At 44.9% G+C, this 71,066-nt stretch overlaps 5 protein-coding genes across 6 annotated transcripts in view; 3 read left to right on the plus strand and 2 right to left on the minus strand.

Annotated features, from left to right (window-relative positions):
* Positions 1–5,503: 5,503 nt before the first annotated feature.
* LOC120668573 (keratin-associated protein 21-1-like) lies at positions 5,504–7,675 on the minus strand. Its single transcript, XM_039948311.1, has 2 exons — positions 6,377–7,675; positions 5,504–6,159 (listed from the first exon to the last, which is right to left on the minus strand). The coding sequence occupies exons 1-2, from the start codon at positions 6,474–6,476 to the stop codon at positions 5,717–5,719; spliced, it is 543 nt and encodes a 180-aa protein (XP_039804245.1). The 5' UTR covers positions 6,477–7,675; the 3' UTR covers positions 5,504–5,716.
* Positions 7,676–16,672: 8,997 nt separating this feature from the next.
* Positions 16,673–19,035, plus strand: LOC120669848 (probable acyl-activating enzyme 1, peroxisomal). Its single transcript, XM_039949712.1, has 2 exons — positions 16,673–16,937; positions 17,201–19,035. Exons 1-2 carry the CDS (start codon positions 16,725–16,727, stop codon positions 18,770–18,772), a joined length of 1,785 nt encoding a protein of 594 aa, XP_039805646.1. The 5' UTR covers positions 16,673–16,724; the 3' UTR covers positions 18,773–19,035.
* Positions 19,036–19,685: 650 nt separating this feature from the next.
* LOC120669849 (mannan endo-1,4-beta-mannosidase 6-like) lies at positions 19,686–26,586 on the minus strand. 2 transcript variants are annotated; one of them, XR_005672837.1, is made up of 6 exons: positions 26,142–26,586; positions 24,903–25,100; positions 21,416–21,538; positions 21,118–21,329; positions 20,367–21,044; positions 19,686–20,140 (listed from the first exon to the last, which is right to left on the minus strand). XR_005672837.1 is itself a non-coding variant. In XM_039949713.1 (5 exons), exons 1-5 carry the CDS (start codon positions 26,532–26,534, stop codon positions 20,648–20,650), a joined length of 1,323 nt encoding a protein of 440 aa, XP_039805647.1. In that variant the 5' UTR covers positions 26,535–26,586; the 3' UTR covers positions 19,807–20,647. The 2 variants fall into 2 exon arrangements, 1 of the variants encoding a protein (XP_039805647.1); XM_039949713.1 differs by having other exon boundaries at positions 19,807–21,044.
* A 41,233-nt stretch (positions 26,587–67,819) lies between these two features.
* Positions 67,820–71,066, plus strand: part of LOC120669891 (probable E3 ubiquitin ligase SUD1) — a 6,885-nt gene continuing 3,638 nt past the window's right edge. The window contains exons 1-3 of the mRNA XM_039949780.1: positions 67,820–68,990; positions 69,122–69,471; positions 70,553–71,066. The exon at positions 70,553–71,066 is cut by the window's right edge and continues 1,124 nt beyond it. Coding sequence (XP_039805714.1) covers positions 68,781–68,990; positions 69,122–69,471; positions 70,553–70,556 — 564 coding nt within the window. The 5' untranslated portion in view covers positions 67,820–68,780 and the 3' untranslated portion in view covers positions 70,557–71,066. The remainder of the gene's footprint in view (positions 68,991–69,121; positions 69,472–70,552) is intronic.
* LOC120669890 (zinc transporter ZTP29-like) overlaps positions 68,294–71,066 on the plus strand; it is a 13,738-nt gene continuing 10,965 nt past the window's right edge. Inside the window, exon 1 of the mRNA XM_039949779.1 lies at positions 68,294–68,298. The gene's annotated coding sequence lies outside the window, so the exon portion shown is untranslated. The remainder of the gene's footprint in view (positions 68,299–71,066) is intronic.

Genomic DNA, 71,066 nt, shown 5'->3' on the forward strand with positions numbered 1-71,066 from the left:
GAGCTATATTTTAATGGGCTGGCTATATGCAAATGGGCCCAATGCCACATAATTGTCCATGTCAGCATCCATATGGTAGCCATGCCCTCACCACTTTCCACGTCATTGCCATGTCAGCAAAAACATCAATATACACGTCATCATTGCTATCCACGTCATTGTCAAGTCAACAGCCACGTCATCCTCCACGTCATCAATGTATGATGTGGCAATTGAATCTGTGACAAAAATTATACTATTTGTGATGTTTATTTTTGTCAGAGAGAACAGGCTTGGGCTGGGCTTCGGGCACTCGGGAACATTCTATGACGGTTTCAAAACGTCATGGATCAAGTAATCCATGACGAAAATTTAAAGAACGTCACGAGGTGTGATCTGTGACGCTCAATACATGATGTTATTTGAGATCATCATAGATACTGCTTTATGACAGTTTTTTAGTGATCTGTGATGAAATTTAATCATCATAAGTCACCAGATTTTTTGTAGTGTTTGTTATCCACATATGTGCCATAGAGTATAGATCATTTCTATATCTGTTGTCATGGTTCGTGATTAGCAATTACTATTATTTTGTGAATGCTTTTTGTCTTCATGATTTTAAATTTAGGAAGCTCGCTGCTATTTTTAGAGTTAAAGATGGGTGGTATATGGTAGTGCCTTCTGAGTGTTAGGATATATGCCTTTGAACACTAAAGAAAAGGGTTTGCAAGGAGATAATTAACAAGGAATCTGTGAGTTTCAGATAGGCTTTTGTCTAATTCATATTGATCTTTTGTAAATTTTTCATGAGTAAGGCTATAAACTACACTATCTTGTTGTTGATCCTAAAAAATTCTGAATAAGCAAATATGGGCACAAAACAAGATAAAGAAACTCAGTATCATTTGCTAATATATCATTTGTAGCATTTAAGTTGAAGCCAAGCAGTTTAGTGATTATTCAATATCAATTTAGTAATCTGATGTAGGCTGTAATATTGTATTTATTAGGTAGTAGCATAATTTATTGTTTAAACATTCGGTTTATTGGAATTCTTTTTGTAGGTTGGCTATGCTAAATCAACAAGAATTTTGTTCATTGTAGTCTAGCTTTGTGTTTGAATGAAAAATATCATCACTAAACATATGTAGTAAATAATAGTCAAAAACACTTCTAGCAGCACATATGGATAAAGTGCAAAACCCAGAAGTTCAAAACAAGAACATTTGCAACACAAACACTTCTAGCAGCATGTATAAAAGGCAATGGGACAAGGCTGCAGTTTGAGTTGAAGTAATGCAACTAATTCAGTGGCCCAGTGGAGTTCTTGGGATACACTACACCAAATTTGATATTATGATGTCAATCGAAGAGCCCATGCCACCAGTGAAAGTTACAACTGAAACACCTCCAAAACAAATGGTTGACACAACCCTAAATATGGTTGACACATCATCAGGTATTTTTACATGCCGCCTCATCACATCAGTACATTTTTTCAGCTTCCAACATGGCGGCAGTTATGTAGACTATAACTAGGCAAATTGTTGCTTTTCTCTAAGCACATTTCTACCACCAGCATTTGCATTTTGCATTTTGGGTGCAACCACCAGCAACTAGTGTGTCATCAACATCATTCTGGCTTTGATGGTTTTCCCCCTGCTCATTGCACTGTGACCTTGCACACCAAAAGATGGTTGAGTGCAATAGGAAGGACTTGTACTAGCTTCGGCTAGAAAATCATAATCAAATTCAAGGGGTAGCTCATTCAAATCCATGGTTCCTGCAATCACATTCTTCCTTTTTTTAGTAAAGGGTAACCAACATGCTAGGCAACAATGTGATTTTCCTGACACAAGGTAGATCAGAGTCATAATGTGTTCAGTTTATTTTTTTTGAAGTAAAAGGCAGGAACATTGCCAGATCATATAAGGAGAAGAAGCATGAGAGGTCTTACATAGGTTGTGATTACATAAATGAAAACAACACTCAAACTCATGATTAAAAACAACATGACTACACTAGTTAAACTCTCGTGCTACACAGGCCTGGTGCCTAACCGCCATCTCCTGTTTAATTATGCTGAGCACTCGATAATGTGTTCAGTTTAAGGAACATTTTTAAGCAGTTATTCTGTTGTTTGCAGTTTTTTTCATTTAACTTTTTTTTATCTTGGTGGGTTGTTTATGTTTGGCGATGTAGCTGCCAGTATGATATGCCTACAAGTGCAAACAATTAGTTACAAAACTTCATTAGGCGGTTAGAAAGTAATAATAGCTATGAGAATAGGCAAATAAATGTAATATGATCAAGCAATATTGTTGTAAGGTCAAGACAAAACATTGCAAATCCTTGGGCAATTTTTAAAATATTCTTTCTTCTCTAATTCCTCTTTTATCAGCAGGGGAGATCAAGTACAATGCATGAAGCAGATATGATGTGCATTATGAACCAGCTCAAGTAAATAAGTATATATGTAGTGAGAGCAAGTATATTTCTTCCATTCATTTGTCTAAATATGTACTTCCTTAGACAATAATGTTATTTTAGATTAGGAAATTATGCAATTGTTTTAGGCAATAATATGGTTCTGAATAATGCTATTCTTTTCATGTTTCTGATTATCGTTTTGGCCACACAAAACTGTTTAGGATCTGAAACCTGATGTGCCTATTTTTATGCATGCAAGTTTCCACAGTGAATCAGGCTTCTACTACTGTACTTTTTGGTATATTGAGTTTTGAGTTTTCATCATTTTATCCATAACAAACACATAGTTTCTTTTTTCCTCACAGCCTAGTGTTTGGTGGCCTGAGAGTTCATAAGATCGTCATCGGCAAGAAATTTAGTTGCAGTTCAACCTCAATTCAATTCATGCGTAGCTTGGTAGTAGTTGTAGTAGCTCCAATATTCTATCTAGTCAGTACTACACTGGAGGCAATCACAACATGTATGCCGGTAGTTTTTGTAGTTTTGAAACTTTAATAATGTCTATAATTTAGATGAGTAGTTCTGATTTGCTTATTGGTTTTGAAACCTTTGCTTATGGGATCCCAAAAGTTACTTTTTTATTGCACTTGTTGAAACACCCAGAAGCAAGGAAGAGGGTTGGTGGTACAGGTCTGGTTCTTTGGTGGGAACGTTAACGGTGCTAGATTTTTACTCTTGATATGCAAGCTTTTTACCAGAAGAGGAAAGGTGATCCCTGCATGTTTTGTCTTTTTTTCCAAAAGTGGAGCGGCCGCACGGCCGGCCTAAATTACGGCCGGCCATACGTTAGCCGAGTCCTTTTTCTAAACATCAGATGTGATATAGAAGCAATCAAGAATGGTGTAGCGAAAATGGTCTCTCATGCCATATTTCAATATAATGTTTTGGCGATTGATGACACACACAACACTTGGACTAATATATGTGTTAAGATGATCATTATCAGGTTTATAGGTCCAAGGGATGAAAAGATATAAAACCCCGAAGAAATCAGGTCGAAAGGACCAAGACAGAGGTAATTTGCTATCATCGGTTGAACCGGCGCTGGGCAAATTACACTCATCGATGCAATGGGCTCAGAGAAGACCAAGGCAGCAGCATGCACCAGATGAACCGACGAGGAGAAGAGTGAAGGCGTCGGTGCAATGGACCCAGAAGCTGAGCCAAAGTCTATACACCGGATGAACCGACGTTAGGGAAGTTGAATACGTCGGTGCAATGGACCCAGAAGCTGAGGCAAGGTCTATACACCGGATGAACCGACGATAGGGTCTTGGTGAACGTCGGTGCAGTTGTCCAGAGAGTTTGTTTTTCAGAGTTTACAGGACAATTACACTCACTGGGTAAACCGACGCAGCATCGGTTGATTGCCTGTACACGTAATGGCTAGTTTCTGAGGTAGGCAGTTTAGTATCACCGGTTGAACCGACGATGGCTTTGGAGGTGCGTCGGATTAACCGGCGTTAAGTGTTTTTCTGGCAGCTTTTCTCCAACGGCTATATTTGCTTGGGCTGCCTATATATACCCCCAAGGCCGGGTCATTTGAGGTTGCTGGAGTGTGCTGGAGACTAAGGAAGCTTACTACACTTGAAGAACACCTCCAACCACCATAGAGCTTCATTGTACATCATATAGGCTTAAGCACACTTGTGAGAGTGCTTAGTGCTTGTAATAGGGATTAGTTCTTGCGAGAGCTCCCTTGAGGGAAGTCTTGCTGCGGCAAGCATCTTGTGTACTCGTCGTGTGACCCTCCGACTTGGTGTGGAGCGGCAACGACACTTTGTGCGGGGAAGGAGACCCCTCTTGGTGAGAAGCTCCAATAGTGAAGACGGTGCCGTTGGTGACGCTTCGAGAGAGACGGTGGCGGTGGGCTTGTCTTGGTGACTTGGGGTCACTTAGCCTTTGCTTGCCGGGTGCCTTGGTGGCGAACGCAAGACGGTGATCAAGCGAAGAGACTCGTTATCACACTTGTTCGTGTTGGACAAGTGACCGTGGATGTAGGGAGGGACTTGGTGTCCTAACCGAACCACGTTAAATCGTGTGTCTTGGTGTCTTCACGGGAGTTTGCATATTCTCTCCCTCACCTCTTTACTTACCGTATTACGTTTCCGCATTTACTCTATCTTGCGTGCCTTTACTTTCCTAGTTAGTTTGATTAGGATTGGCTATAGGTTGCAAGTCTTTTAGGAGTAAGTAGAGAGTAGCATAGATAAACCTTAGTCATAATTAGCATGTGTAGGACGTGTTAGATTTATCTCATGCAAATAGATTGAGCCCTAGGATAGAAAGCGATTAGCGACCCTATTCACCCCCTCCCCCTCTAGAGTCGGACACCCCGGTGATCCTTACAAATGGGAAATTATCAGAACTTCTGCATCTTGATGTAAACACATGTGTGTTTGACGAGGGAGGGATTTAAGATCATGAAAAACGTGAACACACGTACTATAACAAAATACTAGATATGGGATAACATTAGTTCTGGCTCACAACGGTCAACGGCTTGGATAGACATGCATGCCATCTCCAATATGCATCTTTAATTATGCATCACTGCCTTTGCCACTCTTTGCTGATATTGAAATTTTGGCCACATGTAAGCTATCAAGTCGGGTGGTGCTTGCATCTTATAAATATTAAGCCAAAAATTACAAAGAAGTTGAAATATTGACTTTTGCAAAAAAAAAACAGTAGTCATATGAGAATAAGCCGTAGTCGAAGTATTCTGCATGCTAAATCGAAGCTTCTGACTGTGCACAGATTGTTGCTTGATTAGTCGTCACCAATGTCAGATGTACTCCAGTTAGTCTGAAACACCGGTTTTCTGACTAAATGCAACAATCAATTGACAGTGCGCAAAAGACCACAACGAATAACCTCAACGCAAAACGTTGGAACAACAGCATTTAACACTCCTACTGGAAGCCTGTGATCTGTGATAAAAGAAACTTCTCTGATTGGCACATACATGACAAGGAATAAGTTTTAAAAAGCCAGGCAATACATGATCATCCCATATGGAATCAATACATGATAACAGACAAGGGCTATCTTTTATTAAGGTACTTCAATCAAGGCAACAGTCAACGTTTTAAACCACACAAGGACATCATGACGATGCCACACATAATTATGTTGTTCGGAAACATCACCCTGCATGATTTATTTGACAAATCCTTGTGCTTCAAATCCCCAGTAGCATCCACGCCATAGTACCTCTGCACTGACACGTTAATTATCTGCTTCATGGAGAAGTGCCACCACCATATCCACCTCCATAGCCCCCAGCTCCTCCATACCCACTGCCACTACCATATCCTCCACCATTGCCCCCGCCATAGCCAGGACCTCCATAGCCACCACCTCCACATGGAGGGCAACTGTTCCCACCTCCATAACCGGGTCCGTAGCCTCCACCATATCCAGGTCCATAGCCGCCACCACCATGGACATGGTGCTTGTATCCTCCACCAAATCCTGGCCCGTATCCTCCGCCATATCCAGGCCCGTATCCACCACCGTAGCTAGGCGGATCATTTCCGCCTCCATACCCACCATTGTTTCCATACCCTCCACCATATCCACCTTCCTTTCCGTACCCACCACCATGTGGATATCCACCCAGCCACTTTTCATCCATGTGTCCAGGCCCTCCAGTAGGCTTCACACTCTTCCCCTCATCATGCCCTGCATGTGAAAAACACTATCATTAATGATGATGCTTGTTTTCCACAGGATATCACAAATGCAGAATAATGTTAGTGTATATACCAGCACGTCCTAGTAAAAGCAGCTACAGGTGCAGTTCATTTTAAGAATTACGAGAGAGAGAGAGAGAGAGAGAGAGAGAGAGAGAGAGAGAGAGAGAGAGAGAGAGAGAGAGAGAGAGAGAGAGAGAGCAAACCGTTGGCTTCAGTGAGCTCCCTAGCGTACGCCACACTCTGGATGGCGAGCAGGAGGGAGGCTAAGACAAAACAGAGAAGAACTACAGACTTGACCGCCATCTCTGCACCTTCTGCTGAACAAGCCTCGCGCTGCTGCGGCTCAGTTTTATAGAGCCGGCCGGCAACGCATGCAGGCACGCTGCACGCGTCCAATGCAAGCCTATCGCTGAGCTACTGGACGGGATCGAGCCGAAGTAACTCAACCTCCAATAAGTGCCATGATACAGTTGGAAGTTAGCTTGCATCGGAGGAGCTAGATCAGTATATCATCATCAGGCAGAGCTTTGGTACGTCCTGGCATCGACTTGATTGCTACCCAAATGTAGCCGGGCATTGAGATTCAAGTATCAGTGGAGCTACATGTGTGGTTGAGGGTGCACAGCAAGTTCATTATTCCCCGGCAGTTGCTTCGGAGTCCCATTGCTGGAGTTATACTAAAAGCTAACATGCATAGGAAGCTAGATGCTGTAGATGTATCCATTCGGATTCTAGCATCTGTGTTAAATTGGGTTGGCTCTATTTATTCCACTTGCTTGTTCCAAGAGGATGCACAGTAGGACACAATAAAAGACTGGTGTCGTTCAGAACAGGAAGCTAAGGAATCACAACTAGGCAAAGCAAGTAATGGGCATAGGCCACGCATGATCACTAGAGTTGATTTGAGTACCTCAAGGTGAAACAAACCAAAATTGCTTCACTATCTGTACCATGCAGTACTACGTCGGCTCTACATTGATTTTTTCTTAAATTTTGATCAATGATATTTACTTACCCAATTAGTTAAGTGAAGTAAAATAAGTATCATTACTGACTCGTATATTCAAATAAACTAAAAATATCAATGATGTCAATGATGTCAAATATCAAATATCAATCCTCCATCAACAGCCTACAAGTCTACAACTATATAAAGTTTGCGTGTGAACCCAGCAACTATAAAAACCATCATAAACACAATACTTAAATATCAAAATAATATCACATGAGTACATGACCTCGTCGAACCATTCTGCAGTTTTAATGTGATTAGATGTCCAAGATCAACATAATTTTCTCACAAATCTCTGAATCATCCATACAGGTTAGCGTACACTAGTTCCATTATTCTAATTTCTTGTTAAGGGATTTCATTCGTTGTCACACCCGGTTTTAAGATCAAAACCGATTGCATAGCTATATATATGTCAAGATCAAGTTTCATACATATAGAGACATTATAAATGAATAATCAGTAACAGTATCACGTAAAAGTGAATAAAAGCAATTATAGACTATCAGAGTTATACAGCTTATCCTGGAAACGAAGGCTTCAAACTTCACAGGCAATCGACCGGGGGTTGCGTACGCCTAGAACTCAGCATCATCTTCAAAAGACTTCACAGTAACATTCTCTTCTGAGCAGCAGCAACTTTCTCTTCTGAGCAGCAGTAAGCAAGGGTGAGTATACTTATGGTTGTTACTCAGCAAGGCCATAAGAAATAACCAAAATGTGATTTATATCCATCTTTAAGTTTATTAATCATGTGAAGGGTTCAAGCCGCTCTTGACCGTGAGCACGGCTGATATACCAGTTTTCACTCTACAAAGGTTGTACACTTTCACCACAATTCACGTAAAACTTCCGAAGAACTTTAAACCTAACCATGCATGTGCTGATCAGGCACAATACCACACTTCCGAGGTGTGATTGCATAGGGACAACGAGGCTTTTCCAAAGAATTTCTATATGTATGCGCTGGTCCCTGATTTTCTGCGGTACCTCAGAAGGCGAAGCTTCCTCCCCCCGCTCCATCAAATCACAAACCCAAACTCCACCAAGCCAACGCCCCCAGGCACAACATATAGTTCATCTAATTACTTAGCTAAGACCAGAGCCATATGGTATTGTGGTTGCACTGTTTTCTTAGGTGGTTCTCCATGTTCCAATTAAACAAAATAGTTTTGTAAATAAGTATAGGTAGAAAGATGGTTAGGGTCACTTGCCTTTTGCCAACGATAAGCTACTCTTACTGCTCTTCAGCTCTTGCTCATACAAAGCTTCTTGATTCTTCAAGCTTCAAACAACGATCCTTCTACTCGAGGCAATCATCGAGCAACCATACAAAGCAAACAACAAGCACAGCTAAGAAAAATACACCAAAACAAAAGAAACGCTTTAAAATAGCGTACGAAAAGATAGGGCTTGTTGCTACAGTTACAACAGTGCAAGAAACACGGAAAACAGAGCTAAGGTTGAAAAGAAACAGCTATAGAAAGATTTACGTTAACAAAGAAACTATGAGCTTCATTTGTATTAATTAGAAACCACATGCAAAGGACATTTAAAAGAAATATCCTTAATTATAATTAACTCACATTATATTTGCATTTATAAAATCGATGTAAAACTTAGTCAAATTTTATACTTAATTGTCTATGTAGAAATTACACTAATTAAACAATTAATTAGAGAACAGATATGTGAGAGCATCTAAACACGTAACTTTAGAATTTGGTTGAACTAAGCAAATTTTAAACATGTTTAAGTGGTTATTAACCAAATTAGCATTATCTATAAAAACTCGAGTTAAAACTCTAATTTGTTTTTAGTTAGGAAAGCTAGATGAAAGGATATTAATCAAATTAAATTTATATTTAATTTCAAAACAGAAACTATGGCACAACGACACTACTAAACGATAGCTTAGTCTATTAGAAGACTAAGGCAACAAGAACGGGTTGAAACAGAGCTAAAGCGTGGAAACTATGGACTAAACAGTTGATTCATGGACTTCGGTTGCAATTATCTATATACATGAAGGGCTAGCAGGAAAGACTTGCAAGACACAGCAAACTATGCTCATAGAGGATAAAAAGGTGACAAAGCTGTTGCACACGTTGCAAGGATCACGTGAGCACAAGAATCGTTGAAATCGGAGTTAAAACAGAGAAATTATGGCTAAAACAAGGTTTTAGGGGCTTATTTGCAAAAGATTTGAACTGCTAGGGGCTAGGTCTCAAGGAAACAGGGACTAAAATGTAACTAAACCTTAGATCTAGGGGTTAGCATGCAAAAAGATAGGATCTGGACAGCGGGTTTGATTTCGTAAAAGAAGAGGGGTTAAAACAAAAGAAAACGGGCTGTTTTGTAATTATTTTTGAACTGAGTGGATCACGGGTTGATTTCTAGAAAAGAGAGGGGCTCTTTTGAAAATCTTCCTAGGCTTGACCAGTATCACCCGGTTTCACTTGAGTCAGATCTGATCCCGAGCATCGGATCAAGATCCGATGGCTCAGAACGGATCGGCGGAGCGAGTGGCGGCGCTAGTAGCCGGCGGCGAGGTCTTGCGGTGGTGCATGGCCGGCGGTTCGCCGGACATCATGGTTTTCGGTGCTCCAAGTCTCGATTCGGCTCGGGTTTGGACGGGGACAGAGCTTGCGGGACGGGGAACTCATCTACGGGCTCTGGAAGGCGAGTTGAAGACCGGGATGGGGCTTGCAACGGTAAGGGGCGGAGCAAGAGCTCCGACGAGCGATATTGCGCAAGGGAGAGTGGAAGAGAGGGAAAGGAAAGGGGCGCGGCGTTTCTCACCCTACGTAGGAACTCCAGGGACGCTCGGGCACCGAAGGGAGGCGGCAGAGCAGCGGTTCGGCGGCGGCACCGAGCTCCCGAGCTCCAATGGCGGCGGCGGTTAGGGTTTGGAACAAGAGGCAGCGGCTGCGGCTAAAGGAGTCGAGGGGAGGGTAAGAGTGGCACTTAAATAGCGGCACAGACCGAGCCTCCACGTGCGGGCCAAGGAAGGCCGCGGCGGCGCGTGGTGCAGTCGGACTCAGCTTGAGTCCGGCTCGCCCACGGGAAGGAGACGGCCCCGATAGGTGGGGCCCGCCTGTCGGTGGTGGAGTTGTGGAGGGGCGCGGTTTTGGCCATGAAAAGGGAAGTGGGCTGGCTGGGTATGGGGCCGTGGGAAGGAAAAAGAAAAGAGAAGGGGGAGAGGGAGTTTGGGCCCAAAAGAGAAAGGAAGAAGAAGAAAAAGGGCAAACGGTTTGAATTTAGATCACATTCATTTAAATTCAAATTTGAATTTGAATTCAACTAAACTCAAACAAATAAAACAATGCATTGCAACAAGGATGCAAGACAAGAACAATAACTTTATTTACTTTAGAAAAACAACCAATTGTTATTTATTTTTCTTATACTAAATTTTCTGTAAAGAGAATAAATGTTGAATTTTTTAAAATTATTATAAAATTGTTGTTTTATTTTTATTTTAATCACATCCTGAAATTCAAAAAATTCAGGATGTGACAGTCATTCATAGCTTTGAGAAGCCACGCTGCTAGTTGATGTCTACATACTTGGCCCTGTTTAGTCCTAAAAATTTTTCTACAGTACCTATCACATTGAATCTTTGGACACATGCATGGAGTATTAAATATAATTAAAAATAACTAATTACATAGTTTAATTATAAATGAAGAGACGAATCTTTTAAGCCTAATTAATCTATGATTAGATATTAATTACCAAATAACAACGAAAGTGCTATAGTACCAAAATCCGAAAAAAATCACTAACTAAACAGGCCTTGCTTTGATGAGCGAACTCTAAGAGCAGATGGGTGAGACTGGAAGAGGTCAATACATCAACGTTTCTGTTTCAGTTCATTAATGAGCAAGGAGTATAGTAAATTGTTCAACATCTGACCCCTGAGGCCCTGATTCAGTAAAAGGGGATCCATATTTATAAGATCAAGGAACACTTTCCTTATGCTATATATTCCTGGACATGTATATAATGGTTATAAGGTTAAGGTTAAAAGGGAATTGCACGCTTGGCACACTCCTCCAGAAACCCTAATCAGACCCCCCCCCCCCCCCCCCCCCCGCCCACACACACACCCACCCACACCCACACCCACCCCCACAAAAAAAAGGAAAAAGTGAACAATGCACCTTCCTTTCTAGATAGCTTAAGCTCATGGCTCTTCTTCCAGATCCCGACTCTTAAGTGCTGCTTCCACAGCGCTTGCAGGGACGACTATGCACTCTACATGACATGCCCCGAGTGTTTTAGGAAGGCAAAGATGAGGCTTCCTGCTGTTTATATGAAAATGTGTCACACTAAATATTTGAGCACTACTGAACTTGCAGCACCTTTGCGAAGATCCAACGGATGCTTACCCGAAAGGGACCCGTCGAGGCAAGCGAACCTTGGGTTATTTTAGCACTCCAAATCATACAAGATTTACTCCCTGTTGGAGCAAGCACACCTTCCAACACGCAGAGGGGCTCCTCGCGGCGCCTACCTCTGCAAAAACATAACATTTTAACACTCCAAGTTTTCCACTAAAAGTCCTAGTCGAGATGTGATTCCCATTAAATACTATTAGGAGTAGGGACATGAAAAGTCATTTAATTAACTAAAAAATTCAAGCTCTCGGCAAGATTCATATCTTCATAGTTGACAACCTTTCCATTTATTTAGGTGCCTAAATAACCAGCAAAAGTTTCAGAAATAAAATTTAGATTAGATGGAAGGGTAAGGAAGCATCGTTGTGGGGAGGTTGTGCATTTGAATCCTACAAAATGCGGGCATGCATATTTGTATGAAAAAGCGTGACTTGTGATACATAATCAATGCATATATTCCTAGAATAATAATGATTTTTTATCATGTTGGCTAATTTTATATGAACGAAAATGGCCTCAGCTTTAACTAAAAAATTCTCAGGGGTGTGAAACTGTCATATACAATGAGGAACTAAATGCAGATGATTCTACTGTTGTCTTGTTGAATTGTGATTGTGACAAAATTTGCTTTCATTGGCATGACAGCCGGTGCAGGACGAGGAAGGAGACAAGAAATCGAGGTCGACCTCATGGAGAGAAAAAAAAATGACCCTCGTTTTAGAGGCATCCTTCTTTGCATTGTAGCTTGCATATCACTATAGCAACAACTGAAAACAACCCATTGACCAACCACCACCGGTTAATTTCACTTTGGGGCCACCCCTGATGAAACCAACAACTTCAAGATGGTATCCTTGCAACAACTCTATTGTTTATAACACAGAGATGCAATCCAAATATGCAGAAAACAATGTTATGCATAGAATACAGGTATCTAAGAAAGAATACATCGTTTGTCACAAGGAAAACTATCCAACCAATCACTTTGTAAGGCTGTCCGCCCCGGGTGTGCTAAAGCACCTGGGACGCGACCCTCCAGTACCGGTGTAGCGTTTTTCACCCTGCACCGGGTACTGTAAATGCGGACGCTAAAATCCCGGATGGCCTCCGACACACTACATACATCGCGGTACGGACGACACGCTACAACAGCTGTGTGCGGGCCTCTTCGTCCTTCGCACGCCCCTCCCCATCCGCCGCCGTGCCGCGCGTCCGGGCCGCCGCTGGGGCACGCCGCTGGAGGAGAGCCGCTGGAGTGGATCTTGGAGCGCCACGGCGTTGGAGGGAGGAGGGAGAATGGCCGGCGGAGCTCGAGCTCGAGGGACACGCCACCGCTGCTCCCCACCATCCTCCGCCACCGCGCGCGCCTCTTTCGGCGCCCAGCCGCCACCCAAAGCCGACCATGGACGCGTGCGAGAGGGCCACCATCCCTGCCTTGTCGCCGTCGCCGGCACTTGAGTGCCGAGGAGCTCCGTCGCGGCCGCCCCTGCTCCGCAGCAATAGACAGGCCACTGACCACCCCTGCTCCGCCGGCAGATCCACTAGGAGGGAGAAAGGAAGAGGGGTGCACGGCCATGGAAGGAAGGGAGGAGGGAGGAGAGAGGAGGCGGCGTTCGGCCGGAATCCGAGCTGGCGCCGCCGGATCCCGTCCGCCACTGCCGTGAGCGTCGCCGCAGAGGGAGCATGGGTCCGAGCTGGCGCTGACGGATCCCGTCCGCCCCGCCATGCGCTTGCCGGATCCGGTGAGGGAGGAGGGCGAGGCCGGGCACCTCCACCCCACCATGCGCTCCGGCCGCCCTTCTGCTGCTGGCCTACACGCGCCGCGCGCCGCCATAGAGTAAGGGTGGAGAGGAGGGCGGCGCCATGGACGGAGCGGCGCCATGGAGGGAGTAGGAAGGCGGCTCGGCCGGCAAGCTCGAGGAGGGCGGCGCCATGCAGGGAGGAGGGAGGTGGCGCTGACCGGCGCAGATCCAGTGGCCTCGAGGAGGGCAGAGGAAGGAGGGAGGCGGCGCCATGGAGGAGGAAGAGGAGGAGAAGAAGATAGGCCGAGGAGAGAGAGCCGATGGGGAGAGATATAGAGAGTGAAATAGAAAATGACATGTGGGCCTTATTTGTGGTAGTTAATATATAGGATTGTATATAGAGTATGACGGGTGCGGAAGAATGAGATATAGAGCAGAGAATCTAGATGACCATGGTAGAATATTTTTTTAGAGGATGAATATAGAGTACCACGAGTGCAGACAGTCTAAGAAACGCCCAAAGGTGACGCGTACAAAGGTGACGTGTTCTTGTTGTGTGTCACCTTTGCGATATAGATGACACGCGAAGATGATGTGTGTCACCTTTGACACCTTGGGGGCTCACCAAAACATTGACTGTCATCTTTCTTATGACATAGGTGGCGTGCAACATCAAAGCACGTCACCTTTGTTATAAGTGACAGGCCATATTTATGGTCCATCACCAATAAATTTCATATAGGTGACGTGCAACATTAAGGCGCGTCACCTTTGTGACTTTTTATAATATTTGAACACTTGATTTTTGAAAAACTCAAATTGTCTAAGATTAAAAAATGGTTTATACAAAGGTTGTAGGTCTCAAGCCGATCAACAACTTTGTAGTTGAAAATTTTTCAGTTGAGGTTGTTTTGGCACCCAAATTCAAAATTTTCAAATGACCTCAGATGGAAAAAAAAGTATATATGAAAGTTGTATGTCGCGACCAAATCTACAACTTTGTAGTTGAAAAGATTTTCATTTGAGATCGTTATAGCTAATAATCCTACATGTTGGGTTGCTGCTGCTTTTCTCACTGCCTCTGATTCTTAAGTGATCGACCTCATCCAGTACAAAATGAGAAAAACATAGTAATAGAAAAGAAACATAGAAGCAAAATAGAGTGGAAAACACATGGATTTTTGGGTGTGAAAACATAACGAAAATAATCATTTCCGTGACATAAATAAAATATCACCTAAAATCAAATCTCTTGTAGTGGCAGTCAGTGATGCCTAACAAGAAATATGCTTTGAATAACCCCTCCCCATCTCTCTCTGTCTCTGATCCATTCATCTTCTAGCTCTCCCTATTCACAATGAGGATGCTCTTCCTAATTTAAGCACTGCTGAATCCTCGGTCCTCAAATCAGGGGTCGAAGCTAGGCGACAAGATGACTAGGGTCACTCTCCTTACACGATGCGTCGCCATTCTCTCCTTGCACGATTGTGTCATTAACAGCTATAAATCATTGAAACAAAAATATCTTCAGCCTAAACACCTTAAAACTGTTTGCAAAAATGAATTGAGGCCCAGAACACACCGAAGGTGGCTTCTATTGGCTTCCCTACGTTGAAGCCATTTTGATAAACCATTTGCACATGTGCTTCATCATCATCTGAAATCTGTTAGACTGGAGGCGCCATCTTTAAAAAAAAATGCAAAGACAGCTGTTTCATCCATTGTTTTTCATAATATTCCCCTGTTTTACTGTGATAGAATAATTGTGGCAACTTAAACTACTCAGAATTAAAACTTATTCTAAAAACATCCTATTTCGTCCCGTAGGATATGGGGATCCAATTTAGGGCGCATTTAGTTAACAAAGTTTTTTGGGAAAAAAATTTTGGCACCTTTTCCAACACTAATTACGAGTATTAAACATAGACTAATTATAAAACTAATTACACGGATGGACGGGAAATCGTGAGGCGAATCTATTGGGCCTAATTAATCCGTCATTAGAGGTTGCTACTGTAGCATGATATTATCTAATCATTGCATAATTAGGTTCATTAGACTCATCTCGCGAGTTCCCCTGAGGGTTATGGAATGAGTTTTATCAGTTATTCTCATTTAATACTCCTAATTAGTGATCAAATGTTCAAAGTTACTATAGTGTTGGAAAATTTTTGGGAACTAAACATAGCCATAATTTGTGATGATCTTAAAAAATCTCTCTACCATGTGTCACACGAGTAACAAGATATCATGACGAGCCTCGAGAAAGGGAAGTCGCAGGTCACAATGAATTCCTTTTCGTATTGGGCTCCAAGTAGATGACAAAAAATTGGTGAAAGCGTACAATGATCTTTCTAGGTGATGTATGACTATTCTACACCGAGAACCACAGCCCAACAGTATTGAAACGCGATAGTTCAATTCAAGGAAAACCAAAAAAAATATTTACTGTATTTGTGTAGCCAATTTTCAGTCCTAAAACAAAATAGCGGAATCTTTCAAAAAAAAACAAAATAGCGGAAATTTTCTTCTTTTTAGAATGTGAGACTTGAATGTATATTATGAATTGCATTTATCATTAAAATTAATATTCTATGCCACCATGTTCAAATGAACGAAATAATAATCTTATTAGTACATGTAATTAAGATTATTTAATGGAACTAGTCGAAAGTAATATGTTAGAACTCAAGTATGACTAAAAAATGTTACTGAAATTAATTTTGCAATACTAAGGACGTTTTTTTTATTTCTTGAAGTAGTACCGGCAATTACTTAGGACTCCGGCTACTTTAAAACCGAGCATGTTCAAATAAAAAATGTAAACTTTATTTTTAAAAATGAAAGGAGGTATGGTTATTCTTTTTATAAAAAGTATAAGCTTTTTTGCGATGATTGTAAAGTACCAATGGGTACTTTCTAGTACTTTTACCTTGAACTTTTTTCTAGTCATTGATCTATCGAAAGTATTTATAAAAATTAATAAAATTAGTATTCGGTCTCATTTTTTGGTACTTGGTCTCACATTTTAAAAGTTTCAGTTACTTTATTTTAGATACTTTTTATCTTCACCATCGTAGCATTTTATCAGATGGACGGCTCCTATTTTTTATCATTTTAAAATTTCTCACTATTTATTATCATCCACCTTAATGGACTATCTACTATAATGAAATAGTAAATCTTAATGTTTGACTAATATAAGTAATAAGTCTAACTCTGATATGGTAGTAAGAAAATAACAAAACGGTAATACATGAAGTGGTTCAGTAGAATCTAACTTCGACTACAGTAATAAGACGGGGACGGGCAGGGCTAGCAAGTACAAGATGTCTTCTATGGCGCCATTTCCGTCGTCCCAAGTCTCTGTAGCGACGCCATTAGCATTGCGGCGATGGATGGCACCGTGCTGTGCGCCGCCAACCACGTGCCGCTGACGCCCATCAGCTTCCTTGAGCGCGCCGCTCTCGTCTACCCGGACCGCCCGGCCATCGTCGCAGCATCTGGTCTCGCCGGCGCGCCGCCGCGCACTTGGCGCGAAACTCGGGCGCGCTGCACCCGCCTCGCCGGCGCTCTCGCCGGACTCGGCGTCGCGTGCCACGACGTGGTAATTTAGAGACAGTTAACTGGTTTTCTTATCCTCCGATCCCCAACTATCTGTAATTCTGTATCAGTAAACTTATTAGCCATTTCTTGCTCTCTTAGAAGGGTGACTTTTACTTGTAACAAAAGGAAGTGTGGTTTTTTTCCAGTAGTAATATGAGTGATTCAGATTTGGAATCAAACTTGGCATCAAGTTTAAGAAATTGAGTGATTCAGATTTGGAGCATCAGCCACGTTTAGTACGGACAACTTCGTTTTGTTTTGCAGGTCGCTGTGTTCGCGCAAAATATTCCTGCGATGTGCGAGCTACACTTCGGCATCCCCATGGCCGGCGCCGTCATCTGCGCGCTCAACTCGCGCCTTGACGCCGCCATGGCGTCGGTCCTGCTGCAGCACTCGGAGGCCAAGGTCATCTTCGTCGACTACGCTCTGCTTGACGTCGCAAAACAAGCTCTCAGCCTCGTGAGTAAGGCCGCCGGAGCTCGGCCGCCCCACGTGGTGTTGATCAAAGAGCTTCTCGACAAATCGCCGTCATCACCTGATGATTGCGAAGCGAACGAGAAAACATCGGTTCAAGCTTACCACTACGACGAGTACGAGGCTCTCATCAGCAATGGCGGGTCGCCGGACTTCAGAATTCGGTGGCCGGCCGACGAGAACGAGCCGATAGCCCTCAACTACACGTCCGGGACGACGTCGAGGCCCAAGGGCGTCGTCTACAGCCACCGTGGCGCTTATCTGAACAGCATCGCGACCGTGCTCATGAACGACATGGTGGGCACGCCGGTCTACCTGTGGACCGTGCCGATGTTCCACTGCAACGGCTGGTGCCTCGTGTGGGGCGTCGCGGCCAAGGGCGGCACCAACGTCTGCCTCCGCAAGGTCACCGCCGCCGCCATCTTCGACCGCATCGCACGGCACGGCGTGACGCACATGGGCGGCGCGCCGACGGTGCTGAGCATGATCGTCAACGCCACCGCGGAGGAGCGGAAGCCGCCGCTGCCCGGCGGGAGGCCGGTCACGGTCAAGGCCGGCGGAGCGCCGCCGCCGCCACAGGTGCTGCTGCGGATGGAGGCGCTTGGGTTCCTCGTCATCCACGGGTACGGCCTGACGGAGACGCACGGCCCGGCCACGTTCTGCGCGTGGAAGCCCGAGTGGGACGCGCTGCGGCCGGAGCAGCGGGCGAGCGTCAGGTCCCGGCAGGGGCTCCACCACCTGGGGCTGGTGGTGGACGTCAAGGACCCCGTGACGATGCGGAGCGTGCCGGCGGACGGGCGCACCGTGGGGGAGGTGATGCTCCGCGGCAACACGGTGATGAGCGGGTACTACAAGGACGCGGCGGCGACGTCGGAGGCCCTGGCCGGCGGGTGGCTCCGGTCAGGCGACCTGGCAGTCCGGCACGGCGACGGGTACGTGAAGATCGTGGACCGGGCCAAGGACATCATCATCTCCGGCGGGGAGAACATCAGCACGATCGAGGTGGAGGCAGCGCTGTTCACGCACCCTGCCGTCGCAGAGGCGGCGGTGGTTGGGCGGCCGGACGAGTACTGGGGCGAGACGCCGTGCGCGTTCGTGAAGCTCCAGGACGGCGGCAGCGCCGGGAGCGTGGGTGCGGAGGAGGTGATCGCCTTCTGCCGGGCGCGGCTGCCCCGCTACATGGCGCCGCGAACGGTGGTGTTCGTCGCGGAGCTGCCCAAGACAGCGACGGGGAAGGTGCAGAAGGTCGCGCTTCGGGAGAGGGCCAGGACCATGGGCGCCATCTCCGGCTCCATTTCCAGGCAACAGCTAGGAGCTGGATCAGAATCAGAGTCAGGAAGAGGAACAAAGAGCAAGCTCTGATTGTAGGAATCACTGGATGCTTTCACAGCGAAAGGATTCTTAATTAGTACAGTATTACTCCTCAACGCTCCACAATCAACACATGATAAGCCTGTAATAATTTCATCCGGAACTTGTATAGTTTGTCTAGTGTGTTTATTTCAAGTCTACCATCAAAAATACAATTGAAAGGATGTCCTACAAATCAACTGACCAGTATACCTGGTCGCTTGCATGATCAATTTTGCAACCAACAAACAATTAAACACCATTGAGTGTTGTGATCCTGGCGTCGTGTAAGTGGCAAAAACACATGTGAAGCAATTCAAGATCCCTGCACGAGTTGTTTTGGACATGTGCAGCAATGTGGTGACAATCACAAATTTTATATAATTCACTGAACAGTTAATTAATTACGTACATGTGCTTTGAGATTCACTACAACAGAATAGGTCTGCATTGAGATTCACTACAACAAAATAAGTCTTTAGTTCTTGCTATTTGTTCCGAGCGCAGTTGGACCCAAGACTAATCTAGGCATTAGTTCCGGGTCCAACAGCTACGGAAGGGTTCTTGAGTCACGATTGAAGCCACCAACCGGGATTAAAAGTCCATCTTTAGTCTCGGTTGGTGACAGGACTAAAGAGTCAAACTCTTTAGCCCCGATTGGTAACACCAACTCAGAAGGGTGTCTCTTTAGTCCCGGTTGGTGCTACCAACCGAGACCAAAAGGTTCCATGTGTTGTTTTAAAATGATAGCATTCCAACTAGTTACACGTGAGCTGTGTAGGTGGGATGGTAAGGAACCGGGACTAATAATCCGGGTCTCTTATCCGGATTCGTAGTCCCGGTTCCAAAACTAGACAAAAGGGGGTTTGGAATCAGGATAAAAGGAGTTTATGTACTAGTGATTGCTGTAATTTTTTTTGTAAAAAAAAAAAGTTCTCAAAAGATCAGGTTTGCTTGAATATGTGTGCTTACCTGCTGGCTCCTCGTACGTTGACCTAATTAAACACGCCTCCCCAGCACTAACATGCAAACACGTGTGGAATACATTGGCTTGTTCCCAGATAGATGGGTTCTTTTGTTGCTACTAGCTCAATTACTCTGCCCTCCGTGTAATTCCTCAAGTCATGCATGGGCCTTAAGGCGGGGACCACGATTAAGGCATATCAAATCCTTGGTGACAATTCTCGCCCTGGATTTCCATTCCTCGGCCACAAGAAACGTCCAAAATCAAATCTTATTTTTTTGAAATCCTCTCATGGAAGGCATGAGCATGAAGCCACCGAGTCTACTGAAGTAGAGCATGTCTTCCACATGAAAGGAGGCGATGGAGAAACTATGCCAGGAACTCTAGGCTTCAGGTTAGCTTTTCATTTCAACCCTCTACAAACAATATAGTTCGTACAATAGCAGCATTATAAGTTGAGCCACAAATAAGGTTGCTTGTAACATTGATACGATTTCTAAAACCTAACTTTGACTACAAGTTTTTGCTAGAATATATTTACTAGTATGAGTACAAGTTCACAAACTAATTCCACTACCTGTATGATATAAGTTTGCTACCAAAAGTACATAAACACCTAAAGAAAAAGTAAAATGTATATACCTCTTTTGGCCATAGCTGATCAACACCAACCGTATGCTGGAAAAATCAAGAATGACTGGGCCACCACAGATCAAAACTTCAGCCACTGGAAAATATCAACATGTTTGCAGTCAAAAGTGGATTCTTCACTAGCAGTCTAGCTCTTAGCTATAAGAAACAAGATGTTCACTATAAAGATCTCTGTTCACGTTTGCCTCAGCAATGCCCTCTTAAGATTGACTCAAGAATCCAGTTTGTGTTTGATAGAGTGGGGTGCTTCAATATTGATAGTAGATAAATCCCTAGCGCACTAATGAACATTTCCAACCAGGGTCATCCTCTTTTCCATATAATCTTTGCAGTCGGCATGACTGCTCCTTTATCAACTTATATGTTGAGGGACGATCACGTGCCACCATGGAGAAGCCATCATTGTACATCTGACTCCCTTCAACCATCAATTGCCAAATAAGAGCACCACCACCTGCCTGCAGCTTTTTTGCTGAATTGTATATTTTATCATAAACAAGTTTTAGAACAGTGTCTCCATTGACTGTGCTGTTCACTTCTGGAGGCTGGAGGTAGCCTACTTCTGAAAACAGGACAGGCTTTCTCAAGATGTGTTCACTGTCATTCAAGTGCGAATCAACCCAATTAGAAAGGTACTTGACTTTTTCTTCCATGCTTGCTTTCGGTAGCCTGTAAAACAATGCATCAATAACATGGCAGAATGTGCAATTAGATCCAGTAAGAAAAATGGAGTGATACAGACCAGCTATCTGGATAAGCATGAACCGAGGCAAAATCAATATCTTTGACAGCTGAGTTCTGTATGAAGTCTGAGCAAAGTGAAGCTGCCCAGTCTCCAGGATTGACACGCAGCCTCTCAGATCTCCCAGGGCCATAAAATCCTTCAATACCAACTGTGACAAGATGCTTTGTATCCAAACTCTTAACATATGCTGCCATTTCTTCTATCCAAGCCTGCAAATAAACTCCAGAATCAACCGGTAAGGATTTCATCTTTCTACTTTATTTAAAGGGAATGGGCTCTTCAAATAGTATGCTACCTGAATATGAGGACCAGATGAATTGGACACACACCTAGGCTCATTCATGAGTTCCCAAGCAAATATAGCAGGCTCATCACAGTATTTAATTCCACTGTAAGAATTTCTTCTGGTTACTACCACCTGCCAATAACACAATCATATTGGTGTGATCAAATCATGGAAAAAATTCCACAAATAATGAAATAGCTAAAATATCTCCAAAGGTAGCCTGGCAGTTTTCTTGAATAGTGGCAATAGCAATGAAGCGAAAGGTGTCTTTGTAGTGGTCTCGTGGATAGCATAGACCAACACTAGGGCACAACATACTGGGCTGTATTCATTGTAATTTCCCAAATTATGTGCATGAGGGTACGGCAAAAAGCTGATTAAAACAAGGGTTTATGGCGTTAGCCTAAATAGTTATGTTTTTTTAGAAAAAAAAAATGATCAAACATGTACAGTATGGATGTCTCATAGCACAGGTCTTGGACATTGGACAATCAAGTTGACTCTGATGGCTAGATGGGTACGTCAGTACGTGAGAGGGAATACAGAAGGTATCATGGCATATTTAGTATATTAGTGACATATACGTTTAGTCACTTACTATTAAGTGAAGTGGAAAGAGCAGTGAAATACATTTTTAATATATGCAGTATGTAGATGTAATGAAAGTATATATGTGCAACCTCTATATGCGGTTCACAGCAATGACTGTTGCAACTTGCTATAAGCCAAGAGCTGCCCATGCAAACACAATAGTAATGTGGTGGTTCGTCAGTGAGTAATGGTACCAGCCAGCCGGGGTTCAAATCCCAGCTTGCACCCCAAAAAAAATTCCCTTGCTGTGCCTCCCCAAAAAAATAGTAGGAAGGCGCTGGCTTGTGGTAACAGTGCAGTCATACAAAGGGATAGTGGCAGTGGTTGCCAGCCTAGGTTACAGTGTGGCCCTATAGGGTGAGGATGGGGTTCGGGAGTCTCAGCCGGCTTGGTTGGGTTTATTCTCAGTGCAAAGCCGTGAAGATAGCCCAATGTAGGTTTGGCTGGGTTTTCACGGCCGGTTTGGCTGGGTTTTCACGGCCAGTTTGTCTGGGTTTCTTTAGTGTGGGCCACAAATTAGGTTCCACTAAACATATGCTGAATGCTGAAAAAATCAGATGCCACACTCTAATAAGCTCATGAGTTTGAGAATTGGAATATTAAGAAAATATTGTGTATTTGTTGAGCTAGAGCAAGATAACTTCTTATATGAAACACATTATTTGATAGTAATTTTGTTGATGGCTAATGTACAGTAGAATCATGACTTGCAGCAAAATCATTATCAAATAATAGAAACTACGACTCATTGGAAGAACTGTAAGCCTGAAAAATATCAGCTTAATGATGAAAGTTTTATGCATATTGCTGTTCCATATGCCAATTAACTAAGTAAACTAAAAAGAATGCAGTGAACATATAACTAATCATGTGACACAACAAAAAAAATCTATTTCAGACATGATGGTTACCTTTACACTAAGCAGCACGGATACGGATACGTGTATCGGTATCGGAAGGATACGGATACGCGGATACGGCAATTTCCCAAACAACCCGATACGCGGATACGTTTTAACTATTTTTTAATAAATAATAATAGTGCATAATAAATTACAAAATAGATATTCTAGTTCAACATAGAGACATTAAAGGTCTATTACACTCAAAATAACATGATAGCAGCAGGTTCTCACCAGGCAAACCGGGCGGTGCCAGACTGCCAGTGTTTGTTATCTAAAGGTAACAGAGATATCAAAACATGTTAAACTCATATTGCAGTCAGTGGGAGTTAAAGGTACATGACAAAGAACATAACATATGTGGTACTATATTAACTAAGGTGCCAACCTATGGAAGGGTTGATTAGTATTCCTAAGAGAGCACACCTGGTCTTCAAGCATGATTCCAGCAAAACCAGCATTCATATACCCTTTGATGGTTCTCTTGATGTTCATAGAGTTTCTGTAACCATTATCTCCATCACCAATCACTGGGATCGACACAGCTTCATTGATTAGACGCCCTTGGTTTACCATTTCTCCATAGGAGATGAGGCCAACATCAGGCAAGCCAAGCCGTGCCGCAGAAACACAGAAACCTGTAGAAAAAAAACAATGCAATGTATGAGATAGCCTGGCTTGAATACCCACGAAATGTTCTCCCAGACAAACAGAGTATGCAAAATCTTAAGTGCTGTTATTCCCAAGGCCTACAAGCTATGATAAAGGAATTCCGGCAGTAACCCCTCCCACAGATCAAATACACGCTCTAATCCAAGGACTGCTGGATACCTCAACTGCATTCCATCTTTGAAGCAAAAAGACCAAAACTCATTTTACTTCTTCAATCTGAACCAGCATTCAGCACGTAGTCAGAAAAATAACCACAGAACACCTTCAACCCGAGACGGGATGGCTACCGATGTCATTCGCATCTTCTTGAGATCGACTTATCATTTAGTTCTGACTTCTGAGTATGCAGACAGTTTCATGCAGTGTTAAAAATCTTCGCCACGGAACTGACAATTTGCACTGAAGGACAGTAGTTCCTCCCTACAGGTTATGACTCTGCACAGTAATTCAGTGTAGAAGCACACGAAATGAACTGGGGATGTGGTAAATCTGCTCCGATTGGGATTATACGGCGCGAAGCCAACCGATGCGCATCTCGAGCTCTCAAACAGACGAGTTAAAAACCCTGTCACACGAGGGTTTTACGAAGACCAACATCACACCGAAACAGACAAGACGCGAGCGCGGCCCCAAACAGGCAGCAAGCCCCGCGCGGGAGGGCGGGCGCGGCTCGGGGGGATTCGGAGGGAGGGGAGCGCACGCACCGCCCATGAAGCCGACGGGGAATCCGGCGCACTCGACGAGGCGCGCGCCGAGCGCGTCGAAGCAGCAGGGCGCCTGGTGCGCGCCGGGCGTGGCGTGGATCTGGCGGAGCGCCACGGCCGGGGACTCCCCCGGGCGGATGCCGCGGGCGGACTCCTCGGCGGCGAAGTAGGGGCTGCGCGCGGCCATCCCGGCGGAGGAGGCGGAGGCGGCGCGGCGAGCCTGGAGCCTGGAGGCCGGATGCGGGGCTTTTCGTCACCGTCGCGGGGGCTCCTCGTCGCCGGCGAGGTCGGAGGATGGTCGCCGGTGAGGGTGCAGGCCGGTCGCCGGCGGGCGGCGAGTCTGGACGCCGCGTGCGGGTAGCGGCTGCGTGAGGGAGGCGACTGGGAGCTGGGAGGGGTCGCGGTCGGCACTCGGGTAGGTCAAAAGAGCTGGGAGCTGGTTAGTTGGGCTGGGCCGTATCCAATAATGGGCTGAGATGTTTCCAATTGTGAGTTTCAGGCCCAACTAAACTGGGATACGCGGATACGGCGTGGATACGTATCCTGGCCGTATCCCGCGCGTATCCGTATCGGATACGTATCCGATACGGGATACGCATGCCCCCTGCCGTATCCGTGTTTTAGAGCCTTTACATACTCCTTATAGTAACCTCTAATAGTTGGGTGAGAGAGAAAGGAATCTGTAGAATTCGTCACATTAGCACCAGCTGCTTGTGCCCACTGAACATACTGAGCCTTCCCTCCAAAGTTATCAAGGTTGTTGACAAGGCATAGAATCAATCTAACATGACTTCTTCGGGCCTCATATATCACATAATCCAGCAGCTACAATGAATGGAATTACAGTTTAACAATCACATGAAGATAGCCCAAAAATAGGCTTTTATGAGGCAGCTTGCTGAGGGGTTCAGAGTGGTCTTTAAAAGTGTACTCCTCCAAAAATAAAAATCTATTTACTTCAGAGATACCTAACACATTCAAAAAGAACTAAAAACATTTGCGAAAGGACGCACATTAAATCTTCACAGTATAGCTGTATAGGTAAGGAATTATAACAAGCCAGGATGTTAAAATAAAGGATACATGTTAAATCTCTAAAGTTCAGCTCGGTTGTTTTTTATTTTTCTTTCCTTTTTTTCTTTTGGAAACCTAGTATCTATGACTTTAGGCAACAAATTATACTTCAAACAGATCCTAAATATACGATATTTTACCCCATTATACAAGCATTTTAAACTTCAACTTGTTCTTATTCAAGGAATTATGAACTGGCCGGTTTCTCACGTCCTGTAATCATCAACTTATTGGAAAAATTGCCACTTACAATACAGCATTTATTGCAGCATTTCCATCCGTGCAAAAGATGTTAAACTGGTCTGTTACACAGATTGGGCACTTCTCTTCGAAGTTGTAAAGGTTTTCTCATCGCAACGAATGGTGCCAATACAATTCATACAGTTGCCATAAACAAGATAATCCAATGGCTGTAACGGTTCCACACTAGGTGGCTTAGATTGAATTTGCAAGACATGTTCCCAAAAAAAAGAGGGCAATTCTAGTCAGCGTCAGCCTCTGCGTCCCATGAATTCCAGTAAGTCACAACGTTCTCATGCTAACTTAAGCCCATGGAGTGGCAAAATCCACATGCTTAAGCATGTTTGCATGTTTGTTAGCTACATTTCTAGTCTTACTTACCACACGGCATTGTTTTGGCGCATTGAATCAATCACCACAGGACGCTCGTTAGTTAGATTCAGACAGCGGAATCAATTCTAGTCGAATAGCAGCCAATAGTGAATACCAGCGCCGTCCCGATAGCTTTTTTTTAGTGGAGAAAGAAGGGGATGAAGAGAGGGCAATCCGGACCTGGAAGACGGGCTCGCTGAACCGGCCGGGGGAGATCTGGAGCGCGCCGGGCCCGCCGTCGCTGAACGCCCACGTGCGGCAGACCGTGAGCCCCATGCGCCGGCCGCGGCGCAGCATCTCGGCGGCCAGCGCGGGCGAGCGCGCCGAGAGGAGCCAGTAGGAGTTCCAGCCGTTGACGTAGAGCGGCGCGCCGGTGCCGGCGTCGGCGAAGTGGGTGCCGGCGCGGCCCACGAAGGACATCCGCGGCTGCAGCCACGGCACGGGGAGCTTGAACCCGCCGGGGCCGCCGCCGCCGCCGAAGGGGCCGCGGCCCGCCGGGAGCCAGTTGAAGTACGCGAGGGCCAGGAGGAGGAGGGCGCCCAGGAGGCTGTAGAGCCGCGTCCCCCGCCGCATTGCTCCGCCGCCGCGTGGTTTTGGGGCTTGGCGTTTGCGGCCGTCTCGGGCGCGGCGAGTTGACTAGCTGAGGTGACGCCGAGTCCTCAGTCCCGGACGCAGCGGCTGCAACGGCGTCGCAGCCGTTAGACGGAGCACGGACGACCCGGATCGATCCGTACGCAGCCGGCAGGGGTCCCGAGTGACGCCCCATCATTCTGTCCAAGAAAAAAATTCTAGTGAATTTTTTTCTCTTATATTAGATCATCTCCTCTCCAGTTGTCCCTCTTCCCGGCTGTTGAGAAAGAATATACTCCACCATTTTCATAAAATATCTTCATTTCCCTAAAAAATTATTGGATTGGCCTAACATTTCACGCCAACTTCCTTCAAATTAAGGGAGCATGCTCGCCTAATAGGTTAATTGTATTAGGACGAGATTATTAAAAAATTGTAAAAATTAATACAAACTCTACTTTTTATCCTCTTCTCCAAACCCTAGTTTTTCCAACCCCCTCTGCTGTTCTTTCTTCGTCTCCGCGACGTTTGAAGGCGTTCTAGGTGGACTGCCGATCCTAGAACAACCATACGTGCGTCTACCCTGACGGGGTCCCTCCCGGGTTTGCGTTCGTCGGCCGTCGCCGATTCTTATCGGCGACCGGTCTGACCGCTCCACGCAGGAAGAGCTGCATCGAGCTCTTTTTTGCGCCGCACGATCTAGTGCGTTCGTGTGTTGACCGAGATTTGCGTCAACATACTTTTTGGCGACTCCGCTGGGGAAGAAAGATTTTGGTTAATAAAATCGATCTAATCTACTCCAAAGATGATGGGCTCCAACACAGAAATCGACAAGGAGAATATCATCCCTTCGACATATGAGCATCTTCCGGAGGATGTTAGTCTGCTGTTGGAGGAGCGCAAGAAGAAGCGCGATGAAGAAGATCTACAAGCGGCGCTTGCGAGCATCAAGGTTGATCGACGCGGCAAAGTCACCAAGATCAAGGAGATTGAGTTCGCTTCTACCTCCTCGGATGCATCTACTAAGGTAATACCTGCTGCAACTGCTCCACATTCTGGTGTTACTATGGAACAAATTTAGAAATTGCTAGCTGAGCGTGATGTTTATTGGGTTAATTGGCTTAGCTCTAAGGAAAGGGAATCGGCTGGTAAGAAACCAGAATCAGCCGATGAACCTCCATCTGTTTCTACTTCTGAATTTTATGTTCCTCAACCATTGGCAGCATATCCTACGAGTCAACCTCAATATGGGATGCCGATGAATTATTTCAGTGGTCAAACTGTTACACCCACGTACACTGATCCTATTATGAGTATTACTGGTTCGGCTAACATTAGCCGAACAAACGAGATTGTTCAGTACACACCACCAGAAATCTCCAAGAATTCAGTGCCACACACCGGTCCTATCTCCGACGAGATGTTTGACCGATATGTGCAGATTGGCAAAATCGGCAGAGACCGGTCAGACCGGTATATCAGTCCGGTCAGACCGGTTCCCCCCAACCGGTCCGACCGGTCGTCCCGACCGGTCCGATCGGTCCATCCGGTCAGTTTGTTCCAAACCAGTGTGAGGTATCTACATCCACACAGTCAAATTCTTCGAGTAATTTCGATAAAATGCTTACTGATTATAAGAATGATTTGGCTAATCTACTTAGAGAAAGTTTTGGAGTGGATGTTAGAAGTAAAACCCGCACATACCAAAAGTCGTATCCTACTTTGTTTGATTCGGTTGCATACCCTGCTGGTTTTAGGTTGCCTGAGTTTGTTAAATTCAGTTGGGAAGATACTAAGAGTACTTTTGAGCATATTAGTCAGTATCTTGCCCAATTAGGAGAAACTGGTTCAATAAACGAGTTGAAAGTGTGTTTATTTTCTTTATCTCTAACTGGAACCGCTTTCTCATGGTTTTCATCTTTGGCACCTAATTCTATTGGCTCATGGGAACAATTAGAGCAGAAGTTCCATGAGCACTTTTTCTGCGGGCATGATGAGCTTAAATTGTCTCACTTGACATCGGTTAGACAATCGCGTGATGAATCTGTCAATGATTATATAAGACGATTCCGCGATACAAAAAACTGATGCTTTAGTGTGAATTTTACAGAAAAGGATTTAGCTGATTTGGTTTTTAATGGCTTGCGCTCTTATATTAAAAAAAGATTAGAGGGCTATGATTTCTTTACTGTTACTCAGGTGCATCAAAGAGCTTTCGCTATAGAAAGCCAAAACAAAGAGTCTCAAGAATCTCATAGGCATCATCGTTCTAGTGTGCATGCTTTAGAATGCAATTCAAATTGTTCGGACGATGAGTCTAATGATGTGTATGCTGCTGAGTTTGCTTGGCCATCTCAAGCTAAACCATTTACTTGTTCTGCTCTTAAGCCGATTCAGAAAAATCGGCAAGATGAACGATTTACTTTTGATGTATCCAAGTGCGAGAGGATATTTGATGAGTTATATAGGATTGGATATGTCAAGATGTCACATACTCTACTGCCGCTTGAAGAGTTGAAGCGGCGAGCATATTGCAAATTTCATAATACTTTTTCACATGCTACTAATGATTGCAATGTGTTACGTAGACAAATTCAATCGGCCGTTAATGATGGACGATTGGTTATTCCTAATATGCAGGTTGATCAGAATCCTTTCCCAGTGCATGTGTTGGAATTGAATAATCCCAAAGTGCTAGTTCGGCCGAGTCAAGCCGAATCAACCAAGGGGAAGAATGTAGTTATTGGTGATGAAAGACCTGAAAAGAAGCTGGCACAGAAGATCCCTCAAGGCGCAAAAACACTCGGGGGGCAAGACAAGAAGAAGAACTGTGGCAGCACCGCCCAAATTAATCCGGCTCAAGTGCGCTAACCATCACCCTAAAGGTAATCCCGGCTAACACGCACTTCAAACGGAGTAATCCGGCATGGCTATCGGGTAAAGTCCCGAAGAATCCACCTGAGCTTCGATCGAACCCAAAGCTTACATGTAACCCACACGAAGGTGAGTTCAGAGAGTACAACATTTCACAACTACAATTCATTACAGAGTATTAACTTAATTATTACAAACCAGTTCGAAATCTCAGAAAGGTACTGGAAGTTCAAATTGAAAGTGGTTCAGAGTTCAACTGCAGCGGAAATAAAGCGAGTTCTAAACGATGATACACGATGTCATGATGAAGCCCGTACATGACATCACTCGGCATTGTTATCGTTGGCCGGAGTCGTATCCCACTCCACCGACCAACCAGGAGGTAAAACACACGGCCAAGTCAAGCTAGCTATCTGATCTTCAAACGTATCACCTGAAAACAAAGTGGAGCCACAAGCAAGGCTGAGTACACTAATACTCAGCAAGGCTTATCCGACGAGGATATACTTAGCCCTCTAACTAGACATGCAAGTTTTTTGGCTTGAGGGGTTTGTTTTTGCCGAAAAGCAATAAAGAGTAAGTCCTTATTTTCAGATTTTAGCTTTCACATTCTAGTTCGATTAACCATTCTACATTAGCATCTATCCAATAGCATACATGGTGAAAAACAATTATTTTTCATCAATCAACCATATTCCTCATCATCATTATTTCACTTCTTACTCTATGTGGCAAAAGGGTTAAGCAGTCTCAATATCCGTGAGAGACGGGCGATTCGAATCGGATTTGTTAACCTGGCCAGGCAGACCTAAACACATGCATGGGGAATGAAATCACCCACGCGACTTTTTCCCTTTTTCCCCGGGCATGGAACAGGCCCACCGCCCTATGGTGCCCTGCACCTGTGCGTGACCAAAGACCAGACAGTGGGGAGTATGTTCCACGGCCGGTTCCAGCAGCTACTTAAGCTTACTGATTACCATATTCTCGGCATGTGGTTAGTACGTTCAAACGCTTAACCACCACTACCACACACCGCGGCCTTAACCATTTTCACTAAACAGACGGGGTATCACAAGTACAACAACCCCGCCTGTAAACGTTATATTGCAGTGTGTAGTAAGCATTCAACTCCTATGAGCTCGCGAGTGACAGGAAATCACTCGACTTCTACCGAACCATTAGCATAGCCAACTAGCGACCTACACATACTAGTATTCAAAGTTTCAAACATAGGTTCTTAAGATTATGCAACTAGGGTTCCAAACAATTCCTACAAACTTAATGCACAAGTAGATAGGAATATAAACAGTTGCATAAATTTAAAATAGATAGGACATGCTCCGGGGCTTGCCTTCCTGAGCGGAGCTAGCCTTGGGCTCTTCTAAACTCTGGTTCAGGTCTTCAGTAATTTCAGTTAGATTAACTTGAGCTTCACGCTGGTCACTCTCGGACTCCGGCACCAGCTCGTACGTACCGTAGGCGAGAGTAGTCAAATCTACATGAAAATGCACATGCATGAGTGGTGGTGATGGTAACAAACTTAATTTAAATCATTAAAGAGTTGTAAAATATTTTCTTTACACTCCTTGGGCAATCGTTTATTATCTAGATTAACTATTACGCATTAAGTAAGTGAGGGTTTTGTTATTTTTAGAAAGATTATTCACAAGTGTAAGCATGGAATATTTAAAACAGTTGATGGGTATAGCTTCTGAAGTTGAAATTTTTATGGAGAGTCAACTACTTAAGTACAAACCTGCCATAAAATTTTCAGCTATTTTCAGTGAGCATATTAATTATTAAAAATGCATTAAACAGCCACTGCTCGGATTAAGATTCATTTATACAGAACAAACCCTACAAGTAAAGATGCTAAAATTTTTACTGAGTGCTCCTAAACTTATGGTAAGTCTACTATAAAAAATTTCAGATTTAACTAAGCATTACACAAGGCATGAAAAATAGTACAATGTATATCTGCATGGATCAAAACTAAATTCTACAGACGTTTATACCAAGATTCTGAGTCTTAAAATTTATAATAATGGTTCCCAGCTTAATTAAAGACGGTAGTAAAAATATTAGATTTTTCCAAGCACAGGGACTATTTTTCATAATTTAGTACATTTATTCCTACCATAAATTAGTTGGACCAGTTTGACTTAACTAAAAATTGCTAAACTTTTTCTGAAGAAAACATGAATCTCACTAGAGCAGCTATAAAAGTTTTAGCTCATGAGTCATATGAGAACTACTTAGATAAATAAAACTATTTTACCTAGGCATAAATCAAGATTTAAAAAAAAACTGATAGCTAGGCATGTCAACTGTCCACGAAACTTTTACACAAGGCTATGCATCTAACATGTAACCCACTGACCAAAAATGGCCAACAGCTCATGCTTGTAACTTGAGATCTAATAAAAGGTATATTTTCTTTGTATTTTAAGTAAAGCAAAAACTATTGAGCAAAAGAAAAAGTGCATGTAACAAAAGTTGTAGATCTCTTTGCAAAGATTCCAAAACAGTTGGGTTTGAATTTTTATGATTTTTCTACTATTTTTAAACGAATTTACAAATTTGCTATTTTTCAAAACAAAAGAAAAAGGAAACGGAAACTTGCATCTAGGCCCCTGGAATGATTTGGGGGCTCACAGACATGCCCCTGGCCGGAGCCAGGAACAGAGGAGGCGGCGGCGGCGGCGGCGGCGTTTCCCGGCGAGGGAGCTCGCCGGCGGCGAGGGGAAGTGGGGGAAAGGCAAGAGGGAGGCGAGCTCTACCCCTGGGCGACTCGGGTTGGTCTCGGGGTGGCCGGAGGTGGCTCGCCGGCGTAGCAGTAGGGGCGGCGGCGGGTGTCAACGGCGGCGGCGGTGCTCCGGTGCGGGAGGGAGGGTGAGGGCAGGCCGGGGAGATGCACTGGACCACGAAGAAGCTATATTTGGCGGTTGATTTTGGGTCAAGGCGGGGCGGAGCAGGAGGTTCCGCGGCGAGCGGGCGGCCGGCGGGGTTCACGACGGCGGCGGCGATGTTCCGCGGCACTGGGAGGCTTTGGGTGGAAATGGGCGGGCTTGGGAGCTGCGTGGGGGTGAATGTAAGCTTGCTGGGTGCTCGGTGTGGGTGGAGGAGTGGTGAGCTGGGCTCTCCACGAGAGCCGTGGCTCGGCGGGCGAAAATGGGGGCGCGGCGGCGCTGCGCAGTGGCGCGGTAGCGCTGGCCGTTCTGGGCGATGGGGTGGGGCGCAGGCGTGAGGAATGGGAGGCGTGCGCGCGTGCACAAGTGCGGCGCGAGCTAAAGGGCGGAGTGAGGGCGTGAGGAGGGGACTGGGCGCTCGTGCGGGGGAAGTAGGGCGTCGGCGGCGAGGGTTGCCGTGGCGCTTTGCGCGCGCGTTAATGGCGCGTTGGCATGGCCGAGCGGCGAGGCAGTAGCGGGGCAGCAACGCAGCGATGGCGAGACGATGATGGCGGGTTGGCGTGCGGCCGGGCGGACGGCACAGCGAGGGTGGGTGTGCGCGCTCGAGTGGGGGGTGAATGGCGCTCGGCGGCACGCTCCTCAGCTCCAGCTCGGGGTCAACGGCGCGCGGCGCTGCTTGGTTGTCGCCGAGCGGCCGTCGGGGCTGAGCGCGTGCGCGGCCAAGGTCCACGCTCGGCAGCAGTGGCGCATCGAGCGCGCGCGCGTGCGCGCTCGAGTGGCCTGCGCGCGCAGGGAAGGCAGGGAGAGCGAGGAAGAGAGAGGGGAGAGAGAAAGAGAGTAGAGAGAGAAAGAGAGAGGTCAACCGAGTTTGACTCAAAATAATTCAAATTTTTATATTGAAACTCCAAAAAGTTTGAATACGAAAGTTGTTTAAAATGTCGAAATCTACAACTTTCGTTTCAAGCATTTTCCCATTTGAGGTTTCGTTTGAAAGTAAAAAATTTAAATTCAAGTTTAAATGAAAACCCCCTAAACCCACTGTTTTTCGGGGTTTTCTCCAAATTTCATGTTGTAACTTGAAAAACTTTGAATATGAAAGTTGTTTAAGTTGTCAAACTCTACAACTTTTGTTTTTGGCAAAAGTTCATTTGAGCTAAGGTGTGAGAGTTGACTTTTTGGTTTATTTAAATGGAGTTCTGGCTTTTAAGTAATTTGACAATTGGGGGGGGGTTAACTTGTCATTTCACATTAATTGCATGTTTAAATAGTGACAAACACCGGAGGTGTTACAAGAAGACCGATAACAAGTCGACCGGTCTGACCGGCCACAGCGACGGTCTGACCGGTTCGACCGATCTGACCGGTCGTGGGACCGGTCTGACCGGTGCGCCCAATAAATCTTGGAACTCCTCCAAAATCAAGACAAGGCCGAGTTTTAAGGAACTCTTGGCCAAATATAAGAAGGAAGGGAGTGCTCAGAGATAGTAGGGGCGACCAAGCGAAGTCAAGGATACGAGATCATCGTCAGGACATCAAGAGCAATCGAGTCAAGATAATTATACTTCATCTAGTGGACCGATTGCTCCATGATATTGCTGGTATCCTTACTTTTATACACCTATGGATTATAGTAGGATGCATATGCAATCATATTATATTCAATATCCTCCTATGTATTCAAATCATGCATTACTACAAAGACCGATTGTTGCTAGCAATAATCCGGTCAAGCAAGATGTTGATTGCAGCAAAGGGAATGAGAAGAGCAAGGAGCAAAATTCAAAGTATTTACAGCCGAGGTGGTGTTCCTCAGGCTTGTCTCATACTCAGAAGCGAAGGCTGTAACGTATGCGCAAGAAGGAGACAATGGAACAACAAGTGGAGGCCGTGCCAAAGACGTCAGCGACAATGAAGAAGGTGTGGCAGCCCAAATAAGTTGTTTCAACATCGACTTGAGCAAAACATGGCCAATAATTATTTATCGTCTTTAGTACAAAAAATGGCCGATGTAGTGCTAATCATCGTTCTTAGACAATTTTGGCTCAGAAGAATGTTTTTTGGCAAGCAAGCTTTACCAAAAAAACATGGGGGCATATGTTGACAGCCAAAATTGGCACCAACCGGTCTGACCGAGCGGTCTGACCGGTCGAGGCACTGTGGCCTGTCCAGCAGGGTCTGACCGGTCCAGGTAGAGTCCGAGTATAACTAGGATTTTTCATAGATTTAGATATGTAAACAGGATTTCTTGCGGGATAAGTCCACCCCACCATATAAATATAAAGGGTCACGGCCAATTAGGGGATCCAATCGAACAAAATCAATACAAACTCTACTTTTTATCCTCTTCTCCAAACCCTAGCTTTTCCAACTCCCTCTGCTGTTCTAGGTGGCCTGCCGATCCTAAAACAACCCTACGTGTGCCTACCCTGACGGGGTCCCTCTCGGGTTTGCGTTCGTCGGCCGTCGCCGATTCGTACCGGCGACCGGTCTGACCGGTCCCTTAGACCGGTCTGACCGCTCCACGCAGGAAGAGCTGCATCGAGTTCTTTTTCGCGCCGCACGATCTAGTGCGTTCGTGTGTTGACCGAGATTTGCATCAACAACTTCCTTCAAATTAAGGGAGCATGCTCGCCTAATAGGTCAATTGTATTAGGACGAGATTATTAAAAAATTGTAAAATTATCTTCATTAGTAATCTATAAAAATAATGAGATATCGCACTACTATCTAATTAGGATATATTTATTTGGTACTACTAGAGGTGCTCTAAGTCCGCATTTGAGTCTCTCCGTTCCTTGGGCTACTTAGCTCAGGATACTCCTATAAAATCTCTAATTCAAATTTATTGAGAAAATTTGTGATTCCGTCTTCTTATAAAGATGTTTCTCTGGAAAATTAGAATCACTTGTAAAATCGTTTAGCTAGCTGAATGGATTCATATTCTCAAAAATTGCATGCAATGATTGAATTGAATAATAATGTACCCTTTTGTTTATAATGTGATGATGATTTGCGTCTCAAAATCTAAATTATATCATAGAGCACGAGACAAAGAATTTCATTAGTGTGGGAACAATAACTCCACGAAGACAAAAGTTAATGTCAAACTTGGAGCAAGGGATCGTTAACGCACGACCTGTTGCGTAGGGATGGAGCGCGCCACCCCTTCACCAAAACTGTATTCGACTCTGCTCTCTCCGTACAGAACCGCCGCAATCTCCTCCACCTCGCGTGTTTTTCCAAACATTGCTAGCTTTCTCTCTCATCCTCGTATAGCATGCCCGTGGAGCTTTTTTTTACATGCAATTTATTCATAAAAAATATTTTATCTCTTTCATATGATCACCGTTTTTTTTACCCGTGGCTCGATTCCATATCTGAATGGCAAAGTTCTCAAAGTTTTACTGTCGCCATGAAATCTGCATTGCAGTCCACAATGTAGGAGCCAACGAGGTACCTTAACGGATTGGTAGTACAACGTAATTGATACTGACATCATCTGCATTGACCACTCTCACTCCAGATGTACCATTCCTACCACAAATAACTCATCTCGGAACACGGGTGGACCCAGACGTCTTCGTCGAAATTGCAAGATTTTAGTGATATGAGCATTGCTCGATGGTCTATGGTAAATGATTTGTATAAAAATCTACAAGGGCCCACTTTTGCCAATTCAGGTTGCGCAGGATAAGACCTATAATTCTATAGCTGTGAAAAAAATCGAGCTCAATTCCATGTCCGGATGGCAAAGTTCTCAAGATTTTATTGTCGTCATGAAATATACATTGGCCGTCCACGGTGTCGGAGCCATGGTTGTGCAATGTAATTGATACTAACATCATCTAAACTGTTCACCCTAGCTTCCTATGCGCCACTGATGCCACAACCAACTCGTCTCGAAACATGTGTGGGCCAGACAACTCCATCGGAATTACAAGATTTCAACGATACAGACATTGCTCTGTGGCCTATAATAAGTGATTTCTATAACAATCTACAGCAGCCCACTTTTGTCAATTCAGATTCTGTAGGGTGAGGCTTATAATTCTTCTACCATAAAAAAATATAGCTCGATTCCATGTCTAATGTAGGGTGAGGCTTATAATTCTTCTACCATAAAAAAACCTAGCTCGATTCCATGTCCAGATGGTAAAGTTCTCAAGGTTTTAATGTCGCCACGAAATCTATATCAGCAGTGTCAATGTTTTTAGCATCAGCCTGTCTAGGGAGATTATTTGGAGACAGATCGCCGGATATGGAACTTGAAGGTAAACGTAAGGAGACAAGACACAAATTTAGATAGGTTCAGGCGGGCCGCCAAAATAGCGTAATACACTATGTTCTGTGGGGTAGTTTGGTATATTACGCCCTGCACTGGGTGTTGTGCTCTGTTGAGCTTTGGGTTGTCTATCTGCTGATCTAAGTACCCTGCCCTCCTTTATATACTCCAAGGGGTCGGATTCTAGTCGATTACAAGGTAGAAGTCCTAGAAGGATAACAAAGTAGAGTTCTAATAGTATTACAGATAAATTCAAATAGGAGTCTGGTTTCTTTCTTCCTTGCGGACATCCATAGATCTGTCTCTGGTAGGCAGTTAACAGTGTCGGGGACAGCAAGGTACATTGACGGTTTGGTTGTGCAACATAATTAATATTGACATCATCTATACTATTCACCCTAGTTTCCTAGGCGCCACTAATGCCTCAGCCAACTCGTATCGAAACTTGGGTGGGGCCAGACATGTCCATCGGAATTACAAGATTTTAGTGATACAAATGTTGCTCTGTGCTCTATGATCTACAGCGGCCCACTTTTGCCAATTTAGGTTATGTAGGGTGAGGCTTATAATTCTTCTACCACTAAAAAAAATCTAGTTTGATTCCGTGTCTGGATGATAAAGTTCTCAAGGTTTTACTTTCACCACGAAATCTACATCAGCAGTGTTAGTGTTTTTACCATCAGCCTACCTAGGGATACCCTAGGGTGGAAGATTATTTAGGGACAGATCGTCAGATCTAAAACTTGAATGTAAACGTAAGGACACGTGACACAAATTTATATATGTTTGGGCCACCAGAATAGCGTAATACCCTACGTCCTATGTGGTGGTTTGGTATATTGCGTCATGCGTTGAATGTTGTGCTCTATTGGGTTTTGGGTTGGTTCTATCTACCGATCTAGGTACTCCGCCTTCCTTTATATACTATAGAGAGTAGGATTCTAGTCGGTTACAAGGGAGGAATTCTAGGAGGATTAGAAAGTTGAGTTCAAATAGAACTATAGAGAAGTTCTAGTAGGAGTCTGGTTTTATCCATCTTTGCGGACACCCGTAGATTATCCCTAATAGGCAGTCCGCAGTGTCGGGGTTAGCAAGGTACCTTACCACTTGGTTGTGCAACATAATATTAACATCATCTAAGGTCTCTTTTGGAATTGTAGAGGCATTAGAAAAACTGGTGTCTCCTCCTTCCTAAAAGACCTTATTCATGAACATCATTTCCACTTCATCTGTCTGCAAGAAACAATGATTCTTGAGTGTGAAGACAAACTGCTTGAAAAGTTTGACCCTCAAAAACAATACTTGTGGAAATGGCTCCCCTCTAGGGGCAAATCTGGAGGAATCCTCAGTGGAATCAATACTGATCTTTTGGATGTTGGTTCTTTTCAAGAAGGGCATTTTATGCTTCAACTTAACCTATGGGATAAGAAGCTGAAGAAGAGATGGAACCTTATAAATGTGTATGGTGCTGCTCAGGACGAACACAATGTCGGTGTTAACCGCCAAGCCTGCTCAGGGATACCCTTAGCAGTACAGTTTGTAGGTAGGGATCGACTGCTCTAGAACTCGATGGTACAAGGAACACAAAGATTTAGACAGGTTCGGACCGCGAGTTTGTGTAATACCCTACATCCTGTGTGGTTTGTATTGTCTTAGGTATTGATGATTGTTTGGAGGGGGTCCCTGCCCGCCCTTATGTATCCGGGGGGACAGGGTTACATGGAAATTCCTAGCCGAGTACAGTTGGAGTCCTACTACAACACAATTGGATAGTTTCCTTTGTACTACAGCTAGTTCTATGCCTATTCAGGTAGTTACAAAAAAGATAAGGTACATCCATGAGCTATCCTTTACTCTAGAACATTCTATGTCTATAAGCAGTCCCGCTGTCCCGGGTCTGACAAGCCCCCGAGCTCTTCGTAACCGAGTCCTACAGGCGTCGAGTACTTGGCTGGGCATCTTCGAGTACTTCAAGTAGTCAGAACATCCTTCTGGTTGCTTCTGGTCCTTCCTTCAGATACGTCGAGTAGTCCTTCAAGTACTTGTGGTTGCTCTGAGGCTGTGAGGTGCTCAAGCCCCAAAATCTTGATCATATATGGTGTGCGAAGTACTCGCGCTCCATATGGAGTAGCCCCCGAGCCTTAGGTTGAATCGCAGAATCAGGCTGAGGATCACTTCAGTCTATTTTCCAAAAAATTTGAAAAATAAATCTCTGATGCCTATATCCAGCAGCCACCGAGCCTTAAATCAAAATCCCTTTTGCTGCGAGTAGTGGCATCAGATTTTATCCTTCAGATTATTTGCAGGATTCATCAGATCCGGAATCCGAAAAGACCTCTTTTTCGGGTAAAATCCCAGAAAAATGGTACAATTGGATCCGCCACACTGATTGCACCCGAAATAGTTTCAGGAATAAAATCCGGGATGTACGGCTCTTTATTCAGTGCTCACATGAGATGTTACTGTTTGGAGAATCTGCATTATTGCAGCTTTGACTGTGTCTGTGAATGCTGCCATGAATGCATCCGTGAAACGTGCACTGTTGGTTCACGGGTTCTCCTCAGTAAGCCCCCTTGTGGCTATAAAAGGTAGGGAAGAGGCCTTTGCCAGAAGCACCAAAGTGTAGCGACCATGGCTTTTCTTTGGTGTTCTTGCTCTCGCCCTCCTGAGATTTGTGTAGTTCTTTCCAACAAAAGATGCTAGAAGAGAACTTGCGAGTGACAAGAGAAGTCTCTGCTGCCTCCTCCTGCATCTCTAATGCCCTCATCTGATCCATGCTGGACATCATGTCCTTGGGGTTGCCTGTTTCTAGGTGCCCAATAACTGACATCTCTAGCGGGGAAGCTTAATCTTGCCACAACGTATTCTGGGAGGAGGAGAAGTTTCTCCAGAAGATGCTACAAGAGTACTTGCGAGGTGATTACTGTAATCTGCCTCCGTAATCTTGAAACTTTTCTCCCAGAATGCGAGTATCATTATTCCCTTGATGGGAATAACAAGTTTGTACTTTGTCACGGCCTCGGGCCGATCTAGCTGCAGCAGGCGTCGACTAGAAGCTCCAAGAGACCCAGGCGTTATGCATGGAAGCCCGAGTCATTTGTAAAAGTAGAAAGAAGTACTCGAGTTGTAACGTCGAGTAGTTGTACTGTGTCGAGTACTTATCCTTGTTTTGGAATGTAATCCCAGTTAAGGACAAGAGTGTCAAGTAGTCGACTAGGGATTTGAGTGTTTTCTTTTCCAGAATATAATCTCAGAAAAAGGAATGTCTCTTTAAATCCCGTTTTTTCCGCGATTTGTAACGGACTTTTGGCCTGTTGGGTGCTTTTACCATGTTGCCACCGCCATTATAATATGAAGCGGTAACTTAGATTTTACCCCACCGGCCGCCACCTATTTTTACTGCTTTAGATCTGTCTTTTTGCTCTTCGAGCTTTCAGATCCAAAGTTCTTGCACCTTCTGCTCCCCGCTTTCGCCCTAGAGTTTCCGCCAGTGTATGCGCGAGAAGCGATCCATAGATTTCCGGATGGCCCCCAAGAAAGCGACCAAGGGGAAAGGTGCGGCTGCGGAGCCAACCCCCAATGAGGAGTGGAACACAAGTAAGTGTTCCTAATCTGACTTGGAATCTCTAGTGTCGCAAGGTCTTTTAGTTCCCATATCTGTTATCCAATGGCGTCCTACCTTGGGTTTGGATCATCCGTATGAAAATATGGGGGAAGTTGTTGCTTTCACCTCATACTTGGAACGAGAATTGGGGTTTCCTTGCTCTTCTTTCTTTTCTGGACTCCTGTGCTACTACAGGATCCAGTTGCATCATCTGACCGCAAATTCCTTTGTTCATATTTCCATCTTCGTGCATTTATGCGAAGCTTTTCTGGGCATCGAGCCCCATTTTGAACTCTTCCGCTACCTTTTACATTTGAAGCCGCAGCCCGACTTCTTTGTTTTAGATGTAGTAGGTGGTGCGGGTCTCCAACTTAGGCAATGGAAAGATAGAGAGTATATTTCTTATAAACTTAGCAATAAAGTAATCGAGTGGAAGCCTAAGTGGTTCTTTATCGAGAACCGACTAGGAAGCTTTCCATCAATTACTCCAGGCGCTCCTATTCAATGGCCTGAATGGAATAAAAAAACCAGTCGGCGAGAGTCAGATTTCACAACTTCTCGAGCGAATTGCCGTTCTGAGGCAAAATATGTTGACTGGGAAAGCAGTCATGTTTGACTGGATGATGCGAAGAATTCAGCCGTTGCAGGCTCGGGAATCGCTTGGATTTTGGTACCAAGGAACAACTGATCCGTCAAGATACTCGATGGAAGAGATCTCGGATGATGTAGCATTTAGTCGAGTACACCGACTGCTAAAGAATGTAAAGCAAATCCCAGTTTTTCATGGTGCATTTTCTGCTGTGAATCCCCCGAATCAGGTACTTGATAAGAGTAGTCGATGCGTAGAAATCGAGTACTTACCTTAGTGTAAACCTGATAGGATTTTGCTTTCTGTAGGAGGACGTGGAGCATTTTAAAAGTAGTCCTTCGCTACCAGGCATTTATTCGCCCTTTTGTTCTTCTAATTTCCTCGATCTATTGATCAAATCTTAGTATGCTCATATGAAGTTTCATATAAACAGTACTGATATCCAGACTTGGTTGTGCAGATGAGGCAGCGTCTGGAGAAAGGAGTGATGGGGAGCACAGCCCCACTCCAAGTGCTGATGCCCAGACCGAGCGCCCAAGGAGTACTCGGTCAGTGGCGAGGAAGCATAGCAGCTCCTCCCAAACTACTAGCGACAGGTAAGTAGCTAGTTATTTTGCAATCGAGTACTTTCTAGTTGTCGATTTGCAAGTTTTGATTTGTGTTTTTTGCTTTTCCAAGTCCGGCGGCTAAGATACTACGGGCCTCAGTATCTGGAGATGATACTGCGGTGGGACAAATTGTCCCCTCCACCACAGTGGACCCATCAAGTGGGATCGGGGCTACTCATCCAGCGAGTAGTTCCGATGTAAATAAAACCGTCGATGCGGGTAAGCTGGCCGTGATCGCAAAGCCTGTACGCAAATTTGGCATCAAGGGGTTTGCCCTAATAAGAGCTCCTGCGTAAGTTCTTTTGGAGCTTGTATGTGTAGGATCTGTTTTGAATCTAGTAGTTTGTAACTACTTTGTCTTTGCAGGGATGCAATCCTGGATGAGAGCGTGGAGGCTGAAGGCAATTCAGCTTCCCAATCCGGGGTGGAGAAGCTCCCGAGTACTCCAGATATGAGTGCTCAGGATGCGGAGGGTATGGTCAGTTCCATGCTTCGGGATTCTCCTTTGCACAATTCTGAGAGGTCCAATGAGGAGATCCCGGAGGATGGTGGAAGCAACAAGCTTCCAGAGAGAGGAGAAGGCGAGAAGCTTCATGAGGGAGGCGATGATAAACAGCCTGCGGAGACCCCTGCAAGTGAGCTTGTAGTGCCTTGTAGAAAAGTATCCTTTTATTTGCCCTTAGTATGATTAAGTAGCATGTTCTTCCTGTAGATTCCCAAAACACGGGGAATACTGTAGGAAGGATTGAGGAGGTGCCCAAGAAGGCTGTTGTTGTGGCGAGTACTTCCCAAGTCACATTGGGAAGTGACTTGCCGCAAGAGAAGGTGGAGCTAGCTGTCAAGCTGCTGGTGGTAAGTAGTCGAATGCTTCGAGTACTTTTTAGAGTAGATCGAGTAGTATACTGATCTTTTTGTTTTGCAGGAGGCACTGGGACGAAGGGGTGTCCAGTCGCCAAATGAGACAGAGCTGAATGCTCTCAAGGAGAGGGTTAAGACGCTCTCATCTGAGAAGACTGCTCTTGAGGGGAAGCTGAAAAAGCTTTCCCAATCTAAGAAAGGTTAGTCTTTAGCATTTGATATGCACTCGACTAGTAGATCTGCTTAGTGTTTATAAGATTTTCTTTCTATCGAGTACACAGCTTGTGCCAAATCTTTAGAGATTCATGAAAGCTTGGTACTGGATTTAAAGATTCTTATGTACCGAAACGCAGATGAAATAGAAAAGCTCAAGAAGATCAAGGAGGACTCTGATCGTGAGGCAGCATCGATGCTACAACAACTCAAGACTTTGACGGAGTCTCGAGACTCGATGCAGCGAGAACTCATGGAGCTGAGAGATGTCAGAGATGCCGCCCTGGAGGTAGCCAAAGCCATGGATATCCCAGTTAGAGATGGAAATGAACCGCTCACACTGGCAGGGAGGCTTCACAAAGTTCCCAGAGCTTTTGAGAGGTTTGTTTCGACCATCACTCGCCAGTACGTGGGTCACGTACTTGGGTTGATGAAATCTTATTGGCAAGTACTCGTCTGGATGCTCTTGGACGAGGAGACAAGGCTGATTGTACTGAGGATCAGTTCCATCAGTATTTGGCGGAAACTTCCCGGGTGGCTGATCAGATTGTAGAAACCTTGAGCAAGGCAGAGTCGCCTTAAGCTTTTCTTGTAATTGAGTTGGCGTGTGAGCCGGAAGTACTTTGAACAAATGTTGGATATTTGTGTAATGTTAAGTACTTGATGGTGGATTGTGGAATCCCTTGTTGTGTCGAGTAATTGTACTCGTGGGTCCCGAGTGTAGGCAGCATCGGGCCCACTCAGTCATAATAGTAGATACGATGCATTGTATCCGTGGGTGCCTTAGGAGGCAACATATTCTCGAATCAAATCGAGTTTGTATGGTTCTGAATCATAACCATAGTGCTGACCGGTTAGGATTGAATCCCGCGGGATTAACCAAGTGGGAATAGCACTAGAAGGTATAAGGAACCGTAGCTTAGAATAGATTTCCTTTTTTGGAGGAAATTTTTTTTTACTAGCACGTGGCTATTATGGACTTCGTTGTCCAATCGGGGGGAGAACTCTTATTGAGTATTTTAGGAGGTATAATAAGTTTCTTGATAGATATGAAGACAGGCAGCTCTCGACAGCTACTCAGAGTGCTAAGGGAAAACAAGAGTTTTTTTTGTATCTCAAGCAAGCGGGTAGTACCCGTCAAGTACTCGAGGCAAAAATATTCTATAACGAAAATTCCCATAGTAAACCAAGCAAGCGGGAAACTTGTGTCAACTTATTTTAGCGTATCAAGGGCTTATCTGTACTCCTTGAGGGGTTTTCGTAGCTGACCATTTAGGATAGACCTTGTTCGGTTACCCAGATAGTATGCAGCTGTTTACGAAAATGGCCCGAACTACTCGATTGTATCGAGTAATATGTCCTATTAATGGACTGGATTGATTTCTAGAATAGGACTGTTAGAATTGAACTCCGTCGAGTTAACCAAGACGTGAATATTCTAGAAACATCCCAAACTTACTCGAGCAGAGCGAGTAAGGTGTCCTACCTGAGGACTGGAGTAACTCTAAGGCAAGTCTGTTAGGTACTAACCCTGTCGGGTTGTCCAAGATGAAGGTGCCGAAAGAGTATCCATGACCTACTCGAGCCAGCGAGTAGGGTGTCCTTTAACCATGGACTGGAGTAATCCGTAAGACAGAACTGTTAGGTACGAACCCCGTCGGGTTGTCTAAGACGTAAATGTCGAAGGGATATCTAAAACTTATTCGAGCAAGGCGAGTAAGGTGTCCTTTAACCAAGGACTGGAGTAATCTTTAAGACAGAACTGTTAGGTACGAACCCCGTCGGGTTGCCCAAGATGTAAATGTCAGAAAGATATCCAAAACTTACTCGAGCATGGCGAGTAAGGTGTCCTTTAACCAAGGACTAGAGTAATTCTTAAGACAGAACTGTTAGGTACGAACAACGTCGGGTTGCCTAAGACGTAAATGTAAGAAAGATATCCAAAACTTACTCGAGCAAGGTGAGTAAGGTGTCCTTTAACCAAGGACTGGAGTAGTCCTTAAGACAGAACTGTTAGGTACGAACCCCGTCGGGTTGCCCAAGACGTAAATGTCAGAAAGATATCCAAAACTTACTCGAACAAGGCGAGTAAGGTGTCCTTTAACCAAGGACTGGAGTAATCCTTAAGACAGAACTGTTAGGTACGAACCCCGTCGGGTTGCCCAAGACGTAAATGTCAGAAAGATATCCAAAACTTACTCGAGCAAGGCGAGTAAGGTGTCCTTTAACCAAGGACTGGAGTAACTCTTGGGCAAGTCTGTTAGGTACTAACCCCGTCGGGTTGCCCAAGATGAAGGTGCCAAAAGAGTATCCAAGACCTACTCGAGAAGGGCGAGTAGGGTGTCCTACCGGAGGACTAGAGTGTTTTTTGAGACAGAACTGTTAGGTACGAACCCTGTCGGGTTGCCCAAGACGTAAATGTCAAAAAAGCACTCGATAGTGAACCATGAAAACTACTCGATGTCTGCTCTAATGCTGAGCAAGACTTTTCGAGGTGGGGTATTGGTCGTGTGAGCGAGAGCCAAGTAGTCGATATAGGAGAAATCAACTTTATTTGGATTTGTCGAAATTACAATAACTGTAAAGTGATAGACTCTGACTCTTAAGACCTACCCCTTGCTCGTTGGACGTGAGCAATGGTTTACATGACTGAATAAAACTTATTCGAAGATAAAACTAGTCGATACAGGAGTCGACTAGATTTGTGGAAGGGTCTCCTTCAGGAGAGGTGCCCCAAGGGCCTTGCGGAGTGAGCCACACTGGAAGATCGTTTGGGAGCTATTTGGGTGTTGTTGATCCTATTTCCGTTCTGAGACGATTCAGCTTGATGCTAGGTGCGTGGTTTACCCTGAGGGTGGGTACTGAAGGTTGCCGATTTGTGCTTCTTGAAGGATGCGGAAGCCGTTGGGGGGATGCGGCAGTTGGAAGAAGGGCTATATGCCTCGACTTCCTCCCGTTCCTTTCTCCTTGAGATGATGATGTTGCGCGCATCGCGCCCTTGATCACAATGCGAAGGTTGCAGTTGGAGTAGTCGTAGTTGTCGCCTTGCTGTTCCTGTAGGCTATAAGCAAGGCGCTGACGCCTGAACGCCCTCTTCTGGTTGAGCTGGCAATGATGTTCGTAGAGATCTTCAGCTGGATGCTGCTTATCTAGTTGGACGGTGACAATCACTGCTGGGGGAGGGGGAGGAGCGGTTAGATCCTCCTTGGTAGTGACTTGGGCTTCTATGACTGTAGGAGGAGTAGTTTCCATGTTGTCGGAAAGGTACTATTTGAAATCATCAGAATTGTAGTCGTCGAGGTTGAGATGCTCCGTGGGATCGCCCTCAGGTTCTTCGGCGATACGAACCATGAGGATTTCATGGTAGAGGTCTTGAACTTCTTGGTCTTGTTTGCTTGAGGACGGGTCTAAAGGAGTGTTCTGTTGGTAATGCAGATCCGCTAGTTGTGAGGCAGAAGCGTTGGGATCTCGTGCCTTTCCTGAGGTGCATCGTCCGTCCTTGCGGTGTTGCATATATAATCAGGTTAGGGAGGGAGTCCTGATCGGACTTGAGGTTCATAGTCGAGTTGGACTCAACTTGTTTACTATACTGGATTAGGTCATCCAGTTGTTCCTCCAGATCGGAGGAGTACTCGGATTCGGAGTCGGTTAGCCCACCGATTTTTGAGTATGTATGTTTTGGGTGAGCGAGAAGTGGTATGCCCATCTCTACACGGAGGGCGTTCTTGTTCATCCAGTGTAGCCATGATTGAGTAGGAGTTAGCCCCTCAGACTCCTTAATCCAGGGTTTGTCATAGATTGAGTCGCTGAATTGTTCTGGAGCCTTGGCTTTTTGTTTTTTAAGCTTGGCCAGTTCCCAAAGAGCGTCGGCATGCTCAGTTGGTTTGGCCATAGCGTCCATGAATAGCTCGACGTTGTCTGACCACTCTTCAAGATCGTCAAACAGTTCAAAGTTCTCGAGACCGTTCATGAAGCGATCAAAGTCCTGATCGAACTTGGACTCGACTGGTTTCGGAGTCCGAGTGTGAGCAGGTTTCGGTGAAGGGCTCTGAGGTATCCTGGAGATAGACGGTCCCATCCGAACAAGCCGGGGGTTTGTCTCACCAGCTCCCCCGCAGATTCCTCCTCCCGATTTCTGCTCTTTGTTTTGCAGAGTGCTTTCAGCCACTTTAATGCAGTCGGCAAGCTTCGAATTTACCCGATCGATCCCTGAGAGCATATCGCCCGACCTCTTCTGCGGTGGGTTTAGTGCTTTAGGGTTCTTCTGTGGCGCAGATGGGCTGAGAGCAGTTTCTGCAAGTTTAATGTAGCCCTCTATCTATCATGAAATTTAATCCACTCTAGCGAGTAGTTCTGAGTTTTTGATCTTAGGGCGTTTGATCATCTTGAGATGAGCCAGGTATTTTCCAAGAGTTTTGGAAAGGTGAGGCTTTTTGGAATCAGAATTTGTGTCGAACTCGACCAAACCAAGAGTTCGGTTTTGAGTTGTCACGTTTCCTGGGTTGTCCGAGTTGAGTTCGGGTGGAACTCTTTTCTTGTCAAGATCCACGGATTCGCGGATGTCGGCGAGTTGGGAGCGGGTTTTTCTATTTAGGCGAGTTAGGCATGACAAGGTGGCTGGAGAAGCCTCCCGTTCCGTCAGCTGTACATGCCCAAGAACCGAAAAACGAGGGTTGTGCCTTCCGGAACATTGTTGGCGTCGCTTGATCCGACCATTGAATTCGTTGGTGAACTCGCCGAATCCCCTACTTGGCGCGCCAGCTGTCGGTGTTTACCGCCAAGCCTGATCAGGGATACCTTTAGCAGTAGGGTTTGTAGGTAGGGATCGACTGCTCTAAAACTCGATGGTACAAGGAACACAAAGATTTAGACAGGTTCGGGCCGCGAGTTTGCGTAATACCCAACATCCTGTGTTGTTTGTATTGCCTTAGGTATTGATGATTGTTTGAAGGGGTCCCTGCCCCTCCTTATATATCTGGGGGGACAGAGATACATGGAAAGTCCTAGCTGAGTACAGCTGGAGTCCTACTACAACACAATCGGGTAGTTTCCTTTGTACTACAGCTAGTTCTATGCCTATTCGGGTAGTTACAAAAGAGGTAGGGTACATCCATGAGCTATCCCTTACTCTAGAAAATTCTATGTCTATAAGCAGTCCCGCAGTCCCGGGTCTGACACACAAAGATGCCTTTTTAGCTGAGTTAGCCAGATTCTGTGGTCGAAATAATGACCCCATTCTGGTTGTGGGTGACTTTAACATAATCAGGTTTTCTTCTAAGAAGAATAAAAATACTGGGGTACATGCTCACTCTGACAAATTTAATTATACCATCTCATCTTATGAGTTTATTGATATTCACATGAATGGTGGGAAGTATACTTGGTCTAACAATCAATCCCCCCCCAACCTTATAAAGATTGGATAGAGCTCTCATCTATAAAGATTGGGATTACTTATTCTCTCTGGTTACTCTACACAAACTACCAAGAGATATCTCTGATCACAACCCGATCATCTTAAGCACTCTAGCAGATTCTCCCAAGAAACACATTTCCTTTAGGTTTGAGCTAGCCTGGTTAAGACATCAAGATTTTATCCCCTTGGTCAAGGATATTTGGGATAGACAGTGCTTTGGACTTTCTACTCTAGACAGAATTCAGGGAAAGATCAAAAAGGTCAAACAATTCTTAAAAGGCTGGGATTTCAATCAGCGTGGTGTTCAGAAAAAAGCCAAGCAGGATTTAAAAGATGGACTTCTCATCTTGGAACAACTAGAGGAGGAAAATCTTCTGTCCATAGATCAGTTACATCAGAAAGTTCGCATTATCCACACCATAATGAAAATGTGTGAAGAAGAAGAATTGTATTGGTTCAAAAGATGTCCTGAGAAGTGGCTTCTAGAGGGAGATGTGAACACAGAATTCTTTAACAGAGTGGCCAATGGTAGAAAGAGAAGGAAACATATCCTTTCCCTTGATAATGAAGGCAGCACCATTGAAGGAGAAGTAGCCCTTTTGGAACATGCTACTCAGTATTATAAACAGCTCTTTGGCCCAGCACCTAGAAACATCCTTCCTATTGATCCTAATCTCTGGCTTGATGATGAGAAGGTCACTGAGGAAGACAACCTTCTCCTTACCCAACCTTTTTCAGAATCTGAAATCAAATATTCCCTCTTCCAAATGGAGAAGAACAAGGCTGCTAGCCCAGATAAAATTCCCATAGAGTTCTACCAGTGTTGCTGGGAGGTGATCAAACAAGATATCTTGGATCTTTTTCAAGAATTCTACCTCGACACTTTGGATGTGTGTAGGCTCAATTATGGGATTATTACACTGTTACCTAAAGTTCAAGATGCAGCAAAAATCCAACAATACAGACCCATTTGTCTTCTTAATTGTTTATACAAGTGGATTACCAAGGTTTTGACTATTAGGCTAGAATCTCTAGCTAATAGACTTATCTCCAAATCCAAATATGCTTTAGTTAAAGGAAGAAATATCATGAATGAGTGCTTGCATTACATGAGGTGTTACATGAAACTAAAAGAAAAAAGACAGTGGGGGTTGTCCTGAAACAGGACTTTGAGAAAGCTTATGATAAAGTCAATTGGGCATTTCTATTTGACTGCTTAAAGATGTGGGGCTTTAATGAATCCTGGTGCTTGTGGATTAGTAAAGTAGTGACTGGAGGTGATGTTTGTGTTAAGTTGAATGATCAAGAAGGACCCTATTTTGTAAGTCATAAGGGTGTAAGACAGGGGAATCGCTTGTCTCCCATCCTTTTCAACTTTGTTGCTGATTATTTAGCAAGGATGGTCAGACAAGCATAGAACAACAATCTCATTTCTGGTCTAGCTACCAATCTGATCCCCAGAGGTGTTGCCATATTACAGTATGCCGATGATTCTATAATTTGCCTACAACATGATCTAACAAAAGCAAGAAACATGAAGCTTTTGTTATATATGTATGAGTTGATGTCAGGTCTGAAGATCGACTTTAATAAAATTGAAGTTATTCTTATCCATGGTGATGATGAACTTTGTCTCATTTATGCTGAAATATTCAACTGCCATGTAGGGAAATTCCCTATCAAATACCTTGGGGTCCCTGTAAGTCCAAGCAGGTTGCATGTGGCCGACTGGACACCACTTGAGGAAAAAAACGAGAAAAAACTAGCCTCTTGGAAAGGGAGCTGCATATCAATTGCTGGGAGAATTACTCTTATTAACTCTAGTCTAACCAGCACATTCATATACCACATGTCTATGTACCTCTTACCTATTACTGTCACCAAGAATCTGGATAAGCAAAGAAGATCCTTCTTTTGGCAAGGGAATGGATTGAAGAAAAAATATCACTTAGTAAGATGGGAGGTGTTGTGTAAAAGTAAAAAGAAAGGTGGTTTGGGGATTAAGGGCATTAGGAAGCTGAATGTCAGCCTCCTATGCAAATGGTGGTGGAAGCTTGACACTGAGGAAGGACTGTGGCAAGATATTGTTAGGAAAAAATATATCAAATCTGATCTACTGCAAAATGTAAAACACAAAATAGATGATTCTCCTATCTGGGCTGATCTCCTCAAGTTCAGACCATTCTACTTAAGAGGAAGGAAGATCATTACAAAAAATGGCAAAAATTCCCTTTTCTGGACTGAAAGCATCTAGGCCCCTAGTGGGTTTTGGAGTATTGATTGACAACACGATTAAAGGACTAACTTGTTTGCATGAAATTATAAGCAGAAATTTAATTGTGACATTGGTATTAAACAAGATGGCTCATGTGTTGCAAGCAAGTGTGTTTTATCCCATTAGCATAATGTGTATGTGACAAGCAAAACAAGAAAAGAAAAAATAGAGCAAGGTATTCATGGTTGATATAAAGGCTCTAATATTTGTGAAGGCTTGTTAAACTTATGATGGGATTCAAAATGACAAGTAAAGGTTTTGTGAATGAGATGTGATATACTTATGCATAGTCTCAAATATGGAAGAACTTGTCATTTGTGATAAATAAGTGATTAACAAAAGAAGCAAGCAAGGCAAAAGTGAATGAGACATGAGTTTATGCATATATGATGTCTCAAATTGGAAAGCTTGCATAAGAGATTGAATTGAGAATTCAGATTGACAAAGAAGATTTCATGCATGACATAATTCAACATGAGTTCAAGATGGATGGCTAGGATAAAGGTAGAGGACCGAGAGGCGTGTTTCAAGAGGCTAAGCAAGCGACGGCTTGGGGGAGTAAAGAAACCGATATGGGTCAAAGGCCGAAGATCCTAGAGTCATGGAGAGCTCTATGTTGAAGAGTGTTATTATTCAAGTGAAGAAGGTGACTTGTGAATCAAAGTTGGATCTCATTCCTATGCAAATCGAATATTCAAAGTCACTAGCTCAAAGCGGGCATGCTCAAAGAATGAAGATGTTGATGCCCTCACGGATTGATCGAAGAAAGATCGGCATGATCATAATGAGAAGCTCAAGTGAGAATCGTGGAGATTGTATATTTCATTTATGCACTTGAGTATAGATATGCCGTACTATCAAGAGGGATGCAACATCATTAGGTTTAGATAATACCAAAAGTGCTCATAACAGTCCCTAGAGAGTTTAGCCTAAAGAGAGTGCTAACTGCAGAAATCAGAGAGAAACCGGTCGGAGCCGGCAGAGCCTCCAACATCTAGTATTCAAATCTGAACGGTTTGACTGGTCTGGTGGACCAGTCTGACCGGTCTAACACTGACAGGGGCAACGGCTAGTTTTTGAGAGAGGGGTATTTATACCCCATGACTTCACTCATTCGTGGGTGCTGATGCCATAACTTCCAGAACACATTTGAGAGCCTTGTGAGCACTTGGAGAGTCCTCCCCAACCTCCCTTTGTGAGAATTGCTTGATTCAAGTTGAATCTTTGAGTTGGGTTGAGTGAATCCATTCCTTGAGAGTCATTTGAGCAAGAGAGTCATTTGAGCAAGAGAGATTGAGCCCTAGCTTTTGAGCACTTGCGGTTGCGTCAGCCAACTTGATTGAAGCATTTGTTACTCTTGGAGCATCGGCTCCTAGACGGCTAGGCGTCGCCGCCTAGCTCCCAAGATTGTGGTGAGCAGCGGTAAGTTTGTTGCAGCGGCGATTGTGTGCCACAAGGGCGCATGGTCATATAGTGGAGAGAGGAGATAGCTTGACCTTGGGGTCACTACAAGCTTCCTCAACGGAAAGTAGTATTCACACGTGGGTGCACAGGGTGAATCCGAACTTTGGTAAAACAAACCACCATGTCTCCTTGCATCATCTTCATTTCAGTTTGATTTACTTACCTTGCATTTATAGTCTTTGAGTTTGAATTGTGCTTCCGCTCGATCTACTTGGGTGTGCTCTACTTGTGTGTAGGGACCTAATGATATTGATAGAAATACTCTGCAATAGCCACACTCCAAGTTTCATATAGGTTCAAGCTCGAGAAGGGGATTAATCCCTGCTGTGACCTGTCTGCCTGTTGAGACCGGTCTGACCGGTCCAGGCACAGTCAGTAGGAGCTAAGTGCTGAAATTTGAAGAAACGCCTATTCACCCCTCCTCTAGGCTACGACATCATGTGATAAAGGTCCTTTCAATTGGTATAAGAGCTTTGGTCTCCGGATTGAAGCCTAACCGCTTGGAGAATCACAATGTCGACATCTTGCAAGGTGTCGTTTGAACCCCTTGGTATGAATGGCTCAAACTACATTTTTTGGTCAGCTCATATTCGTGATGTCTTAAGGATCATGGGTCCTTCCTTTGAGCAAGCTATTAAAACTAGCATTCTACCAAGAGATCTCACTAATTTGACAAATAAAGAAAAAGAATGCTTGTTGTGTAATCGTCGTGTCATTGACCTCTTGTTTGAGAGCATGAACAAAGATTTTGCAAATTCTATACAAGAGGAGAAGAAATTTTCAAGAATACGTCTTGATGCATATCGCCTTTGGCAACTCCTCGAAGCAATATGAAAAGAGGATAGTGACAACGAAGATCAAGAAGAAGATGAAGAGTCACTAAAGGAGTATACTACTTTAGAAAACTATACTCATCCTCTTGTCACATCTTCCGATGATCAAGGAAGAAAAGAGAAGAAGTCTGCTGGTTCTCTGTTAGAACCGGTCAGACCAGTCTGACCAGGGAAAGGCACAAAGAGAGCAGGAAGTGCTCCCGACGGCGATCAAGGGAAGCACGAGTTTCATATGAGTCAACATCTTCGAGTGATGTTGATCACAAGTGCTTGACCGCCGAAATCAAGAAAGAAGATAGCCAAGGAGTTAATCAAGCAATGAAATTCGAAGAAGAGCTTGATAAGCTCAAGATATCTATGCCTCTTTGGTAAGAAAATCAGAGAATTTATCTACTACCTCCTTATCTCGTATAGATTTTTTAGAGAAGGAGAATCAAGTGCTCAAAGCCAAGTTGGAGAAGCTCACTAGTGAGCATGTGGCTTTGCAAGGAACTCATACGGAACTTGAAAAAATCCGATGAGAAGCTTGTGGACTCACATGTCTCACTTGAAGTGGCTCATGAGGTTATGGTTACAACGGTAAAGTCCTATGAACCTCCATCTCACACTAGCACATGCTCACAAGTTCAAATTGATTTGACTTGCACTAAACCATGTTGTTCTCAAGCGAGCCAATCTAGCATTGAGCAAGTATTTGTAGAATCTTGTGATGACTTCATTGCACAAGAAAATGAAGAACTTATACATGAAGTAAAAAGGCTCAAAGAAGAAGTGATCAAGTTGAAGGGCAAGGAGCAAGTGAGACCTTCTCAAGATAACATAGACTCTATGGTGAAGAAGCTTGAGAAGGGTTCAAACATCACTAGCTCAACCTCTCAACAAGTTCAAAAGAGCATCAAGCACAAGATTTTAAGAAAGAAGTCTCTAGGACACATCAAGTGCTATAGATGCCTAGATAAAGGGCATTATGCAAGAAATTGTCAAATCAAGCCTGCTGAGGAAGAGCGACTTTCAAGAAGTCAAAGAAAGCTCGCAGAAAATAGTGTGCTTTGGATGCAGAAAAAAGGGGCACATGGTTCACTGCTGTCCTCAGCAGTTCAGGTCTGACCAGACCGGTCAGACTGGTCACACCCGACCGGTCAGACCGGTCCAGGCCAGTGCAGCTGTAGGACCTACCAAGAAGCCCTCAAAGCCCACTCTTCCACTCAATAAGCCTTGTGATGCTCAGAAGCATAAGAATAAAGTCAAGAGCACCTTCATCAAGCTTAAACATCGAATTTGCTATACTTGTCGAGCAAAAGGTCATATGAGCAAGGATTGCCCGAACGGTAACTTGCCTAACTCAAAATTTGTTCAATATGACTTTGCTAAACTTGGGAAAGACAAGATGAGTACTTATGCTACTAAGGTGATCAAATCACCCAATGTTAGAATAAGAGCAATTTGGGTTCCCAAGTCTATTGTGGCTAACATTGTAGGGCCCAACAAGAATTGGGCACCAAAGAAAGCTTAAAAGGTTGCAGTTACATGGAGATGCATTGGAGAGCTTGGCTCGTTGAAGTTTATTGTGCATTCATGTCATTGACCAAGTTCAAGGAATAATTTTGCATATCTTCATCCAATGTCATCTCGGTAACTCGTTTCTAATTTTAAATTGCATTAGTCACTTAACTCTTGATAAGTACAAGTATGTCACTTGTGTTGAGCTTGTGATATTCTAAATAAGTGACTAAGGCATTTTTCTTTGAGTTACTCCCCATATGCCGTGAGATGCGTTTAATGGCTCTTGTGTAGAGCAATGTCTTATCCTAGTGCAGATAAGAAAATTCATCAAGCCAACCATTCAGGGGTACAAGACATGAACAAAATGAGGGCTACTGCAGTTCTGCCTGGTGTGACTGGTCTGACCGGTCTGAACCAGAAAACTGCAGCAGACAGAAGAAACGAGAAAGAAGCCATGTGCAAAAGGTTCTTTCTCAGTGCATAAATTTAAGAAGCATCTCATGGGGTCATGTACTACAGGCAGTAAGAGAATCTAGCACAATCTCACTTAAATATCATTTTATGTGCTTTGTGACAAAATTGTCAAAGTAATCTCTCTTAGTCCTTTAATATGGATAAAGTGCATCTAAAAGAAATTCAAAACTCTTATGCACTTATTTAGGGGGAGATCATTTTAAAACTTGTGTCCTTGGGACTAACATTTTCTTCGAGTGAATTTGTAGTCTCTCTTGGTGTTGATTATGCTCTTTATGGATCCAATGAGTTAATGTGAGTTTATTCATCTAATGGATCAAATGTTGATTGACTAAGTATGATCATGAGTACTTGTGCTACATTGAACACTATTTCTCATCTTTGAGAGCTAGTGTTGCCTCTAAATTATTTAAGCACAAGTTTAAGTGACTAAAAGGCAAAGGTATGTTTTCTACTCATTATGTTTTACCTTTGAGCATCTATGCCACATGTTCATGCTAGTGTGTGCATCAAGCTCAAGAAATCCTGTCACATAGATATTTAGCTAAAACCTTACTAATTATGACTAAGTGTCAATCTTAAGTAAAATTGTGTAAGGTTTATGCTAAATCCTCTAGTGTGGTGATAGCTTGACTTGTTGCTTGGTATGAGTGTTATAGGATAGATGTTTTGAAAAACTCAACTAGCATGACAGGTTGTGTGCCAATTTGAAAATATTTGAATCTTGGTCTTTGTGACCGTATCAAGCCACTTGTGACTATTGTTCTCATTGATTGCTTGATGGCTAGTCACAAGTGGTGAGATTTTTTGAAGTCCTTAGATCCCTATCCATATCACCTCTCCCATCCAAGGACTGGTTATATATTGGAAACATCCTATCTTCCTTGGAAGTAACAAGGAGCTTGTGTTCAGAAATAGTTCATTATCAAAAATGCTCCATAAGTTAATTCTCTCCTTCCTATCTCTTTTCATGGTTAGCACATAAGGTTAGAAAAATATGAAATTTTGGAAGTGCTTAACCATTTGATTCAAGGAATTATCACTCACAAAACACTCTTGCACAATTTTTCTGCACAGGGTCGGATCATCCTGGGTTACCCCGGATGATCCGGTCAAACAGTGATGTTCGGCACTGAGTAAGTCCGGATGATCCGGCTTTAGTCTGGATGATCCGAGGTTCCTCCCTTTGGATGACACGATAACCTCTAGAGAACTCACTTTTCAGCGGCCAGGGGCCGACCAGTCTGACCGGTCTGCCCGATTGGTCTGACCGGTCCAACCCGGCAACTTCCATTTACCCCCCCTCCGCGGGGTAAAATAGTCAAAATCTTCACTTCTTTCACAGTTTTGCCACAGACTCCACTCCTCTTTCACCCATGCGCCGCCCTCTCTCACCTTTCCCTCTCCATCTCCACTCCATTGGAGATTTGAAGATCTAGCCCTCGAGTTGGTCATTCCATCACTGGATTTGGGGCTAGAGGGGGCGGATTGACCGGTGGTGCGGCCGGTTTTGAAGATCTACACGAGTTCTTCTCTCACTCAAGGTATCAAAGTTCAAATCCTACGATCTCTTAGCTCCGTGCATATTCTTTCGATTTCTTTGGTCAAGTAGTTCCTGCTAGGCCTAGGAACCACCCTCTAAGAGATCAAATCGTTTCATGAACGGCATTGCTAGGAATCAAACTCTAGGGTTCGGGCGCAGCCCGACCGGTCTGACCGGTCCGCCCGAGCGGTCAGACCGGTCGGTCTGGCCAGAACATAAATCCTCAGATGAATGCCTTGATTTGTTCCTAAGAGATGCTAGATGTTATTCATACTGTTCATAATTTTTATCTAGCAATATTTATGAACAATGATCATCAAATTTGAGCCCTTTCTCTTGTTCCTGTCAGGGACCAGTCTGACCGGTCCATCCGACTGGTCTAACCGGTCTGAGGCTGACAGAACCCAGTTTTCAGTTTCAAGTGCAGCTCTAATCTATTTCTATCCAGATTTTGTGATTTGCTTCTCATGATCTAATCCCAGTATGAATGCTTCCTATCTCAGGTTGGAGATCATGAATCGATATGTGAGAAATTGTGAGAAGAGAAGCAAACTCAATGAGGATCGAGGTGCACGAGTAGCTGGAGGGGCCTCGAGCAGCAGTGGCACCGAGGCAGCTGCAGTTGTGTCAGCTTCACAGCCTCTTGCAGCAGGTCCTAGTCAGCGTGAGTTGAGACCGAGAAGGTGTGATGGTCCAGGTTTTTAAATAGCCAATTTAGGGTAATTAGAACCAAATCATGCATCATTAAATAGGAAACCTTGAATTAATGCATGTGTATACATGAATGTCTATATGTATGTGTGTCTATGTGTGTGTTTGAACCCAGGGGAGAACACTTGAATAACTTTTGAACCGAGGCACGTGTGCATATGAAATTGATTAGGCATCTCATTAACATCATGGTAAACCAAAGTTTAGTTGGGGTCAAGGGGAGAAAATGAAGTTTTACACATGAAATGATGAGTTCTTCAAATTACAGCTTTCAAACGTTTAAATCATCTTTCAAATCATAACGAACAGGTATTAAAAATGAATTTTAAACTGTTGCTCAAATGAATTTTTGCCCAAAACCAATGTTATAGGTTTTCGAATGACAAACAACTTTTGTGTTCAAAGTTTTTCGAGTTATCACACAAAAATGGGAGAAAATTTTGAATTTCGAAGCATATAGTGCCTTTTCAAATGTACTCAAGTTTCAAATTTTATTTTTCAAACAAAGCCTCAAATGAAAAAGTGACTAAAACGAAAGTTGTAGATCTCGAAATTTTGAGCAAGTTTGGTATTCAAAAGTTTTTCAATTGACCTTTGGAATAGGGAGAAAATTTGAGTTTACAAAATGAAATTTTGAACTTTGCTTTAATTACGAAGTTGCCATCATCTCCATCTCTCTCTCTTCTTCCTCTGTTTTCTCCCTCCCTCACGCCGTTCACCGTCGGTGCGCCGGCGACAGCCACACGCCGCGTCCCGGCCAACTCCGCCTTGCGCGCCCACAGTATAGCCCAAAAACCGCTCGCCCTGGCACTTCCTTCACGCGACGCGCGTCCCCGACGCCTGGTGACGCGCCACGCCGCCCGCGCCATCGTCGACGGCCGTCGCCTCGCCGTCTCTCTCCTTTGCCGCATATCCCTTCCCCAGGCAGCACACCCGTGCCCAACTCGTCCTCCTCCTCATGCCCAGCGATACACAAGGGGCCGCGACCCCCTCTCTGCTTGCCCCGGAGCTCACCGTGAGCCATGGCCGCCGCCGCCCACGGCCACCACGGCGCCCCGCGCCACCACCCACACCTTCCCCAAACCAAGTACCCCAGCACGACCACCGTCTCCCAGTGACCCTCCCAAACCCGGCCGCCGCTCCCAATCGTCGCCGACAAGCCACCGCCGCGGCACAAAGCCCCGCCGGCCGCCCGCTCCACGTCGATCCCCCACCTCCGCCCTCTCCCCAACCAAGACAACCCGCCCACGGGCTCCCTCTCGCGCTGGTGAAGCTCCCCGGCCCGAGCTCGCCCCAAATCGGCCGCCGGAGCACCGCCTCCGCCGCTCACCGCCGCCGCCGCCGCCCCTGCGCCGCCGACTCGCCACCTCCGGCCGCCCCAGACGCCAATAGACCCACCAGTAGGTAGCACTCGCCGCCTCCTACCTCCTCCACACCTTCCTCGCCGCCGGCGAGCCTCGCCCTCGCCGGAAACCGGCCGGCCGCCGCCCTCTGTCGCCTCGTCTGTTCCTTGAACCGGCCAAGGGCCAAAACGCGAGTTCCCAATTCTTTTTAGGGGTCCTTCTGCAAAACACAGGGGCCTAGACATAATATTAGATTTGTTTTTAAATTTTTGCAGTGAATTTGTAAAGTTAATAGAAATTCGTAGAAAAATTCTAAAATAGCAAATAAATACTTTTTGGAATCCTTATCAAAATCTCTACAAACTAGAACCATAATATGACCTATTTTAGTTAGAAATTTTTGCTGCAAAAATGGATTTATGTTTAATAGTGCATAAAGACTAATTGTTTTTACCTTTTTAATAACCAATGTTTGGAGCCATAACGTGCTATGAAATTTTTTATGGTATTATGTACATGTGATTCTAGTGTTGTTATAAAAATTTCATAGTCAGTTTTCATGTCTAGATATAGATGCTATTAAATCTTGATTTATGAATAAGTGTGGTAGTTTTAATTTTTCACCACGTTATGCTTTTATACTGAGTTTGAAATTCCTACAGTAGGATCAACCCAATGAATATATTCCGTGGTAAAAATTTTAAGCACTCTACTACTATTTAACATGCCCAAATAATTTATCTAGGTTTAAATTCACTAGATTATCATAAATAATTTCAATTTTTTAGAAAATTGTTATATTTTAACCAGTGAGTAGTTTTGAGTACATTATCATGTTGGAAACGTTTGGGACCCAGAAACTGAGTCTAACTATCTGTGTAAATAAATCTTGATTAATATAGTTTTAGCTTGACTTATTTTCTATACTTTGTAACTTGCAAAATAATATAGGAAACCAGTAGGTTTAGTCGTGTTATAACCTGTAGTACCCAGTAACATATTTCCGTGCTGTTTCTCAAGGTTTTGTAAGGCAGTGCTTTAATCGGATCGTCAACACTCAGCTAAAATTTCATTACCAGTGCTTGCATGATTTGACCTGTACAATTTAATCTTGTGATGTGGTTTTGCATGACTTAGCAAAATTTTGAAAACCACCCATTCCTCGTACGAACTAAATCAGGTTAAGTTACTACTCTATAAACGATTGCCCATGTGATACGATTGTTTGCTATTTGTTAGACTACAACTTTATCGTGATATGAGTGTGTTTATCATACTGTTCTTGCATCACATATAGATACGACTACTCTCGCCGATGGTACGTACGAGCTGGTGCCTGAAGCGGAAGAAGGTCCCGGAGAAGCTCAAGTGAACTTCGCCAACGCCGTCGAGAAACCGAACCCGACTCCAGAAGCCTCGGAAACTAACTTAGCTCAAGAAGGCAAACCTCGGAGCATGTCCTACTATTTTAAATTTATGCAACTTATTATTGTTCCTATCTATTTGTGCATTTAAGTTTACAAGAGTTGACTGGAACCTTAGTTGCATAATCCTAGGTACCGATGTTTGAACACTAGTATGTGTAGGTCGCTAGTTGGCTATGCTAATGTTTGGTAGAAGTCGAGTGATTTCCTGTCACTCGCGAGAATTATAGGAGTTGGATGTTTACTACCTGTTGCAACCATAAGGCCTACGGGCGGGGCTGTGATACTTGTGATGCCCCGTCTGTTTAGTGAAACTTGATAAGGCCGCAGTGTATGGTAGTGGTGGTTAAGCGTTTGAACGTACTAACCACATGCCGAGAAATATGGTAATCGGTAAGCTTAAGTACCTGATTGGCCCGGCAAGTGGACTTCTCCCACACCTTCTTTGAACGTCGTTTCTCATGCGCGCACATGCGGGTGCAGAGTCGTCGTACTCTGTAGTCGAGGACGGTGACCCTGATCCACAACCTGGAAAGAAAGGGGAAAAGTCGTGTGGGTGACTTGGTTCCCATACGTGTGTGTTAGGTCTACCTGGCCAGGTTAACAAATTCGATTCGAATCGTCCGCTTCTCACGGTTTGGGACTGCTTAACCCTTTTGCCACATAGAGTAAGAAGTGAAAGATGAGGATGATGAACATGGTTGATTGGATAATAAAAGATAATTGTTTTCACCATGCATGCTATTGGATAGATGCTCACCTAGAATGGGTAATTGAACTAGAACCTGAAAACTATAACCTGCAATTAAGGATCTACTCTTTAATGCTTTTCGGCAAAACAAACCCCTCAAGCCAAAAGCCTTGCATGTCTAGATAAAGGACTAAGTATACCCTTAGTCGGGTAAGCCTTGCTGAGTATTAGTATACTCAGCCTTGCTTGTGGCTTTGTTTTTCAGGTGGTACATCTGAGGATGTGGTTGACGTCATGTACGGGCTTCATCATGACGTCTTGTTTCGTCGGTAGAATATCGTTCATTTCTCCGCCGCACTTAAACTCTATTGTCTTTTTATAAAATTCAAACTCGGTTTGTAATAATAATTCAGTTTCATACTTTTTATAGTAAAATTTGTGGAATGTTGAATTCTCTGAACTGCTTTGTCGATCCTGTTCAAGTGGTTTAATCGGGATTTTACCCGACAGCACTGCCGGATTACTCCGTTTTAAGTGCGAGTTAACCCTGATTGTCGTTTTGATGATGGTTAGCGCACTTAAGCCGAATTAATTTAGGCGGGACTGCCACAGAAGGGCCAGGACAGATGCTCACCAGATGGACGTTGATGAGTCATCGGAAATGACACAGAGGAGGACGAGCCCTACTTGAGAGATCCTCATGATACTGCAGAGGATACTGAGACAGATGCAGATGCAGATGATATGGATGAGGATGAGGGAAATGATGATGATGGTATTGGTGATGATGACAGCGACGATGAGTCAGAGGAGAGTGCAGCAGGTAGCTCAGACTTGGAGGGTCCTCTAGTGACCCCAGCTATTTAGGTACCTGTCAGGCAGGCAGGTGTAGAGCTAGTCAGTTACTACAACACGGGTTGACAGCGGCTGCACGTTTGCTGAGGCGACAGAGTCCTTTGGATGTCCCAAAGGACACAGTTGACTACAGATTTCACAGTCGCTTTCAGCAGGACTTCTACCAGTCTGTGATTCTAGCCAAGGCAGGGATTGCCTCAGAGGCTCAATGGGTGGATTGGACTCATATGGCAAACTAGGGAAATGAGATTTGTGATGAGGTGGCTCAGATGTGTCAGGACAGACACATCAAAGGACACCATGGCATTCCAGCATGATTGGAACAAGGAGGTGATAGCCCAGTTTTATGCTACAGTCTACTTTGGGCATGATGCACATAATGATAATGAGAGGACTATCTACTGGATGACAAAGGGACATCGCTACTAGTGCTCCTACACTTCCTTCTGTCGGTACTTGAGACTTGATGATCAGGACGTGAATTGTCCTAAGATTCACTATGACCTACCCTTGACAGCTGATCAGGTGAGATTCATGTATCCGAGGGATAGGGTTGGCAATACAGGCAAGGTCACGGGGTTGTACACATACTACTCCATCCTGAACAGGCTGTTCAGGAAGACTCTTACACCCCAGGATGGGAATCCTAGTGATATTTCAGCGCATGCCAAGAATCTTATGAGCAGGATGCAGCCAGACCCTCGAGGCGGTGACTTCAGTGTTGGTGACTTCATATGGGTGGAGATCAAGCATATTTCTGAGACTCCTTTGAAGACATGTGGGTATGCACCATATATTATGAGAGTGATACTGAAGGTCACTAGGAGGAACTTCGGAATGGATGTGAAGCATGAGCCGATTAGGATCAAGCATCCTAAGCATGTGCGAGTTCCTTCTGATGGAAGCTATGATGAGGCTCAGGAGGATGATCTGGATGATCAGGATCCACAGGATGACCAGAGTGCAGATGCACAACAGTAGGCACCAGCTGGAGGCTATGTGCCTCATGAGGGTAGAGGTGCTTCCCCTCCTCGCAGGTCTTCCTCTTCCTTTAGACGGATGTTCAGGACATTTGCTGGTATGATAAAGAACCAGATTGATATTCTGGTTAATCAGGAGCGAGAGAGGAAGAACAACAAGAAGTTGAGGGATAACCAGAAGAGGATGCACACTGCTATGCAGCTCCAGCCACCGCTCTTGCCTATCTCTCTAGAGTCAGAGATAGCAGTGTTTCCATCAGTTGAGCAGATGATAGAGAGCTTCCAGGGAATGGATTTTGGAAAGTATGATTACCTGGGCGAGAGGATGTTCTTTGAGCAGGAGAGTCAGCCAGGTGGATCGTCTTTAGTTCAGCAGTTCGGACACGGACCTCCACACTTTGCACCACAGTTCTGTCCAGGTCCACAGCTTTTCACTTCAGGCCCACAGATGTTCGCAGGACAGTTTGTGGGTTCTCAGTTTGCTGGACCACACTCAGGGCCCCCGCCGTTCACTTCCGGCTTTGTGGGGCAGATTCCACCGTTCAGTGCAGCAGCTCAGTTTGGGACTCACGTCAGTTCGTCGACAGTTCCAGGATCGTCGGCGACATTTCCTATAGCTTCTGCACCACCTCCACTGCACTTTGTTCTTAGAGGGACTTTGTCTTCACCAGACACGGGATATGCAGGGACAACATCTTCACCTTCTCCAGCTCCTGACTCTGTTGAGGCGACGATGGCCAGCTGGAGTGACTCACTATTTGCTTATCCGGGTAGTTCTGGAGGCTTCTCTTTGGGTGGACAGTGAGTTCAGACGACATCACACTCTTCTCCTCTTGTGCGCTTTTTGTTGATGGATGACAAAAGGGGAGAAGAAAGGAGGATTAAAGCTTATCTAGTGTGTGTGTGTGTGTGTGTGTGTGTGTGTGTGTGTGTGTGTGTGTGTGTGTGTGTGTGTGTGCTGTATTGAGAGTAGATGTGATGTGTGTGTTGAGATCATCTTGTATCACCTAACTCTTATCATGTATGGATGATGGATGTATGGACATCATGATATGTATGGTTATCTCTGGATGTATGGACATCTGATATGGATGGTTATCATATTTGGATGTGTTTTGGATATTCTTGTCTCATTTTGTGAAAACATATCTATCTCAATCATATTAAGGACTTGTGGACCTGAGACACTTGTTTTGTGTGCTACTGGGTGTATTTATCATGTTTTAAATGCATGAGACATTTGTGGTAGTGTGAAATTTTTATATGATGTGATGCTTTTGTTTCAGCCTTGGGCTGTGCTGGCTGTCTCTGACCGGTCTGACCGGTCAGAGGGACCGGTCTGACTGGTCTATGCCTTGTGGTGTGCTGGCTGGTGTGGACCGGTCTGACCAGTCCCTGGGACCGGTCTGTGGCAGTAGCACTGCATGTTGACTTGCTTATGTGCTTTACATGTCATATTGCATCACGGGTTATTTTATGATGTTCACACACACTTGTTGCACCCCACGGATGCTGAGATTTAGGGGGGAGTCTCATTTGTGCTCAATATGTGTAATTTTGCATGTCAGGCCAACTTGTGATGAATTCCATTCACATGCACATATTGAGGGGGAACTCCAACTAAATCTGAGAATTCAAAAGTTTTATTGAATATTTTTTTCTAAGCTTTAATCGGGTTGTCATCAATCACCAAAAAGGGGGAGATTGAAAGTATCTAGGCCCCTAGTGGGTTTTGGAGTATTGATTGACAATACGATTAAAGGACTAACTTGTTTGCATGAGATTATGAGCAGGAATTTAATTGTGATATTGGTATTAAACAAGATGGCTCATGTGTTGCAAGCAAGTGTGTTTTATCCCATTGGCATAATGTGTATGTGACAAGCAAAACAAGAAAAGGAAAAATAGAGCAAGGTATTCGTGGTTGATATAAAAGGTCTAATATTTGTGAAGGCTTGTTAAACTTATTATGGGATTCAAAATGACAAGTAAAAGTTTTGTGAATGAGATATGATATGCTATGCATATAGTCTCAAATATGGAAGAACTTGTCATTTGTGATAAATAGTAATTAACAAAAGAAGCAAGCAAGGCAAAAGTGAATGAGACATAAGTTTATGCATGCAAGGCAAAAGTGAATGAGACATGAGTTTATGCATATATGATGTCTCAAATTGGAAAGCTTGCATAAGAGATTGAATTGAGAATTCAAATTGATAAAGAAGATTTCATGCATGACATAAATCAACATGAGTTCAAGTTGTACGGCTAGGATAAAGGTAGAGGACCGAGAGGCGTGTTTCAAGAGGCTACGCAAGCGACGGCTTGGGGGGAGCAAAGAAACCGATATGGATCAAAGGCCGGAGATCCTAGAGTCATGGAGAGCTCTATGTTGAAGAGTGTCATTATTCAAGTGAAGATGGTGACTTGTGAATCAAAGTTGGATCTCATTCCTATGCAAATCGAAGATTCAAAGTCACTAGCTCAAAGCGGGCATGCTCAAAGAATGAAGATGTTGATGCCCTCACAGATTGATCGAAGATCGGCATGATCATAATGAGAAGCTCAAGTGAGAATCGTGGAGATTGTATATTTCATTTATGCACTTGAGTATAAGTATGCCGTACTATCAAGATGGATGCAACATCAGTAGGTTTAGATAATACCAAAAGTGCTCATAACAGTCCCTAGAGAGTTTAGCCTAAAGAGAGTGCTAACTGCAGAAATCAGAGAGAGACCGGTCTGACCGGTCCAGGGGACCGGTCGGAGCAGGCAGAGCCTCCAACGGCTAGTATTCAAATCCGACCGGTCTGACCGGTCTGGGGGACCGGTCTAACACTGATAGCGGCAACGGCTAGTTTTTGAGAGAGGTGTATTTATACCCCATGACTTCACCCATTCGTGGGTGCTGATGCCATAACTTCCCGAACACATTTGAGAGCCTTGTGAGCACTTGGAGAGTCCTTCCCAACCTCTGTTTGTGAGAATTGCTTGATTCAAGTTGAATCTTTGAGTTGGGTTGAGTGAATCCATTCCTTGAGAGTCATTTGAGCAAGAGAGATTGAGCCCTAACTTTTGAGCACTTGCGGTTGCGTCGGCCAACTCGATTGAAGCATTTGTTACTCTTGGAGCATCGGCTCCTATACGGCTAGACGTCGCCGGCCAGCTCCCCAGATTGTGGTGAGCCGCGGCAAGTTTGTTGCAGCGGCGATTGTGTGCCACAAGGGCGCATGGTCATATAGTGGAGAGAGGAGATAGCTTGACCTTGGGGTCACTACAAGCTTCCTCAACGGAGAGTAGGATTCACACGTGGGTGCACGGGGTGAGTCCGAACTTCGGTAAAACAAACCACCGTGTCTCCTTGCATCATCTTCATTTTGGTTTGATTTACTTACCTTATATTTATAGTCTTTTGAGTTTGAATTGTGCTTCCGCTCGATCTAGTTGGGTGTGCTCTACTTGTGTGTAGGGACCTAATGATATTGATAGAAATACTCTGCAATAGCCACACTCCAAGTTTCATATAGATTCAAGCTCGAGAAGGGGATTAATCCCTGCTATGACCTGTCTGTCTGTTGAGACCGGTCAGACCGGTCTCGGTCTGGTGGACCGGTCTGACCGGTCCAGGCACAGTCAGCAGGGGTCAAGTGCTGAAATTTGAAGAAACGCATATTCACCCCCCTCTAGGCTACGACATCGTGTGATCAAGGTCCTTTCATGGACAGATCCTTGGCTTCATTCTAAACCTCTGTGCATTACCCATCTTGTCCTTTTTGATCTTTGTAAAGAGAAAATCATCACAGTCTCTGGTTTCCTAGCTACTCATGGCCAGTTAACCTTTACCAGATGGCTGCCTCCCTTCTTGTTTGATCAGTGGATTTCCATAATTAATCAGGTCTTTTCTTATAACTTTGTTGATTCCAAAGATGTTATCACCTGGTCTTGGAGCAAAGGTGGAAAGTTCACCTCTAAATCTATGTATGATCATCTGTCTCTGGATGAATCTGGGCCCAACTTCAAACATTTGTGGAAACTCAAACTCCCTTATAAAATCAAAATCTTCCTTTGGCTTTTAGAAAATGGGGTTATTCTTACTAAGGATAATTTGATTAAGAGAAACTGGGTGGGAGACCCTTCCTGTTACTTCTGTTCTGATGATGAAAACATTAACCACTTGTTCTTTTGTTGCCCGGTTGCAAAGGTTATCTAGGGGATTATAGCTATGAGCTTAGGGGCCAATAACATCCCTAATGACATCGATCAATACAAGAGATGGGTGAATAGATGGCTTACGATTGGAACCTCCTTTTACATCCTGGGTTTGGCTGCTATTTGTTGGGCTATCTGGAAAAGAAGGAACAAAGCCTATTTTGACAAAAAAAATGCTAACCAATCCGTTGGAGATTATTTCTCATGCTTGTGCGATGTTGTCTTACTGGGTAGGTCTCTACAGTAAGGAAATGCAAGCTACTATCTTAGCCGGCGTCAGGACTCTCCTCTCCTGCGCCCACAGAGTGTTGGCGCAACCCTCCATCCCTCCACCTCCACTTCTGACTCAAGCTGCTTTTGAAGAAGATGAAGACGATTGTGAGGATGATCTCTGAAGGCTCTGCGACGACGATGTTCGCTCTTTTGCAGTCTAGCTGGCAGTGCTAGTAGACTTTTGCAGATTCTGTCATTTATTCTCACTTTGTCACTTTGGTCTGCTTGCCTAGTTGGCTAAACTATGTGGTACTTGGGGGCTCGGGATGCCTGGACCGTGGGTACAGTCACCTGAGTTAAATCTCCCTACCTGAAGATCAGGTCAGGGGTCTTACTCCTCCTCTCGTGACTCCCCCTTCTCCCCTTTCCCTAAATTGGTTCTTGTTCTGAACTCGTGTATTTCCGTTTTGGTTAATGGAAATAGGGATACCCTCGATTCGAAAAATATTAACATCATCTATACTATTCACCCAAGCCTCCCATGCACCACTGATGCCTCAAACGCTGCTGTATAGCCTATGATATGCGATTTTTATAAAAATCTACAATGGTCCACTTTTGCCAATTGAGATTCTCTAGGGTGAGGCCTATAATTCCGCAGCCGTGAAAAAAAAACTAGCTCGATTCCATATCTGGATAGCAAAGTTTTCACTATCGCCACAAAATCTGCATCGGTAGTCCACGGTACCAAAGCCAGCAAAATACCTTGACAGTTTGGTTGTGCAACGTAATTGATACTGACATCATCTACACTGTCCACCCTAACACCCTATGAGCCATACCTTCCGCAACTAACTCACCTCGGAACACGGGTGGGCCTAACATCTTAGTCGCATTGCAAAATTTTAGTGATACGCACATTGCTCCGTGGTATATGGTAAGGGATTTTTATAAATCTACTTGGTCCAATTTTACCAATTCAGATTCTGCGGGGTGAAATATATAATTCTGTAGTTGTGAAAAATATCTCAATTTCCCATCTTCTGGAAGATGTATAGGATTTGTGTGAAATAACATGGCTTTTGGATGAATTTCGATATTTGACATCCGCCTCATCTCTTTTGACATTAAATTCGCGAGCCTTTCGAAATACGACATCGAGCTTGCGAATTATTTTAAAACAAGGGATTTCTCCTCTTTTTCTCGATTTCACGAATTTCTTTCTTATTTTCATTTTACAAGGCATATAAATATCCCCTTTTGCCCCTCAGATTGAATCCAATCAGTGTCCCTCCTCTCCCGTCCATGTTCTTCTCTGCGTGGTGCCGCCCGAACTGAGCGCCGCTGGCCGCTGGCCGCCGGCCGGAGTTGCTCCAGGCCGAAACAGGAGCGCCGTCGCCCGCCGCCGCTACAGGCCGGCACGGGAGCGCTGGTGCCCGCCGCTGCTCTAGGCCGAAACGGGAGCGCCACCGCCGGCCCAAGCTGCCTGGCCCCAAGCTTTCCAGTCGCCTCCACGTGCAGGAGCCGAGGACCTTCCCCAACGCCGTGTTCCTCCCCTGCACGACCATGCTCGCCGGTCACCGCGCCGTCAGTCTTCCCCGTCGAGGCTGCCCACTGCCGCGCCGGTCACCTGCAACAGCTTTGAGGATGACTGCGGCCGGAGTGGGGACTCTGCGCTGTGAGGATGAGGTTGTTGGCTCGGCGAGAACTGGTGCGCGCGTGGTTCGGCGTCAGGTCTTCCGGCATCCGCGTGCGCGATGCGGGGTTGACGCACGCATGCTCGTCGCGGCCGCGTGGTTCGGCGTCAACTCCGACGCCGGCGTGCTCCGTGGCGTTAGTCAACAGCCGGCGCTTCCGAGACGGCCCACCCGTTCCGGCATGGAGCAGCAGCAGGTGCCAGCGCTCCCGTTCCGGCCAGGAGCCACTCCGGCCGCCGGCGCTCTGTTCCGACGCAGGGCAGTGGCGCTCTGTTCATGCCCATACCCGAGAGAGAACATGGGAGAGAGGGCCCAGGCCCAATTCGATCCAATTTAGAAGGTCAGGGGCAAAACAGGTAGTTTACGTGTTCTGTCAAACGAAAATAAGAAAGAAATTCGTGAAATCGAGAAAAAGAGGAGAAATCCTTTTTTTTGAAACAATTCACAATAGAAATATTTTTTTTAAACAATTCACAAGTTCAGCGTTATATTTCGAAAGACTTATATATTTAATGTCAAAAAAGGTGAGGCGTCCGTATTTCATATTAAATATTAAAATTCCTCTGGCTTTTGGTTTTGGGAGAGAAGCCCACGGCCCAGCCCACGAACTGCTACAGGCAAAGCCCATTGCGGCCTATCCTCCTCCTCTGTTTCTTCGAGGCCAAACCGAGGACGGCGATGACCGCCGCGGCGGCGATGGCATCTCGCCCGCCCGGGCCCGACGAAGAGGCGGAGGAGGACCCGTGCCGCATCTGCCACCTCCCGGCCGAGGCGGACCGCTCCCTGCGCCACCCCTGCGACTGCCGTGGAAGTATCAGGTTCGTCCACGATGATTACCTGCTCCGATGGCTCGCCACGCCGCGCGGAAGCTTGGCGTCCAGATGCGAGGTGAGATGGGGAGAAAATCTATTGGGATTTTAGGCAACTGCTTCTTCTTCTTCTTTGATTCACTTGGATTGGACTTTAAATCTAATTGATCGATGAAACCCAATCCAAATATCCAATGCAATCCGATTCAGGTGTGCAAGCGAGCCATCTCCATCGCTTCTGTCTACGCCGCAAACGCTCCCGCCAGGCTGCCTCTCCCCGAGTTCATGCTCGGCCTCGCCAACAAGCTCATGGCCTGGATTCTCCTGCTCCTCTCCCTCCTCTTCGCCGTCTGCGTCTGGGAGTTCCTCATGCCGCTCACCATCCTCTGGTTCTGGCGCCTCGCCCTCTCCAGGACCTTGGCTCAAGTTCGCCGCCTCCTCTCCCTCCGCGCCACTGCCTTCTCCAGGCCCTACGCCCTGAGGTTCATGCCCTCGCCGGACACCGTCCTTGCCTGCGTCTTCGTCAGAAGAGCCTTCCTCAGAGAGCTCCCCATCCATAGGTAGCTGCCCCTGCTAGGATCGCTTCCGATGCCCTTTGCTCCCGTTGCACAATGAGTGGCGCGGGTCGAAGCTCACCTGCAGAACCGCTTTTGGAGGGTCATTGGGTTGGCCCAAAAAGAGGAGAAAATTGCATATTTGGGACTCGAAACAATGGGTTTCGCAGTTTTACCATCTCTAACATTGGTTTCGCAAAAATAGGCTCCCAAACGTTGGCCATTTGATTTCCATGCCATTTAATGTATTTCTCCTCTTTTCTAATATTCTTCCATGTATTTGCAACATGAGTAGACTATTTTGCCCTTATGCTTTTGATACGAATCGAACTAGTGTCGAGACAGCTTGGAGGGTTCCCTGCCGGAATAGGGCCCAGGCGGCGCTTGGCCGCGCCGGAGGTGGCCGGCCCTCGGACCGGAGGCGCGCCGGGGTAGGGGAGCGGGCCGTGAAGCGGGTAGGGGTGGCGCGGCAGCCGGACGGCGAGGGAGGCGGTAACAGGCGGCGGCTGGACTTTGGTAGCTCCGGTGAGCATTTGGGCATTTCTCTGTGTATCGATTTCGCGTGAATTTGGAGGTTCGAGGAGCTTCATTGGGTTGCAGGGGTTCCGTTTTGAGGGTTGGCTCGGCCGGTATGGGTCTCATGGCGGCCGGCGACGGCATGCAAGACCGGCGGGCGACGGTGCTCAGGGCCGGCCCAAGGAGTGGCGCAGGAGGCTCGGGGGGGGGGGGGGGGTGATGGTAGCTATGGCCCTCCATGGACGCCGGAAGACGAAGCGACTCGCGTACGGGAGACTGGGGATGCTAGCCATGGCCCTCCATGGCCGCCGGAAAACTAAGTGACTCCCGTACGGGAGACTCAGAAAGGACGTCAATGATTCCTATCCAAAAGCAGAGGGCAATATAGTCCACTCATGTTGCAATTACATAGAAGAATATTAGAAAAGAGGAGAAATACATCAAATGGTACAAAAATCAAATGGCCAACGTTTGGGAGCCTATTTTTGCGAAACCAATGTTAGAGATGGCAAAACTGCGAAGCCTATTGTTTCAAGTCCCAAATATGTAATTTTCTCCTCCCCATCCATAGGTAGCTGCCCCTGCTAGGATCGCTGCCGATGCCCTTTGCTCCCGTTGCACAATGAGTGGCGCGGGTCGAAGCTCACCTGCAGAACCGCTTTTGGAGGGTCATTGGGTTGGCCCAAAAAATTGACAAAATGAACTAGAATGTCATTATACCTAAATAATTTAGGAGGAAAAATGAAATAGAGTGACATGTCATCGTAATTAATTAGCTAACCCAAAAAATACCATTGGGCACCCAATTGCAGCTGCTTGTGCTGCACACCGTCGAAGCATCCTAATGGTCTCTCTCTCTCTCTCTCTCTCTCTCTCTCTCTCTCTCTCTCTCTCTCTCTCTCTCTCTCTCTCTCTCTCGCGCGCGCGCTCCCTCCCTCCCTTCTTCTCTCTTATTTCTTTTGCAGATAATAATAATTTAATCTAATTTAGTTCCTAACAATCTCCCTCTTTCTCTACATATCCATGTGGTGATAGTCGATGTGGCATTTGCTCTTCTGCTTGGATTTCTCCCCTTCTCACTGGGA

Source organism: Panicum virgatum, chromosome 4N, assembly GCF_016808335.1.
Source record: "Panicum virgatum strain AP13 chromosome 4N, P.virgatum_v5, whole genome shotgun sequence".
NCBI lineage: Eukaryota > Viridiplantae > Streptophyta > Magnoliopsida > Poales > Poaceae > Panicum > Panicum virgatum.

Coding starts and splice junctions, on each gene's coding strand:
- LOC120668573 (XM_039948311.1), bottom strand. CDS start 6,476: ATGGCGGTCAAGTCTGTAGTTCTTCTCTGTTTTGTCTTAGCCTCCCTC. Junction 6,160..6,376: donor GGAGCTCACTGAAGCCAACG/GTTTGCTCTCTC, acceptor TTTCACATGCAG/GGCATGATGAGGGGAAGAGT.
- LOC120669848 (XM_039949712.1), top strand. CDS start 16,725: ATGGATGGCACCGTGCTGTGCGCCGCCAACCACGTGCCGCTGACGCCC. Junction 16,938..17,200: donor GCGTCGCGTGCCACGACGTG/GTAATTTAGAGA, acceptor TTTGTTTTGCAG/GTCGCTGTGTTCGCGCAAAA.
- LOC120669849 (XM_039949713.1), bottom strand. CDS start 26,534: ATGCGGCGGGGGACGCGGCTCTACAGCCTCCTGGGCGCCCTCCTCCTC. Junction 21,330..21,415: donor CATCTGGTCCTCATATTCAG/GTAGCATACTAT, acceptor GTTTATTTGCAG/GCTTGGATAGAAGAAATGGC. Junction 21,045..21,117: donor CATGCTTATCCAGATAGCTG/GTCTGTATCACT, acceptor ATTGTTTTACAG/GCTACCGAAAGCAAGCATGG.